The sequence below is a fragment of the Quercus robur genome, chromosome 7, assembly GCF_932294415.1.
Source record: "Quercus robur chromosome 7, dhQueRobu3.1, whole genome shotgun sequence".
In the NCBI taxonomy this organism is placed as follows: domain Eukaryota; kingdom Viridiplantae; phylum Streptophyta; class Magnoliopsida; order Fagales; family Fagaceae; genus Quercus; species Quercus robur.
Window position 1 is genome coordinate 4,870,933 of NC_065540.1, and position 71,537 is coordinate 4,942,469.

The 71,537-nt window shown below is 34.3% G+C and overlaps 6 protein-coding genes across 13 annotated transcripts; 3 read left to right on the forward strand and 3 right to left on the reverse strand.

The window, feature by feature from the left end:
* Positions 1-5,160: 5,160 nt before the first annotated feature.
* LOC126691860 (uncharacterized) lies at positions 5,161-14,063 on the reverse strand. Its single transcript, XM_050387114.1, has 10 exons — positions 13,756-14,063; positions 13,604-13,667; positions 11,902-12,017; positions 10,185-10,377; positions 8,472-8,521; positions 7,884-7,974; positions 7,170-7,786; positions 6,080-6,304; positions 5,947-6,003; positions 5,161-5,741 (listed from the first exon to the last, which is right to left on the reverse strand). The coding sequence occupies exons 3-10, from the start codon at positions 11,953-11,955 to the stop codon at positions 5,526-5,528; spliced, it is 1,503 nt and encodes a 500-aa protein (XP_050243071.1). The 5' UTR covers positions 11,956-12,017; positions 13,604-13,667; positions 13,756-14,063; the 3' UTR covers positions 5,161-5,525.
* A 3,645-nt stretch (positions 14,064-17,708) lies between these two features.
* Positions 17,709-22,243, reverse strand: LOC126691861 (uncharacterized). The gene is made up of 7 exons (XM_050387115.1): positions 21,808-22,243; positions 21,595-21,691; positions 21,132-21,247; positions 19,073-19,117; positions 18,688-18,713; positions 18,224-18,359; positions 17,709-18,097 (listed from the first exon to the last, which is right to left on the reverse strand). The coding sequence occupies exons 1-7, from the start codon at positions 22,196-22,198 to the stop codon at positions 17,985-17,987; spliced, it is 924 nt and encodes a 307-aa protein (XP_050243072.1). The 5' UTR covers positions 22,199-22,243; the 3' UTR covers positions 17,709-17,984.
* Positions 22,244-25,217: 2,974 nt separating this feature from the next.
* Positions 25,218-29,829, forward strand: LOC126691862 (pentatricopeptide repeat-containing protein At2g32630). 6 transcript variants are annotated; one of them, XM_050387117.1, is made up of 4 exons: positions 25,218-27,422; positions 27,770-28,012; positions 28,529-28,618; positions 29,268-29,829. In XM_050387117.1, exon 1 carries the CDS (start codon positions 25,325-25,327, stop codon positions 27,176-27,178), a length of 1,854 nt encoding a protein of 617 aa, XP_050243074.1. In that variant the 5' UTR covers positions 25,218-25,324; the 3' UTR covers positions 27,179-27,422; positions 27,770-28,012; positions 28,529-28,618; positions 29,268-29,829. The 6 variants fall into 6 exon arrangements, with proteins under 6 accessions (XP_050243074.1, XP_050243075.1, XP_050243073.1 ...); XM_050387118.1 differs by having other exon boundaries at positions 29,313-29,829; XM_050387116.1 differs by having other exon boundaries at positions 27,770-28,618.
* Positions 29,830-30,668: 839 nt separating this feature from the next.
* Positions 30,669-42,955, reverse strand: LOC126690814 (putative white-brown complex homolog protein 30). The gene is made up of 15 exons (XM_050385940.1): positions 42,717-42,955; positions 42,522-42,598; positions 40,482-40,757; positions 40,328-40,391; positions 40,077-40,223; positions 39,591-39,625; positions 38,839-38,912; positions 38,234-38,594; positions 37,666-38,191; positions 34,708-35,004; positions 33,664-34,131; positions 33,126-33,274; positions 32,401-32,690; positions 32,166-32,299; positions 30,669-31,092 (listed from the first exon to the last, which is right to left on the reverse strand). The coding sequence occupies exons 1-15, from the start codon at positions 42,953-42,955 to the stop codon at positions 30,936-30,938; spliced, it is 3,294 nt and encodes a 1,097-aa protein (XP_050241897.1). The 3' UTR covers positions 30,669-30,935.
* Positions 42,956-50,909: 7,954 nt separating this feature from the next.
* Positions 50,910-51,422, forward strand: LOC126690815 (uncharacterized). The gene has a single exon (XM_050385941.1). It carries the CDS (start codon positions 50,910-50,912, stop codon positions 51,420-51,422), a length of 513 nt encoding a protein of 170 aa, XP_050241898.1.
* An 11,027-nt stretch (positions 51,423-62,449) lies between these two features.
* LOC126691863 (serine/threonine-protein kinase PCRK1-like) lies at positions 62,450-67,627 on the forward strand. Of its 3 annotated transcripts, none has more exons than XM_050387124.1 (5): positions 62,450-62,845; positions 63,590-64,043; positions 64,694-64,954; positions 65,252-65,374; positions 66,609-67,627. In XM_050387124.1, the coding sequence occupies exons 2-5, from the start codon at positions 63,663-63,665 to the stop codon at positions 67,122-67,124; spliced, it is 1,281 nt and encodes a 426-aa protein (XP_050243081.1). In that variant the 5' UTR covers positions 62,450-62,845; positions 63,590-63,662; the 3' UTR covers positions 67,125-67,627. The 3 variants fall into 3 exon arrangements, with proteins under 3 accessions (XP_050243081.1, XP_050243082.1, XP_050243080.1); XM_050387125.1 differs by having other exon boundaries at positions 63,661-64,043; XM_050387123.1 differs by having other exon boundaries at positions 62,451-62,845; positions 63,630-64,043.
* Positions 67,628-71,537: the final 3,910 nt, after the last annotated feature.

Here is a 71,537-nt window from a genome sequence, read left to right on the forward strand (position 1 = left end):
TGATTCACCAAAATTAAAATATAGCCTCAATTAACCTAATAAGTAAAGTGGTCACTTAGCCTATATTTGTGGCGGGTGTCCCTTTCCAAAATAAAACAAAAACACAAATACCTTAATTTTACTAACAAAACGAAAACAAATCCATTTTATATACATGATCTATATATTATAACTACGTATTTTATATAACACTTTGTATTTGCGTATACTCTTTTAGTTTTTACTGCAACTATGGAACAAACATTTTCAAACATGAATATTATCAAAACTAGGTTCTGCAACAAAATGGACATGGATGTTCGAGTAAATTATTTTTTAATTTTGTATATTAAAAGAGATTTTTTTTAAAAAAAAATTGGTTATCGGGGTTTAGCTAAAAAAAGTCATATTTCATTTTGATACATCATAAATGATTGAGTTAAGATGTATTATGAACCAATAATTTAAAAAAAGTATTATGAAACAATTATTCTGTATACATTTTTTTAATATTGAATAGATACTAATTTTATCAATACTAAATTTTAATATATTTCTTATTTTTGAATGATTAAATTTTATTGTTCATGTTTAATTTGTCCAGGCTCAAGGATAAGTCTTGATTCTGTCCTTGCCTACCTTACTCCGTCTTGTTTTGCCCCTTCTTTCTCATCTCTCTTAATCTTATTAGCATCAATGCCACCTCATTAATAATGGTTAAATGACTCCATCTCATCCCATCTTGACCTATATTTCACTTCCACCTCACATGAGTTTTCTCTGTCTTGAAGAGGGGACAGAACACCCATATTCCGATCTCATCACATCCTCACATAAATTTTCTCTGTCTTGAAGATGAGACAAAACGCCCATATTCCGATCTCATCACATTCTCACATAAATTTTATCTGTCTTGAAGAGGAGACAAAATGCCCATATTCCAATCTCATCACATCCTCACTCATCACATCCTCACATAAATTTTCTCTATCTTGAAGAGGAGACAAAACGCCCATATTCCGATCTCATCATATCCTCACATAAATTTTATCTGTCTTGAAGAGGAGACAAAATGCCCATATTCCAATCCTCACATAAATTTTATCTGTCTTGAAGAGGAGACAAAATGCCCATATTCCAATCTCATCACATCCTCACATAAATTTTCTCTGTCTTGAAGAGGAGACAAAACGCCCATATTTCGATCTCATCATATCCTCACATAAATTTTCTCTATCTTGAAGAGGAGACAAAATGCCCATATTCCAATCTCATCACATCCTCACTCATCACATCCTCACATAAATTTTCTCTGTCTTGAAGAGGAGACAAAACGCCCATATTTCGATCTCATCATATCCTCACATAAATTTTCTCTATTTTGAAGAGGGGACAGAACGCCCATATTCCGTTCTCGCCATATCCTATCTCCATCCCTAAAAACAATAAAAGTAACACATCGTTAGGTAAAAGAACTCTTTCCCATGACATCATTTTTTTCAACAAGCAAGTGGAAAGAAAAAAGAGACAAGATCCACAACCCTCACCACAGTTCTTTGACTGAAATAGCAGGTTGTAGTTGAACTTCTTGGAAACAAAGCAAAGTGAATCAGACCAGATGCTACTATAAAATATTGTAAAAAACTCATTGTCAACAATACGAAGTATTACAGGTTAATTTGCACATTATAATTAATCTAACTAATAAATCTCTTAAGACTTATTAGACACATGAAGAATTGAAGAGAATTACATCTAGGGTCAAGAGTCTTATAGCTTAACTTGTTGATATTTTATGGTAATTCCAAGGCATTTAGATTCAAATTTCCCTCCGTGTTATAACTATTGAATTATTTAAAAAAAAAAAAAAAAAAAAAAAAAAAAAACAAACAAACAAACAAACAAACTGGGTGGTGCCATTTTAACATTAAAATTCATTATCTTCACATCAGTCTCTCTTACATAATAGAATCTATCATGGACCCATTATATTAGCAATAATTATCACTCATAGGACCCCTATCCCTATTCTATACTCTACAGTGAGTCTCCCATATAGAAGAGAAAGGGAAGAGAAAAAACAGAGGTGGATGGTTTTTTTTTTGGGGGGTGTTACTGTTGGGAAGCAAAATGTGGTTCTAGAGCAAATCAGAGTGCTCACCTTACCTCAGACTCAGTACCTCTTTTTTCTAAAGGGAAAAATATGCAATGTTGGTTCTCACGTATCTTTCCATTAATGGCCAAGGCAACTATTTGGGGGCACTTCTAACTAATACCACTCTATTATTACTTCTAAACTCCAATTACAAGCATTTTAGCAGGTTTATGGTTTTCAATTACCTTCATACAATTTAATTTCTATTCCCACTCTCCAATTTAAGCATGGACAGACAGTTTTGATAAGGTTGCAAATCCAAGAGCCCCTCTACCTAATATTAATATCTTCTACAGGTAATTAGCTAGCAAAATCTATTTTTATGCTTTGATGCATACCAAAAGCAACCAAATAGGAAACTCATTATGCTTGATTGACTTTGCATATACTGATATTTCCACTGAAAAGGTGGATTTTCCCTGTTGAGGCTGCTACTGCGAATCCGCTATTAAACAAATCATATTAGTCCCAATGTCTTGTCTCATTTTCGGTGGAGAGCCCATAATTTAATTTTAAATACTATGTGTCACTAAATGACATTGGCATTATTTCCTATATAAATAGTGTCAACTAGCTATAGCTAGATTGTGTATATACAAAACACCACAAAAAATGAAGCTTGTAGTGTTGTTCTTGGTTATAATGGTCGTGAGCTCTTCTTGCTTGGCAGTGCCGAGGAGAGGTATGTTGGGTGGTATATATGGACAAGAGCAGCTATACCATGCTCAGAAGAGAAAGGCAATGGAAGATAGTAAAGAAGAGAGCAAAGTTGAGTACCCTGATAGCAGCATCAACAACCACCATACCATACCTAGACAGAATTTCAATAGTGGGGATGGCTCTTCTCAAGGAGAAAATGGTGAGAGTAATGAAGGTGGAAGTGGGTAACAATACTTGGCCATGAACTTGGAGTATTTGATGTGAATAGAGTGTTGATATATCTATTTATGTAAATGGTTGTCAGTAGTTTTGTGTGTGTTTCTGATGGCTTGTTAGGTCTCGTACGTATTATTAGTTTCCTTATATAGCTTGCAAAGTTTGTGATAATAGTCTTGTTTTTTGTTGGGATTCATGGAAAGTTCTAAATCTTTATCTCTAGCAGTCCCTCAACACTTCAGGTGTCATAAGAATGTATATTGCAGTATAGGAACGTTTGGATCCAAATTGAAGAGTGTATGTTCTTGTTAGGTCTCGTACGTATTATTAGTTTCCTTATATAGCTTGCAAAGTTTGTGGTAATAGTCTTGTTTTTTGTTGGGATTCATGAACAGTTCTAAATCATTCTCTCCAAAACGTCCCTAACACTTAATAGTAGGCTTTAAATAAATCAAACTGTTTATAAATAACTCGAGCTCAATTTGGGGAAAAGACCTGTTTATGTTTGTTTATTTAGCAACTAAGTTCAACTCAAGTCCAAGTTTAAGCTCAACTATCAAATGGGCCAAGCTTAAACATAATAATATGTTTGTTAATAAGCTTGTAAACATGATGAGACTCCATTCAAGTATATTTAATATTATACTTTTATATGTATACTTGTCTAAAATTATCTTACACAAAGTTAAAATTAGATTATGTAAGTTTGTTAATAGATTCATATGATATCAAATTATTATTTGTAGTTTATTATAAACAACCAATTTGTAGTAAAAATTCATAGATTTGTGAAGAGATAAAAAATTTTAGTTATGGCTTTACTATAAATAGAAAAAGAATAAGTTAATCAACTCGCTCATGAAAAAGCTCGAGTTTATTTGACAAGAAAATCAACTAAGCTTGAACATGTTATCTTATTTGGTAATAAGTTCAAGCTCAACTCGTGTTCGAAATAAAATTAAATTAACAAATTTAAACATTTAAACTTGGTTTGACTCGGCTTGTTTATAGCTGACTTAGAAATCATAATAATGTATGTTTCATTGTAAGATTAGTAGGGATGAAATATACTAATGGATGGAAGCCGGTTTTGCATATCATGCTATATCACCTCTTTAGGTGGGGGTGGGTTTTGCATATCTAATCTTTTTTATACATATTATATTCCTAATTTATTTATTTAGATATTTTATTACTATTCGTCAAAGCTCTCTCTCTCTCTCTCATTAATGTCAAAACCATCTCATTAGGAATGACAAAATACCTCCAACTTGTCTCGCCACCAATTGCCTCTCTCTCTCTCTCTCTCTCTCTCTCTCACATTAATGTCAAAACCATTTCATTAGGAATGACAAAATATCTCCAACTCATCCCGCCTCTAATTGCCTTATTTTTGCCCCACGCAGTCTTTTTTGCGACAAGAAGGAGACGGGGAGAGGAGCACCTCTAATCCAACTCCATCCCACCCTATTGCAATCCCTAATCATTAGGGCCCAGCCCAAAGAGCATATGTTCAACACTTACATGTTCTCCAATGCTTTTACATATAAAGTTTGAATAACGGTCTCACTTGAAGAGCCTGAGCAAATTATTTGTTGTCAACATAAGAATTGAATTTGGACGAAGCAGAAGAATACTGCTTCTTATCTTTTCTGTCCTTGACAAAAACTGTGCAAAAGATACTCTCGTTAATGCAGTTATGGAAGAAACTTCCAGGTTTTAGATGTCACGTTCCCATCCATTTCCCCCGATGGTAATTCCCAAACAAATACGAATGGTATTGGGCCAAAAAAGGAGAAAGACAAACGAATAAGTATAAATGGTGACAATCCCAAAATCTCAATTTCCTCCAATAAATTCAACCCAAGGACCCTACCGCTTTTACATAATAAAAAGTATGAATCACCCAAAATCAAATTAATTAAAATTTAAATATAACAGAATAAAGAGAGAACCTCCAATGTTTTAATCTCTACTTAAAGTTCTTGCTATGTGCAACTGCAAAGATGGATATTACATAGCAAACCCAACAAAACACCTGAAAATCCTCCCACCACTTTCTCCACAGAAAGTCCCAACTCAACCACCACACCCATCAAGTAAAAGTCTAAAACTAACTAGCAGAAAACCTTAAACTCCAAAATGGCAGATTCATCATCAGCGATAATAATTCTAAATCAGAGAAAAAGACTTTTTACATAATCGACCCTTTAAACCAAGGACATTACACGGCTTAAGAACATCAGGCAGTGCATGGGGTTTCGAATTGTCAAAGACAAACGACTAATGTTTAAGCATATCAGTTAGTTGCTAGCATCTATTACAATGGAAATTTTAGACACTTTTGCAACATACATCACATTCTCTAACCAGAGTTTTGAGAAGATCCGAGAATTAGATGTTTATGTGCAGAGCATAGCTAACAAGATTTGTAATCCAAAATGCAGATTTTTACAACTAAAAATTAATTTAATATTCCTGACTATTGCTTTACTGCAGATGGCGAAATGGTCCTTCAAGTACAGTTCTTCCTACGTACAGTTCTTCCTCCGCCAAGATTAGACGGTGCACCTTTACTTGGCCCAGGAAGCATGAGAGGGGCAACTTGACCTAGACTTGATTTCTTTGACATGCGCACCCTTGGATATGGATGAATTTTGGCTAGTTCACGGACTCGTTTTAGCAAAGAAGTTGGTAAGGGACGCAAGGCATGCTCCTGCTTCTGCTCAACCTGCATTTGCCATAAAATTAACATTATTATTGATTGTACCAAAACAAGTCCAGATGACATTTGCAACTTAAAATGAAGAACAAATGTGCTTTTATTACAGTGATTCAGCATAAAATCCTTGAAGCACTAGAATAGTTGTAATATAGTATATATCATAACAAGTTTAACTAACTCTTTGCAAATAAAAGAAAGTAAGAGAGCTAACCCCTTTTTTGCTTGCTTTTTGTGCACCGCTAGCTCTCAAAAGATTTCGCCATTTGTCCTGCAGAGTCATGGATAGTAAGCGAAATTTCATGTTTAAATACAACTGCTTAATTAGAAAAGGCATTGTAAAATACCCTGAGATCAATAGGAGTGCGATAAGCAGATGCTGAAAACAGGTTCCTCTTTATATCAGTCCATCGGCCTATTCCATGATCAGAAATACCATCAACCAACTTCATCACCTCGGAAAGGGTCCACATCCTTTGATGCTTTCTCCGATCATGCTTTTTAGATTTTTTCTTTGTCACACGGTCATCTTCAGACTCAGATGAGAGAGGTTCCTCATCAGATTCAGGCGGCTGCACATGATCATATATAAACTTAATTATTTGATATTCTGAAACTACAGCAGCACATGATCATGTCTACCAAACCTCAGCATTTCAAGCAAAACAATACTTCCCATGCAAGGACGGAAAAGAACAGAAAACTTACCTATCATTGAATATGGAAAAAAATCAATTTTCCCCTGAAAATTTCAGTTATATCCTTTTTGATAGACAAAGGACAATTTCACCAATAAGGTACAACCAAAGACAAATCAGTCTACAAGAATCAAAATATTTATGGATATATGCCAGGCATAAAATATGCCTGATGGCAAATGTCCTTTTGTATTTTATTTTTTACTGATAAGTAATGCACATCTAGTGGGTTTTGAACCCACAACCTCACCCTCCACTCACTTTCGTGAGAGGACATACCATTTGAGCTAGAGCTCATTGGTGGCTAATGACAAATGTTAGGATGCAGATCCCTCTGAAATGCGACAACAAAATCCTGACTGAAAATGTTAAATATATCATAAGACCCTCAGGCTCTCATCTCAGAGGGCCACATTGCTCCTGGCCAGTACAAATGGCTAATTAAAACCATAGCCCCTTGGCCACTAACTGCTAACATCTTGATATTAAAAAAAAAAAAAGATAGTAATCTGAAACTGACAATATAGTTTTACCATTTCAAAAATATACTCCAAAGATAGTTATTGTAATTTTGTTTTACAAAAGATTGGACACGTTTCAACTCAACCAAGTCATGGAAACATGTGAGCATGTTTATAAGCCTGCACACACACATATTGGGAGAGAGGGGTTTGAGTTCAATGAAGACTCTAAATTACTGGAAGAAATGAGAGGATGTGATGGGTTAGGACTTCCTTACCAAAATTGGCGCCTGTTTTGTCACCTGTTTCTTTGGCCGTCCCCTCCGTGCCCGAACTTCAGACACTGACTGAATACTAGCAACACGCAAAGGTTTCTCCCCATGAACTACTGTTAATGCTCTACGTCTCACATTATGAAGTTCACTATGAGATCTAACCTTCAGACTTGTATCTTTTGTAGCAGCAGCCAAATATTTTTCTCTTCCCTTCAAACATTTCGGTTTTTTATTTGGAACTTCTTCAATGTACCTCCTAGTAGGCTTACGCAATCTCTTCTCTCTAAGAACTCCACCAATCTTGCTCGCTTCTAAAAAGCTCTTATCGTCATTATCAAAGTCATCAAATTTCCTTAATTCAAGTGAAGCAAGGTCTTCAGCTGGTGTTTGACATCCACATTTGCTCCTGAAGCCACCATGTAACTCACAGGTTAATGACTTGTTAATAGCACCATTCTTGCATTCGGATGTTGGAATAGTCACTGTTGATGACTCTGAAATCCCTACAGCACCATTACTACTTCCACTTAATCCAGGAGACTGACTCTCTGAGCTTGAGTTTCCCACATATGATCCCACACGAGGACCAGAAATCAATTCAACTTTCTCAAATTCAATGTCTGTTCTTGCAGAGAAAAGGCGAGAAAGTATCACATTGACTGTAATCTAATCAAGTTACAATAGCAGATTAGCAAACGAGACATCATAAAAATTTACCCAGAAGAAAATCTTCACATGCATTGGAGAGACCATGTGTCGCTTCCAGATCATCCACTTCCTCAACTTCATCCAGAAATCCATCAAGAACCTACTAAAACATTAATCAGAGATCAATCACAAACAATTTTTTTTTTTTTTTTGATGTTGCTCATAAATTAGCAGCATCAAAACAGTTCTAGAAGTGCATAGTTCTCAAAAGGGGATGAAAATTCAAATTCAAGCAAGCCAGAACTGATGGATGACTTTTGCAAAGAAAATTTGAGTGTATTCTTCTGATAAGTAATTAATTTAAAAAGTGTCAGAATGGGGAACAACCAATTACATAGAAGTATACAATTTTTTTTTTTTTGGTTGACAGAATAAAAGGGGCGCTTGTGCATGTGGTCATTGTCCTCACCCACTTAAACCCTATTCTTATATGGCGTGCAACCGCCCAAGCAATAATGGGGCTTGCCACTACTCAAACTTCCTACCACTAAGCCATGCCCTCGAGTGGTACATAGAAGTATTCACAAGGTAAAAGAAAATCATACAGAATAATAAAAGTGTCATGATGTATAAATATCCACAAAAACAGATACGTACTTCAAGTTGTAAATCTTCTCCTTCCTGAGTAGTATTAGAATCCAACCCACCTTGAGATGAATAAAATATTCACCAGTATTAGCATGATAAACAAAGTAAACAGGAAAAGCAGAAAACATGCAAATACCCAGAAAGCTAAAATTGTCAAGGAAAAAGGTGAACACCAGATGTACAGCTCTTGGGTTAACCTACGTAAATGTATCAAATTATCTCTAAGTACAGATATCCAGGATATCTGCGTCAAACATTAGAATCCCTTTTTTTTAAATAAGATGTCTGTCAAACATTAGAATCCCTTAATGCACTCTGATATGACTGTGCAAGTATGTATTCCAATTAGGGCTGTAAATGAATCAAGGTATTTATGAACAACTTGTGATCAGCTTGAAAAACTTGTTTTTGTTCATTTATTTAGCAATGAGCTAAGGTCAAGCCTAGGTTTAAGCTTGGTTATTAAATGAGCCAAGCTCAAACTTAATAACATGTATGTGAGTATGAGGCTCAATTTGAGTATATTATAATATTATATGTTTATCTTCATATATTTATCAAAAAATATATTGAGAGAGAGAGGAAGTTTGAGATTGGATTATGTAATTTTGTAAATAAGTTAAACAGTAGTTTGTAGTTTTACCAATACAAGGTTGGTGAATCTAATTCTTATAAGTTGATTGCCAATGAGATCTAACTCAACCAACACCTCCTCCCTTTATATATGCTTGGTGGAGGACGAGGCCGTGGGTTCAAGATTCACTAACTTATTAATAAATAAATAAAATAAAAAGTTCATAAATGAAAATCATTCTATCTAATTAACTCAAATAATAGAATTTCAACTATAATTTAGTTGGTAATTATTAGCATGGATTTGTAAAGGCGTAAACCTTTTTAGCCACAATGTTTACCATACATAGGAGACAGATAAGTTAATCAAATAACTCATGAACAAGCCTTGTTAGACAAGAAAATGAACCAAGCTTGAATATGTAATCTAACTTAATGAGGAGGAGCTCAAGTAAAAATTAATAAACCAATCCTGAATATGACTCAGCTTGGCTCATTTACAGATATTAATATCCCCACTCAATACTGTATCAAATTTCACTAGTAATTTCTCAGAGACAGAAAACACTCAACTATGAAACAACATAATCATAAAAAATAATGGAGGGAAATATAAGTCCAAATTTAAAGATTATATAATGATCAAAATTAATGTAAAAAAAACTTAAAAATTAAATTCCCTGCAATGCTGTTTGTGTGTGACAACGTAGGTGCATACTACAGACGCAGGGAATCATTCCCACAAAAATCTGTTTCAAAACTTTTTGAGGAAGTGCTGAAAACTCTATGAAACTCATCTCCAACGTCTTTTTGAGTAATGTATATATAGGTGTTCTCACATTCTTTTTTTTACTTCTGCAATATTTAGGTAATCTTCAGCCACAACAGGTTGGGATGATATCATTAGAGAGAAGAAAAGGGAGGGGGAGGGGGAGGGGGATTCAGTCTGTTCAACAAAGTTCATGAACCCAAGAAAATATTTCAAATTTACTCACGATAATCATGATGGATTAGACAGAGAGGGTGTTATCAAGTACTCCTGAAACTTCTATCTTCTCCCCTTTATCTAAACAAGCGGACCATGATATACATTCTTTCAAAGATAAAAGCAACAGCAAGGAGCAAGCTGACAAGTCATTAGAATATTACCACTATTTGTTCTTAGTCCATACTCAAATCCACAGGAGAAATCATCCATTTGCAAGCCTTTTCCCAGATTCTCCCCACCAAAGCTCAGGACACCATCTACTGAAACATGCTCATTTTTTGGTTCCGCAAGTAAGTTCTCAACTTCAATTGCTTCATCGTCTAAAGCAGAAACAAATGATTCTTCTTTTTTTACCTACAAAGCGAACAACAAAAGGATGTTTGTAAAGGACAATGTCACAAGAGACAGTTAAGGAAAGGTCAAGGTACAGACAGGCATATTCTATGGCAGGAATTACATAAACTGACTTTATGGAAACAATTTTTTCCATTAGCAACTTTAAGAAAACATTTTTAAAATATGTAATATGAACTGGGACATGCATCATACAAAACATGCAAACATCTTAAGGCCCAAATACTCTTATTTTATGCCACTATCATGCAAACAGATAAGTTCAAAAAAAAATATTCCATGCTCATGAAACCTCTCACACTCCTCACTTCAACTTTTTAAGAATTTTTTTTTTTTTTTTGATAAATAATAAACTTTGTTGAAATATGATAAAAGAAAATACAGAGAAAACAAGGCACACAAGCAGTGCACAAAGAGGTTTCTTTTGAATTGCGTGAAACGGTGTTTTGTATGTTTGGTCAGAAAGTCAGAAACACACTAACCACAATCCCTTGCCATTATCCTACCAGATCCTAATCCCTTTTTATTTTCCTTTTTTGATCAGTCAGCTCCTAATCATATTTATGCTACTAATGTAAATTTTTACTTGAATCCCTTATTAAAGTACCATCTTACAAATCATGCAGAACCAAAGTTTCCTACAACATTTCATTTAAAAAACAACATTCAAAGAGAATTAGACTCAATTGCATTAAATTTTTTCAATTTTAATCAGCTGGGATTAAAATTGAACAGATTTTCTAGTATTTTGCTTAACACTTACAATGAGTTAAAGAAAACCCCTTTTTATCCTTAAATATTAGACTCATCTCTTTCTTCTTCTTCTTTTTATTTTTTATTTTTAATAACTTTGATACTCCCAATTTTCTGCCTAGTTGCTTTACCTAATCTTAAGTTTCTTAATTTTAACATATTTGCCAGTGAGCTCTGGCTCAAATGGAACTTCGTTTTCTCCAAGTATGGGGGGACAATGATGCCATGGGTTCTAACCCAACTGGTTACATGTGTAACTAACAGAGAAGGAAATATATTCATTTCAAAAGCGCAAACATCATATTATGTTACCATGACTCCACACATGGAAAATGTTATAAAGACCAGAAAGATATAAGACTCCATCGTTTAAAAATTGTTAAAAGTTTGATCAGCTTGGGTGAAATTATTGACCAGATTTTCTAGTATTTTTCCTACCAATTGTAATGAGTTGAATGAAAACGCTTTTCACTCAACCCTTTTTTATAATTAAATATTAGACATCACATACTTTAGTTCGACAAACTCATTTCTTTGCCTAGTTGCTTTCCCTAATCTTAAGTTTCTTACTTTTAGAAGTTTTCCATGTTATAAAAATGACTCTGCACAATCTAATGAAATAGTAATGTATGTAAATCCTTTCCTTGCAAGTTGCAATGTTGAAAGAAGAAAAAAAAATCACAAGTCATTCCAAATTAAAAACATGATTTGTTGGGTTGTTGGCAACCTCTGGCATAATAATAAAAGCAACACCCAGTAAGATATTCTCACCCTCTGGCATTTCATGTTGGCAACCTTCTTATGAAAATGTGCTTGTTTATCCATATCATTTATCCTCTTAAGCTTGAAATGACAGTTTCAATGATGCATCAGTTGGCTCATTGTGCCTAGCACATACAGGAAAAGACATACTAGTAAAAATTATCGTCGTGGCCATCAGAAAATGCCCAAGTAGACAAACTATACAGATTCAGGTCAATCATAAAACTTTTTTTTTTTTTTTTAATAAGTAGATTCAGGTCAATCATAAACAATTAAAAGTGACCAAAAAAAAAAATTAAAATGAGAATAAAGCACCACAGAATTACTAGAAGAAAATAGCTTTATAAAAAGGTGACATTAGGGGTAAAAGAAAATACTTTAAGATTCTCATAAACGAAGTAAAAGCATATTTGCATTCATCTCTTCTAATATTACATATGACATAGAGTATACTTTCTGATATTCTAATCCTTTTTGCGCATTTTTCCTAATCTGCAGAGTTGTAAGGTACAATAACAAAGAGTATGAAGGAATAGTCATAACACACGGCCAAACATAACGCATAATTACTTATTCCCATTTATAAGTAGATAACCTCTTATGCATCATAATTCTCAAAGTTTAGATATTAGTTTCCTCAAGTAGGAACTAGGTCAAACATTTGGTTTTGGCCCTTTAAGAATTGAACTCCTAGCTCAACTTCTACTCCCCCCTTTTGCAATATTGTGCTTACAAAGTTGCGCTACAGCCTAAAAGCCTAAAGTATTTCTGACCAACATTTAACATCCCATGTTCAGATCTATCATCGGCATCTTCCTAAATCATCAAACCATCATTTTTTTTACAAGTAGGTTTTGACCCCATAGGGAGGGAAAGGAGAGATTCAGGATATTGACATCCACTTCTTGAAGCATGATCCCCAACTAACTGTGCTACCCCTTATAACCATTGCTGTTATTAGTGTAAATCTCAACATTTTTTTTATTAAAAAAAAAAACTCTCATATTACAAGTTCAATCCACCACAAAGTCTCCATGAATTTCCAAGGCGTCTCATGGGCAGGGAGTGGAATAGCGTAGCCAAAGGCCGAGACACCACTCCATATATATATACATAGACCAAGGATCAATTCTAGAATTTTGTGTCTATTTCATCATTTATTGTGATCACTCCTATGTCCTCTAATGTCACTGTTAATGAGTAATGACCATCTTTTTATGAATGGGGAATCCACCATGAAAGAATTTGCTCATGAATTTTTATAACTACAATATGGACCAAAAACAACCATCTGCATTAATATGCAATACCCATCTAATCACAAAAGTAATTAATCAATAAATTTAAAATAAAATCAAGGATTTTCATAAAGGGGAAAAAAAGAAAATCAATTTAAAAAATAAAAAAAAATGAAGAAATCTAAAGAAGATAAATCATCTAATATTATAATCTTCATGATCTAGGACCACACAGACAAGCAAATCATTTAGGGCCATACACACATTTAAAAAAAAATTAAAAAATAAAAATGAAAAAGACAACAACGTGAGCTGTACCCGAACTGTTTACCTTAGCTTAGTCAAAGGTGTTTATTTTAATAAAAATTAAAATTAAAAAAAAAAACACGGAAGTTAATATATTTCCCATCATTTTCCTTCGTTTTCTCCGCAACCAAACAAGTACCGATTTTTTTTTTTTTTAAAAAAAATACCTCATTCATCGGTAAAAGTAAATCCCAGCGACCTCAAACTCTCCGATCTGTAAGCTCAGACAATCTAAACCAAAAAAACACAAACAAAATCACGATCTACCATAAATCAAAAAAAAAAAAAAAGCAGAGTTAGAGAGAGAAAGAGATCTAACCTGTGAGTGAGCGATGGAGAGAGAGAGAGAGAGAGTGAGAGAGAAATTCGAGCGAATGTTCGAAACTGCAAAGCCTTAAAACCGCCAAAAAGCGACACGAAACGAGGGATGATAATATAGACGAATTAGAAAAACCAACAAACAAAAAGAAAGAAATGGATGGGTGCGTTTTCTTTCTCTCTTTCTCTTTCTTTATTCGATGGAATCGAAATGTTTTTTTCTCTCTGTGTTTTTTTTTATATTTTTTTTTTATAATTTTAGTATTTTTCGACCTATTCAATAAATTTATTTGACACACACACTGACACAGTTGAGTTCGTGACCTAATTTCTTGTTTGTGAAATGAATGTGATTTATAAGAGAGAGCGAGTGAGGTAAGCCACGTGGTAAACATTTAATGAAGAGCGTTACTCGTTGCTTTTTTTACTGTATACTCAGTCTTCAATTTGCTCGAAGTCCACGTTTGAAAACAAAATTAGGTGCATTTCAGTTAGTTAATTTGGTAAAAATTTTCATGATTGAATGAGATATTTAGAATTCAGTTCCTGTTTATAACAAAAATCGATCAGTATCTCAAATTAATCATAAAAAATTATCATCAGAAACAGACGTCAGAAATTAAGATCCGTTTGTTATAAATGTTTAAACAACATTACACATATTTTCACACACATTTTCACTCACACATATTTTTAAAAAATACAAACATCATTACTAGGACAATATTACCAAACCAGTCATAAAACTCTCTCAAAAATAAATATAGATTTTTGACGGCCGTTAAATTATTAGCGTTCACCGTCGAAAGGGCTGCGATGATGATGATGCGTGGCACCAGATCCGGGGGATAATTCCTTATCGCGTCATTTAGTCATTTATTATTATTATTATTTTTTTTTCAGTTTTTTTTTTTTTTTGGAGAAGAAAGATTTTTTCAGTTTTAACCATTTATTTTAAGCTAGGCTCTAGGCTACATATATAGCCCACAGGTTGGTTCAGGTTACATCCCTAGCTGAATTTGCCTGCTTTGTTGTTATCGATAAATTTATATCCTGATACTGTACTCTCAAAAATACAAAAAATGGTTGTGTTTTCTTTTTTGTTCTTATGCATTTATACCATTTTTAAATACAGCTATTTTTTTTTTCCCAACTTACTGTGTAAATGGCAAAGTATACCTTTAAAATTTGGAATTATTTAAATTTTATATCCTAAAATTTGCATGTGTTAACAAAAGTAGCCCACCATTTTGCTAATGTGGCAAAAAAAACTATAGATTAAACTCCAAATGTCACTTGATAGCCATGCTAGTAAGTCTACTAACAAAGTGGCTGCCTTTTCTAATGGAGATAAACTTAATAGTGTAAAATCTAAATAACCTCTGTTTAGGGGTGTAGGTGAATTCTAACTAGTACAATTGGTAAAATATATTGTCATCAAGTAAGGAATTTGAGGTTCAAACCTATCTACACTAAAAATCAATTAGTGAACATCATATATTAAATTTATATTTTATTTTTCAAAAAAGTCTTAATAATATTAAGAGATCTAAGGTTCAAATTCCATCTATACTAAAAATAATTTAGTATCATAATCTAATGATAAAAAACCATTATTATAGAATCTCCTATTAAAATTCTATCTTATCTATTTAAGGAAAAACACCAACACCAACAATACTTCATCTATAAATCCACATCTAGCTTGAATAGGAAAGTGCTTAAATTATATAACATTTTTTTTAATACAAGATATAAATTCTACTCTATCCTAATTTAAGTGTATATATGTGTAAAATTTTCATTTGAAGACTTGAACCGCGACTCTTACTCCTACATTCCACAAACACTTATACTTATGAAATGACCATCAAGCCAAGAGTGCACGGTGGTAAATTATATAACATCTAACCATAAATAATTATATTCTACTATATTTAGAGTTTTGATTTAATTGAGTGGGGTAAAATATAAAATTTTCATATCCAAGCGTCTTTGCCAAATTAGGAATGCAAATAAAAACATTGGTGTACAGTAGATTCCTGACGCGTGGCTAAACTAGGGACGAGCATGAGTTCACATGATTCACCGACTAAAAGCTTTCATAGTCCAGACTGGCTATACAACAAAAGTGTGGACTTGGGGTTGGGGGGGGCCATTTCCTAAGTTTTTAAATTACTTAAATGGTCCGATTAAATTACAAAATAATTAGTGATCAATAAATATCAGCTATTATTATTATTATTATTATATAAGTACATAGTAGAGAAGGAAAGGTAGAGTTAGAACTTTGAAGGTAAGATACCATAAAATGGAGAAAGTATACTATGTTTTGATAATACCAATTTAGTATCTGTTTTGGTATTTGTTATTCAATAAATGAGTGACACCTGTTTCAAAAAACCACATCAGACTATTCCAATAAATGATTAATTTATCTTCCCGATAATATAGAAGATTGTGATTAATTTATTGGAGTAGTCTGATGTGATTTTTTTGAAATAGATGTCACTCATTTATTGGAAAGGAAATATCAAAACAGATGCTGAGTTGGTATTATCAAAACATGATATACTTTCTCCATAAAATGGGTTAACCTTGTGTTTAATGTACTGATGCATTGAACGCAAGACGTGTCCCTATAAAATATGCTATTAACATTAGGCTTTTACTAAACTCCACCTCAACATGTGCCAGTATGATCCCAAGATGAAATTTCTAATTACACAACTAAAGAAAAACCTTAAATAAAATCTCTGTGTGAGATGGATTAATGAACAACTAATTTAGAATGTATACAACTTTAGAAGTCTCACTTTTTTCTAGATTGTACAAGTAAATTAGTATTGAATTCTGATTGTGCAAATAAACGTAGACTATGTAGTCATACATCTTAGTTTGAATTCCAAAGAAGTGCTATCGAGGAGGGACAAAGATTGGCACAAACTATGTTGTGGCCAATTACTACAATTGCACTTAATATCTTTTTATTGGATGTGAATTTTGACAAATCTATTATTGAATTACATTTTTTTCTTATATATTCTATGCTATGCTTACAAAGTTTCAAAAAGATCAAAGATCAATAGTTATGCTATCATTCAAAATTTTAAATTTCAAGTTTTTATAGTATAAAATTACGTATAAAAATTAAATTTACGAATTAAATAGTAAATAACATCCGATTGACATAGAATTTGACACTCTTGTTAAGAACACGAAGAACATATAATTCAACGGTTAGATTTTCAAATTATATAGTCATGTTAATTTTTTTTATTGAGAATTGTAGTAATTAACTACAACCAGATTTGTAGTCAAAATTTGTCCATAATAAGTTAATATTGGTTTTTCGCATAATCTCATCGCTAACCTAAAGAAACATTAGCTTCTTGTGCAAATTGTGTATATATATAATCATGAAGATTTATTGTTTTTAAATCTGATGGTCCCTACTAAAATCATATCATATGTTAATTTCATTGACATCCACCGCTAAAGGAGAATAACAGTTCGCATCGCAAATATCTTCATGACTTCAGAGGCGTCTTTTAACGCCCTTGTAATGAGTTTGGTAGGTACAGTTCTGATTTTCTAACATATTTTCCACTTTTAAGGATTGACATTGACACCAATAATGTCTCTGTTTACATGGTCAAAAATGTAAATGTCTGTATTGTCAAATCTTTTTCGAATGAACTGGAAAACTTTATTGAAAGCATAAAAAGAGGAAAAAATTAAAAAAATAGTGGTTGCAATCATTATTGCTAAACTATTACTGGGACAAAAGAGAGAAGAAATCCGCACAAGAAACTTCCATTTATGTCCTTGAAAAAGCTTTGAAACATTAGAATCTAAAACGCTATTTATGAATGCAAAGGTCAAAACCCTTCATCGCACTACTTGTATGATTGTATCTTACCCAATTATCTATAATGATTTTGACAGACAAGGTATCATCAAGGGAATTTAATTTAGACTTTGCGACACAAAAGCCTCTTTGAGCTATCTAAATCTTTCAAACAGCAAAATTACTGACTTATCACCTATATATCTCACCCAATTATCTGATGACTTTGATAGACCAGGCATTTTCAAAGGAATTGATTTTGATTTTGCACCACAAAAACCCTTTGAGCCATCTTAAATATTTCATATAAGCGAAGTTACTGACTTGTCATATCATCAAGACGTACAGAGATAACTAAGAATCAGAAAACTTCTTGTAATTTAAGATTGTCCTTCAATTCCTTGTTCTCCAATTGCATCACCGGTGGCGGCCAAACCTCGAATTTTAACGTCATAGTAAACTTCTTCAACTCTTCTTAGGTCATACTTCATACCTGCCACAGGTGAAAGATGAAAGAAGATTAATACAAGAGGACCCCATTCAAAATAATAGCAGACTTGGAAATTTTGCATTGATATAAGGATTATGAAGGGAAAAAGGTTTTGATAAGATGGCCTACCATCAAACTTCTTGCGCAAAAAATCATTTCGGAGATTAAGCATACGGAAGGCTGCATGCAGATCCGTTAAGAATTTCAACACCTTTCTTGGGCAATCATAGTCTCCAGCTGTCACTTGGTTCACCACATACCTTGGCTGCAAAGACACAATGTACTGCCTAAGAAACCCTTCCTTTTTACTAATTTATCATTTACTTTAACACTAACAAATAAAAAAATCAATGAGCAGCGTAACTCAATCAATTTGCTCATCTTTATCATATTATAATGTTCAAAAGACATGGTTTGAGTGTATACTCCAGAATGTACCTCTTCACATTTTGTTACTTTCAAATACAATTTTCACACTTTCCTGGTGTCCCTACCATTTTAATCAAGACTAATGACAAACACGCAGAGCAAATGTTTGCAGTTTGCATATGCAAGATGCCATGCTTTTGAAATTGTGCAGAAGAGTTACTTACCAATTCATTGGACATGAAACAAATACCTGCATAATTAAGAATATGCCAACATCAGTATATATCTATCATAAAAAGAATGACCACTACTACATGCTGACTTTGTATCTACAACAAATTAGATAGTATAAATTGGACTCTTGAGGATAGTCGTACAAGTGCAAATGAACTGTGAAATTGATTATCACACTTCTATAGTCTGTACCATACGCACCTGTATTGAATTCATAAGTCTGTGTCACTGTGTCACTGTGTGTATTGGTGGTGTTTTGGCCCACACACAAAAAGGAGAAGTTGTATGGAACTTATATGTGACCAACAAGTTGGTATCATCCACATCATTATGACAAATTACCAATAAGATATTTGATGCTGCAAGAAAACTTACCAACAAGATAATCTTCAATGTCCAGACCAAACTCTGAATTGTTCACTACATATTTGAAAAATAAATAATATTAGAATATAGTTCAGTGCAAAAGTGAAAAATGAACAAAACCTGGATACATGCATATTTGAGTGATGGGTGATGAGTGAGCATTTTCTTTCATCCAAACAGCCCCTAATTGTTTTTAATTCTCACTTCCCATACACTTATCTTCCCCCCAAATATCACCTTAAACCGGTTTGGCACCTAAACCTGGATATGTTTTCAAATCCAAAAACTCAAAAAAGTGGGACCCACACTATTACAATAAAAGAAGAATGTAAAATAAAGAATCACTCAACTCACCCAATGCTTCTTCTCTTTCCCCCGAAACCTCTGTTCTTCAAATTTTTGGATTTTATGATATTATTTTCTTCCTTCCTTTCCTTCCTCTGCTACCATGTAAACCCATCCATGAAAGAAAGTTGTGTTGATTTCGTGATAAATTTTCCAAACCCTCCCACTGAAGTTTCAAAAATCCCAAACAAGAAAAAAAAGAACACCTAACACACAACACCACGGTGTTCTAAATACAGAAGCAGGAAAAATAAAAGAAAAATAAAAATAGAATCTAAACAAGTAAACCCAACACCCATTCATGTTTGTTCAAGGAAGAGAGAGTGGTGGATCTAGCTTGGGGTTTCTGAAACTTTGAAGAAATGCTCTTGGGTTTTCGGGTTATCTTGCCGTCCTCCTTCGCTGATCTGAGCTATGGCCGCCACGGGTTGCATCAGGTCAGATGGCTCGCTAGATGTGGCTGGGCTGAACTTCCTTCATTTACTCTGAAGATGGGGTTGTGATGAGGAAGTGAAGAAAGATGGAGGTATGTGGCTTTAGGCAGATGAGGAGTAGGCGTGGGAGCAAATGCTCATTAGAGCCGTTGGTGGGGAGTACGAAGTTTGTCGCGGATTTGACTACACTCTGACCGTGGGGCCCACTTATGTAAGGGATATTATGAAAATGTCATCATCACTTTGTTTTGCTAACTCAAAAACACCCAAAAGTTGTTTTCAGTTTTGCTAACTCATTACTCAAAAATCAAAGAATTGAGTGATGAAAACAAAACTTGGAAACACAGCCAAACAAGCTTCTTCTCCGTGGGACCCACTTATTTTGGGTGATGAGTGATGGAAACCCACAAATCCAAACACCCCCTTAGCCACATTGTTGCCAATGCCTTCTCCTTTTTTTTAGTAATAATAATTTTATTGAGTGAGACTACTTCATGCACATGGGAATGTATACAAAGGAGTCTAAAGAATTACAAGATGTTATGCACAAGGGGAATATGGTTACACTCTTGCCATAGTGTCCACATCAAATATAACAGAACCAGATTCCAAATATGTGAAGACTACTTGCCTCACCAATTCCACAAACAAAACAAAAGATCAGTGACTGTTCCGGGTAGCACCCATGGAAGCCCAAAGGTACTAAAACAAAACTCCACAGCTTGAACGCAACATTACAGCATAACAAAATATGCTACATGGTCCGTCCATTAAAATGACACATACAAGCATACAACACCACCTACTAATGTGTCTCCTCTCTTAATGAGATTATCACAAGGATCTTCCCCCCATGCCCACCTCTTTCTCATAGATACCACCAACGTCAACTCACATGGAGGTGCCACATTTAAAAGAGAAATAAACATGTAATCATAAATTGCTCCAAATCATGAGCTTAAAAAATAGCACTTATTCATACACAAATTCAGGCGAAATGCAATGTGTATATGTTGGCCCTATAACTCCATTGCTAGTCTAGCATTGCACTACCATGAGTCATCCTAGGATCAAATCACGAGACACACGGGAAACGGGTTTGAGCATTTTTTGCCACTTCTATCACATGGAAAATTATGAAATATAATGCGCATAGCTCAAGTAACATAATCCAGATGTATGCACTTACAAACACACCCACTTGGGGGAGGGATAATAAAGAACATGATGAATAAAATAAAAACTCGTTATTGTAAAGAAACAAAAAGAGAGAGTAAAAGCAAACATACACCCAAGCATTTCCTCGGCTTCAGAGTGCATAAGAAGAGTTCCTGTTTCCAACCAGTGCATGAAAGCAAGCAAAGAAACCACTGTCTGTGTCTCACTCCTCCAATCACCATGATACCTTTTCACAAACACAACACAAACCAAGATAAACTGCCTAACCATACATAAATAAACCAAATTAGATACATACATTAGACCTATGAAGCACGGACACCAACAACACATCAATTCTTGAAAAATTAGGACACGACACCATGGAGATACCACAATTAATTAAATAATACATATTTTTAGGTAAATTTTGTTCATTTATGGATTTTTTTCAATTTAAGGAAAAAAAACACGCATGTAGAAGTGTCCCAGACGTGTCCGGACACGCTGGGCTTTTCGAAGTTTCAGTGCTTCATAGCATCAGACATAGAAATCAACTTGTTACACAAGAAAAGCCTCTCATTCACGACTCACCTGTAGTACTGCCCAGGGCATTCACTCAGAACCACAGCAAGCCGATTGTACAGCTCCTTCAGCACACCAACCTGAGCCTTCGCTTTCTCTAAAAGCTCTAACTCAAACAAAAACACAAACACACACACCATTTTCTTTCAAAATAGTACAAAAGAGTGCGAACCAAAACCCTAGAAATGTAGAGAGAAAGAGAGAGAGAGCGAGATTGAGTACCAGGAGTTGGGCGAGACTGGTGGAGAAGGAGGAGATTGGCGTGGATGAGCCTTGTAGTGGACTCGATCTCCATCACCACAGCTCGAATGCGCTCGCGCAAGCTTCCGGAGTCCTCTAGCTGGACGCGGAAGACCTCGAACTGCTTCTCCAGCGAAGGAAACGAGGTGCGCGGCGCGTGGGCTTCACCGTCCGCCATCGGAGAGTAGGAGCAGCAGGTGCGAGTTGGACGAAACGTTTCGGTTGTTAAGCGAAAGGTACGAAACGTCGGTGGTAGAGAAGTGGAGAAAGTTGGGAATGCGTTGAGTGAGAAGGGTGGTAAAGTGAGCTTGGTGGGGTTGGGGTTTAAGGAGCGACTCAGGTTGAAGTAAGCGTTTCGAAACGCTGGTCTCATATTTTTGGGCTTTTTTGGGAAAAGTGGGGTTGTTTCATGTTCGCATTGTACGTCTCCACTATTGCCTTTTAAAAAGTAAAAATTATTTCTTGTTTTATTATGATTACATAGGAATTAGGATTTAAAATTTATGGGATTGCTCAATAATGGGGATTATAACCTATGAGAATCATTTTGTATGATTCTAAAAATTTTTTTTTTATAAAAAATTTATGTATATTCTTCTCTTATCACAATCTTCTATAGGGTAATTCAAAATTTTAATTCCTAGGTTTTAACTAAACATCCATGGAAAGATTTTCCAAGTCTAACTTAGATTCTCTTTTACTTTGAATGAGAACTATTACATTTAGACAACTATAACAATATAATTATAATTATAATTTAATTACTAAAATTAATATATATTTTTAAAAAGGTAAAAATTATTAGTATTAATATTTATAAATAAGTTAATCAAATAATTTGTGAATAAGCTCAAACTTGTTTAACAAAAATAAATAAATCAAAGTTTGCTCAGCTCATTTACAACCTACATTGGTGAAAAATTCCAACTTCACAACAAAAATTAAATGAAAATATCCTAAACTTTTTATACTTATTTTTACTCAACTCATTTCCTCCCTCACTTCCTCTGTTTTCGATTATAAAAAAAGAGATTTGTATATATAATAACACTGTAATCAATGAGAATAAGGTTAATTCTTTCTCAACCAGTACTTCTTCATTTTGATAATGTCGCCAGTGATCAACTTGAGAGCTCTCTCTCCCTCACCCTGCTACTTCTGCTACTCAACGAAGGGTGTAATTTACCTCTCGTTTGATTTCATCAACATCTTAGTTCCTAACACAACTAGGCCTAGCCATTGCCTATACTTTTTAGAATAAAAAAAAAACCCAGTACTAACCAACTCTAGCTGGACTTGTATATATATTCTACTTTCTACACACGATGAATCAAAAACAGAGATTTTTTTTTACACTATAATTTTCTAGAGACAGAGAGAGAGGCATGTACATGGCCGACCCGGAGTTCGAGTTGATTCCTGACCTGGCTGAGTCTGAGTTCGCCATAGATCCTACACAATTAACTCTGGAGGTAACTTTTGGTTGTATGTGTTATATCAGCTAACCTTAATTTGGATGCGTAGCTCTGGAATACAAGTTTTTTTTTTTTTTTTACGTCGATATTGCAGAGCTGGTGTTTGATACCTTACAGTTTTTCATTTGTACTTTCATTCTTTTATTTTATTATTATGATAGGGCACCAACCAGTTTTTTAAAGATTTTACATGGTTGGACAACGAGTGCCTCCACCTCCACTACATAAAAATTTAGGGTTACACTAGTGTTTATATAACATAATGTAATAAAATAGACAAAGTAAAAGTTTTACTATTGTTTGGTTCTTGCCACATGAGAGTAAGATGTTCTTTGAACTTATATACATAGAGAGATACAATGTTTTTGTATTTATATCCCACATAGACAGGCCAAAATTTTTCTCAGGCTTAGAAATCTCCAATTAAACCATGACACTCTCATATTAGATTGGATCATAATTTGATCAAAAACAAACTAGGCTCCACATAACTCAACAAGCAGAATGATCCCTATTTTTCTTCTTTCTTAACTAGTAAAGTTCACTTCTGTTTGTTATCATGGCATGAATCTGCGACAATGTTGTAGCCTATGTGTTGCATTTCCCGTCCCCTTTTTGTAACTACATTTTTTTTTTTTGTTTTGTTAATGATGGCCTTTCAGATTCATTTTTTCACAGATTCCTAGTCTGGGGATTAGCTTTCCAAAACATCAATAGTAAGAAGACTGAAGGTGCCATTGGCATTTGCGGACCTGTTGTGATCTCACTGAAGAAGCTGTGAAAACCTGAAGTAGCATTAAAGTATTGGTACATATACATGCATTACAACTAATAATTTGACCTTAAATCCTTTGCATAGTAATAGTGAACCTTGATTGTTCACCTCAATAGCTTAGAAGGAGACCCTTTTATATTTGCTATCCATTCCAAACTGCCTCGAAATGCTCACAGTTTCTCAACAGCAAACAAGTAATTGGTCTTAGAAAGAAGGTAGTGCATGTGACAAATTGGATCTTATCTGAAAAATAAAATCATGTAACCCGTTTCAAATTAAGATGTTATAAACTTATAATACTTGCTAAGAAGCTGTAGAGAAATAGATACACGCTCACTTGAAGAACACAATTTTACCTTACAAAATAACATACATATTAACATTTTGAAGAACTTGAGTTATATTCTAGGCTAGCTTGAATTCTTGAACAGCCAGCTTAAGGACAAGTTGGGACACCCTCCAGATTTGAAGCTACAGCTAGCAAGAGGTAAATCCATCTTCAAGAGACAAAAGCTGTAACAGCAAATTTCCATCAGTCATTTAAAATACCAGAAACCTAACCGTATGGCAAGAATACCACATCCATAGTAGCTAGGGGCCCGTTTGGTAATGTTGTTCTAGTAACGTTGTTTAAGTGTTGTGAAAATATGTTTGGATGAAAATATGTGTTGTGTTGTTTAAACAATGAAAACTGTTGTTTAAACAACATTACTAGACAGGCCTAGCTCTATCATTCAAAAACTAAAAAAGCAAATCTACATATGCCCCAAGTCAAGTCCTTTCACTACCAAGACACTGCTTGAGCCTTTATAATGCTCGCTCACCTCTCCAGTTGAGCATCAATCCTAATATTTCATGGGTCCAGTTAATGTATGCTCTTGAGACACATATTAATCATTTATTTTTAAAAACATTTTATGAAGAACTGAAAAAATTGTCCGAAAAAATTGATAATTTTTTCATTTTTTTATAAAAAACTTCTTAAAATTATTTACTTGTGTATGCCCTTAAGGCTAAGGCATTGATTAATAAAACTTATATTTCATTTCCTATTACAATGTAATATAATACTGGAATTAAAACTTTAACTATGAAAAAAAAAATTCGTATAAAAGGGATGTATAATGGTAATCTAGAGTGAGTTTGATTCAATTTTTTGAAATTGGGCTGTTTGGTAAAGCCTGTCATCGACTTGAACTGGGTGTGCAACCAGTTCAGTGGTAGCTTTCTTCCATTTCTGTCATAGAAAATGTCGATCGCAAAGCTCTTGAAAACCTTCAACAAAGTCATCCCCTCAAACTCCACTTCGATATCGACCCAAGAAATAATTGCCGAAAAGCTAGCTAAAACCCTTGTGAGCTCGGGCCTTAAACCCCTTCAGGCCACACCATCCCTGCTCTCCAATCTCGATTCCCACATAATCCACCTTGTTCTCTCAAACCCACATGTCCCACCCCATTCTTGCTTGAGTTTCTTCAAATTTTTGCAAAAAAATCAATCTTTAACTCCACAAAAACCCGATCTTCGAGCTCATGTAACTATTGTTTGTAGGTTACATGGGGCTCGAAAGTTTGCTGAAATGAAGAATATATTGAATTGTATTGTGGCTGATGATAATCTCCGATGCCCGGTTTCGATTATCGTTTCGTTGGTTGAGGAGGATGGGTTTAATGAGCCTAAATTTGTTGGGAAATTGTGTGATATGCTAATGAGGGTTTACTCGGATAATAGAATGTTTGAAGAGGCTGTTGGGGTGTTTGATTATATGGAGAAGAATGGGTTTGAGATTGAGGAAAGGTCTTGCTTTGTGCTTTTGCTTGCTTTGAAGAGGTGTGATAGGGTGGAGTTGGGTTTGGAGTTCTTTCGTCGAATGGTTGAGTCGGGTGTTGAGATTACGGTTTATGCAATGACTAGTGTGATTGATGGGTTGTGCAAGAGAGGAGAGGTTGAAAGGGGTAGGGAGTTGATGGCTGAAGTTGTTGGTAGAGGGATTAAACCCAATGTGATCACTTACAACACATTTGTGAATGCATATGTTGAAAGAAAGGATTTTGGGGGTGTGAATGAGATGTTGAGCATGATGGAGAGGGATCAAGTGGCTTACAATGTAGCAACTTATACAATTTTGATTGAATTGTATGCGAGTTGTGGCAAGATTGAAGAGGCAGAGAGGTTGTTTGAGGAAATGTGTAAGAAAGGGATAAAAGCAGATGTTCATGTTTATACTTCAATTATCAGTTGGAATTGTAGATTAGGAAATATGAAAAGGGCATTTGTGTTGTTTGATGAATTAACTGAGAGAGACCTTGTTCCTAATGTGCATACTTATGGCGCTCTAATTAATGGTTCATGCAAGGCGGGGCAGATGGAAGCGGCGGAAATCTTGGTAAATGAGATGCAAAGCAAAGGACTTGACCTGAATCAAGTGGTATTTAATACATTGATGGATGGGTATTGCAAAAGGGGGATGATAAATGAAGCTCTAAGATTGAAGGGTGTCATGGAAAATAAAGGACTTGAGGCTGATACATTTACTTATAACATAATTGCTGGAGGGTTGTGTAAATTGAATCAGCATGAGGAAGCGAAAACGTTGTTATTCACAATGGTAGAAAGGGGTGTGGCTCCAAATACAGTGACTTTGACTACCTTGATTGACATATATTGCAAAGAAGGAAACTTTGTGGAGGCAAAGAGGGTGTTCAGTGAGATGGAAAAGAAGGGAGTGAAACCAAATACAGTTACATACAATGCTTTAATTGATGGGTATAGCAAGAAAGGAAAGATGAAAGAAGCTCATAGGCTAAAAGACGAGATGGAAGATAAGGGTATAAAGCTGGACACATATACATACACATCTCTTATACATGGGGAAAGTGTTCATGGGAAGGTAGATATGGCACTAAAACTGTTTGATGAAATGTCTTGGAAGGGTTTAGTTCGGACTGTAGTCACTTACACAGCAATGATCTCGGGCTTATCTAAGGAGGGGAGATCAGATGAAGCTTTTAGATTGTATGATGAGATGATGAAGTCGGGCCTTACACCTGATGATAGAGTATATTCTTCACTTGTGAGCAGCCTTCATACTGCCAGGCGTTAGATTTGGAGGATTCATCACCAATAACCGTTTAAAGGATTCTAGACCACAAAAAGAATTCAGTTTCACATTTCTGCTGGCAGTAAAAAGAGAAAGAAGAGAGCTAATATGAGTTAGCAACACATATTTAGTTTGTTTTGCGTCTCTAGTAGAAACTATTTATGGGCTTATATAGGAGTTCTCTTCGAAAGGAAGAAGTTTCAGTCCCACATTATTCTCACCAATGGGAGTGTACCAGAGCAAAAGGGTATGCAGTTCATCTTTTCTATCAATCAGTTATATTTTGTTATGATACTCATAAGTTGTTAAATTTGAGTTCAAGTGTGCAAAAGTTTCATCTCTTGCAACAGCATACAACAACAACAACAACAACAACAACAAAACCTAAGTCCCAATAGTTTTTGGGGTCAGCTATGGATCCTCAAGTGTGCAAAAGTTGCATCTCTTGCAGATATTAGAATTTCTAGTCCTCTCTGTTATATTTTACATTAATTAGCTTTGGGGACTTGTTTCTCCTAATAGAATTTCATCTTCAGGATTATGAACTATTCTCGCATCACTTCATATTCTGATTCTTGGGTATTGCTCTTGCAGTTGGTTGAATGTATTATCTGAACAGGAAGACCTTGAGGGGGAGTTGGAACTGGCCCAAGGATCGAAAGCTAGACCTTGAACTTAACAAACTGAACTTGTTCTGCAGTTGCGGGCACTATATGTTCTTTTAAATAATTAGTTACAACGAAGGGGAGGAGAATTTGAAATATCATGCAGTACCAGTTGAGCTACAAGGCTCTTGGCGATGTATTACTATTCTGCAACAAGCTAAAATTTGTAATGGTAAATGGGAAAACCTTAAGTTGCCATTGCTAAAACACTGTCAGTAACAAAGTGCCTTGACTCAAATAAGACTTCCTCCTCATACAAACCTGAGTGAGGGTAAGGTTGTGGGTTTAAAACCCACTGGTGGTGTCTGTAAGTGTAACTTACAATAGTTGGGGGTGTTTCATGTAGTCATGTGTTGATGTGTGTTTGTATTTGAATGTAATATATATATATATATATATATATATATATATATATATATATGGAGGGTTTTGGGAAATGATCTTCTAAGCAAGGTCCATAAATTGTATATTCTGAGTTTTGTCCTCCATAGGCAAATATCATTTTTCTCATTAAGTTTTCTGTTCTACACAAGAATGATCACATCTTGTGCATTTGAGCTTCCATAACCACAATATATATTCACTTGTATATTATATTTGTATTTGTGGCCATGTAGTTTTATGTGGAAGAATGACTTGTGGTGTTTATACTTCTCCATTCATGTTATCTTCATTTTTCTCTTGCCAGGTTCCTCTCTTGGTGATCAATTATGACCTTCCAAACAATCCTGAGCTTTACATTCGTCGGATTGGTCGTTCTGGTCCTCAAGGAAGAAAGGTAAATATTTATTCTATTATGTTATATATGTATCAATTATCATGGATGAATTCAGAAATTGGTGACGCTGCTTGGCCTTCTTCTGTGCAAGGAGTTGACTGTCAAATTTTTTTTTTCTCTGTATGAAAGATATTCAAAGCACATCATGTTGCTTCTAATGTGCAAAATTGAAAAGATAAACAACATTTTGTTTCTGACTACAAAATTAAACAAACAGTAAAAATATATATTGCTTGTGAATGAAAAATTGAAACTACTGGTAAACTTACAAGTTCAATTAACTGTAACTGGATGCCACTTAACCTTTTAGTGCAAATTACATTTTGCTTGATTTTGCAATTTAGTGTCCGTTTGGCATTGATTATTTTTGTCAGCTTATTTTTGCTACTATTCATGAATTCTACTGTACTATTTCAGCTAACTTTTATCTTTATCTATATTATTTTCAGCAAAAAGTTTTCAGTTTCAGCTAAATAAGCTGTTCCCAAATGGACACTTGTAATCAATATTTTGCGCTGTGGAAATATTTTTGCATTTTGATTGTCTCAAATTCTCTTTTTTCCATGTTTGTCACCCTTATTCATTTCTTGCTAACTAGTCTGCTAGCTAATGTTATTGTATTCCTCATCTGTCTCTCTCTATCTTGTAGTTGATCTGGGCATTGTCATCGAAACCGACTTTTCGATGTTTGCAGGTTTTTGCAATAAACTTGGCCAAAGCTGATGAAATCAGAATCCTACAAGGCTTAGAGCAGTACTACGATACTCATATTGATGAAGTGCCGAGCAATATTGATCTAATATAAGTCTTGCTAGCCATCTTGTGTGTTGATGCATGACATTTTTGCGGTTGACATAATTTTTGTTTTGATGGTTTATACTTCATACAGTGGAGGGTGAGATGACATTCTCTGGTGTACAACATTACATATATATGTTAGAGTTGGATTCCCTCCATTAACATCTATGTGATTGGGATTTCTCTGCAATGTTCTCACATTGTATGGGGGATGGGACATTGTATTTTGTAAGGGGTTTAGTTTCAGTGATTTGCTAGGTTTTTGTGATGATAAGGGATATCTCTGTTGGTTTGTTTCTCTCATTATTTTTTTGGTATGGTTTACATCGAGTTTGGACCATTTGAATGCCTTGAACATCTTATTACAACAGTCGAAAACCACCTAAACCAACTGATGTTTTTGAATAGTGACAGTATCTATGCACGTACCTTGTGTTGAGTACCTCTCCAACTTATTGAAGCCCATGGGCTGGTTCCTTTAATTGATTCAACCAAGAACTATTTTTATTTACGGAAAATTTTATTACTCACTTGTTATTGTACACTCTGTATACATTTCCTTTTAAGATTATGTTTTAAAAACAATTTCAATTAAAACACGATTTTAGTTCATGTGGCCGCATATATGCACAGTGAGTGTGTAATATAAAGTGACTATCATTACTCTTTTATTTCCCAACTGATTTCTGTTGATCTCTTCCTTGATAAACCAAAAGAAATCAATTATTATAAGTCCACCCCATCCAAATGGAGACATGCAATTAGAATGAGATTCATATATTTGGTTAAAATATTGTTTATGTCCATAAAATTTAGGAATTTCTCTTTTTTCATCCTTCAACTTTATACATTTCGCATTTTTTCTCTAAACCTTTTTAAGATATTTTTTCAAGAGTTTAAGGGTGAAAATAGGGACCAAAAAAAAAAAAAAAAAAAGAGTTTTTTAATAGTTCAAGGATAAATAAAATTTTTACTAAAAACTTTATAACTCAATTGATATTTCTTAGCATTTTCATTGAGAACGTCTAGGATTTAAATCTCCTTTCCACCCACTATGAAATTATCCAAATAAAAAAACAGAGAGAGAGAGAGAGAGAGAGAGAGAGAGAACCCAAACAAGATACAAAAAGTAGCGTTTAATTGCTTTATGGGCCATCCTGTCATGCCCTAATGATAGAGAGAGAGTGAGTCAGGGAGTAAAGATTAAATAGAGAATCTCAAATAAACATCATTTTTAATTACCTACAAATAAACGTGTCAGTTTTCTAATTATCTACAAATAAACATACTAAAGTACAAAAGGATATGACCATAAATCCTAAAAATCCTAAACTGGGTCATGAGACTTGATTTACATGATTCTGCTTAATTGTTAGCCATCAATTCCTATTCCTAAAGGGAATTTTCTTTCATCACTGACAGTTTTGGATCCCACTGTGAGCCTCTATGATATAAGGGTACCAAAATTGACTTCTAAAATTTGTACACTAGGACAGCAGTAAAAATAGCATGTCCAAAATCACTTCTTCTGAAAGGTTACCATACAAAAGAATGCCGCGACACGGCTAATGATTCCAGTAATAATGAGGTAAATTAAACAACGATTCCAATCATGGAGATCATAGCCACTTTGCATTAATGAACTGCATCGAGTAATCAGCCACACTCCAGAGTACCTGAGGAACACAGCAGATAAAACTGTTACATGGCAAAATTGGCTACGTAATGCAGTTGATTAGAGATGTACAATCTTAAAATAATTACTATGAAGCAATGTTTCCTCAAGTTACATCAAGATCTTATATGAGTCAAAAGAGTATGATGTAGAAGCAAATTATAGCTCACATGCATAGATATGATACTGTACAGAGGAGTTCAATGACAGAAAGATATAACCCAAACACAAATTCTGAGTGAGAGTGGTCTAATTTCTTTGAGAACACTGCTGAGCTTCAATGATACCTAAAACAACCTAATCAAATCCAAAAGACTTACATCATGTCTAAGTATGAATCATCACTTCTGTGTCAACACCACTGGAATACAATGATATTCAGATCATTCAGTTAAAATTTCTGATATTTTTCTTGTCTTGCCACTGAATCTCTATTGAATCTCCAGGCATAGTTCCATTAATTAATAGGCAGCAAGTTGTAGCATTCTCTTGGTAATTTAGAGTAAACAATTTTGTAAGCAAACCTATAGTCACTAATAAACTCTCTATATCTGAGTAGCTATTATTGAAGTAACTATTACATATTCAATAGATAGGTACTGCATATTCCACATTTTCAGGAAATTAGCATTTTACAGTATCTAGGAGAGGTTTTCTTGGATGATAAAACTAGTTTCTTCTATTAGGTATTTAAAAGGCAATGTGCATAAACCTGGAAAATGCAAGGAGCAACTTCTACGTTAACCAAAATGCAGCCTTAAGAAGTCAACAGAAGACAGCACAAAGGAACCACATAGAAAGAGCTTCTCATTACCACTCAGTTTCCTCACTTATATGTCTAAATTGCAATTCTGAGCATTTTATCCCAAATAAAATATTCACTGATGTCATTATTCCATATAAAATGACGCAATGAGGTTTTAAGCAAATTTGGGCTGAATTCCCGATAACAATATCCATTTTTGCATGATTGTCTATGCATGCACTAGGTTGCCAAGTTCATATTTGAGTGAGTGTGAATCCATTACATGGAGGAGGAGGGGGGAGGGGAGGAGGAACATAGTCACAACAAACCTTTCAGCATTTGCAATTACAAAAGCTTCTAAAGCCCACTTTGTGTAGCACAAATTGCCTAGATGCTTCACAAAAACACTGTCTGTATCCTGGGCTGCAATAAGAGTTAAAACAACAGGAAGAAGCACCGACCACTGCAAGGGGAAAATGAATTAGAACACTCATTAGAAAAGAGACAGATAGAGAGAGAAAAATTACATATTATACACAATCAATGTCATCTTCCAGTATATACCAGTTGGGCAGGACTAGGTTCAAGGTAGATGGCAAGTATATAAGCGATGCCTGTTACACAGTAAACTAGGCAGAGCAAAACAATGTAATTATCCGCAAAGGATGATCTTGGATTGTTGAAGAAATAGAACATGGACAGATAAACCAAAGGCTTGATGACTGTACTGAAATGATCAACTGTGTCTTTGGACAGAAAATAGGCCAGACTGCTAATCCCAGATGCACTCTCTCTCCAGTAGTGTAATTTGTCCAGAGAAAATGTTCTCAATGCGGAAATCTTGCTTAGTAGTGCTGAAAATGGACAATTAAAGATATACCATAAGAAAGGACGCAGTAAAAAAATCTACTTTATGAGTTATGACAACATAATTAATTTTTACATTCTAATTTTTTGCAAGATAATATGTACTTCATAAGGGAGATAACAGATTGCTACTTATATTTAAAAGGGAGGGGAGTGAGGATGATAAATTTTCATTTGAAATGGTTAAGATTTAGAAGAGGCAAAGTAAACCAGTGCCAGTAAGACAGTTGGCTAAGGCAGTGGATTAAAACCAGGTGTCTCAGCCTCTCAGGTTTGACTCTCCTGTAATGCAATACATGTGGTTTCAAGTGATACTAGCATGATGTAATTCAGCAAAGGTGTTGGAAGTAACACCAATTCAATCTCATTTTCTATGGAACATCAACATGAAATAGCTAGCAAGTTTGCATTTTCAGACTTACAAACAGCAATGACAGAGTAAGTATAGCCGAGGGACCCAAATGTTTCATCGCTCACTTTAGCAAGAGTTCCCAAACAGGCTCCAGCAAGTAATAAAATCAGGTAATCAACTACTTCTAATCTAGCTTCTCGTAGTCGCTGCTTACCAACCCTGAAACATTTGACCACATGTTAAGAAATTTGTGTAGCAAGCTTGATAGTTGATGGAAGTCAAGGAAGGATAACCAACTCCGTTGTATAAATAGAAATTGTGAGTTATATCTTTAAAACTGAGCAGCTTAACTAGCAGATCAATTTCAAATTCAATGCTAAAGTTTTGGAGGATGACCAATCAGAACTGTACCTTCCAGGAGAAAGCTGCACATAGATGTGTAGTTAACCTCTTGTCTATCTTTCCAAATTACTATAAGCAAAGCTGATTGGCTTGTGGGGAATAGGAATCTAAGAGTTATTGGTTCATTTGTATCTAACCAGTTTCAGAAAGTAGAAAAATTTTGGTTGCTTTAGTTATCCAAATCAGAAAAGAATGGTGGATTATACCTCCCAAGGAAGTATCTGTATTGCCGGGCTACACCAGGAGTTTGTCGGTTGGATAAGTCCTTGGACCTTAAGAAGTTATGCTGTATATGATATCGTTTCAGCTCAACAGTAGACTTCATATCCTCCCAGAAATCCCCGGCAAAAGATTGTTCAGTAGCTCCATCACCAGGATTTGAGCTAGTTGAGGGTGCTGCAAGTTCATCAACAAGTTGCAGCATATCTGGGGGTACTGGGTACCCATTGTGAAGCATCCATCTGACAGGAAGCTGTTCAGGAGTCACACTAGAGCTTGGTTTCACTATACCTTCCAAAATGTCAATGAAGTGATCTGGAGGATTAACACGCTCTGGTACATTGATCCCAAGGCCAGCAAAGTATTCTTCAACTTTCTTTACAGGTCCATGATATGCAGTAAGACCACCTTTGGCTAAAAGTATTATATCATCAAACATCTTGAATAAAGAATAACTGTATGGGAGAAGAGGGGGGGAAAAGAATCAACCTCAAATTTTTACTGAACTAGTCATGAAAAAGAAAAATAAATATGTGACTCTATTCCTTCATAAATCTATTAAGAGGAAGAGAGAACAACGCTGATAACATGGTTGAACGATCCAATTATAAATTACTTGACAGAAATCCTACATGAAGTCCAAAAATTCATTGAATTTATTTCCATAGTTAATTGATTGGAAATACTATACTAACATGGACAATAAAACTTCACTACCATGGACAGTAACCAAAATATAAAGACCTAATGAACCTCTCGTTGCGATCCTTTTCGCCAGTAGCTCACCATTAAAACCTATGCCTTTTTTTGTTGTTGTGCGAAATAGTAAAATATAGAACTCAGATGTATATATAAAGCTTTCAGTAAAATTCTTTGATTGCAATTTGTGACAAGTTATGCATAAACACTGAAAGATGAGCAAGACAAAAAGAAAAAGGACAAACATGTCATCATTTTAGTTTTAAAAGAGCAATTATTTGTTGGCCATTTATATAGACCACAAAAAATTTTTAGAGAAAAAAAGAGCATACCTCGGTTGGTGAAGAACCATGCAGATGTTTACCCCTTCAAGAGCTTCACGTCGAAGTGCTCTAAGAAGTAACTGAGAAGATGAACTGTCCAGACCAGTTGTTGGCTCATCCAAGATCAACAATGAAGGTTCCATGACCATCTCTAGCCCCACATTTACACGTTTCCTCTGGCCTCCAGAGATTCCTCGCTTCTCCACTGTTCCAACTAGAGAATCCCTCACTGCCTGAAGTCCCAAGCACTCAATGACTCTTTCAACAACTAGAACCTTATCGGGTTTGGGCAAGTCAGCAGATAGTCTACAGTATCAAGGAGTCCGGAAATAGAAATGAAAGAACAATGAGAGTGGAACTAAATAAACTCCAGATATCAATCAATTTAATTTGGAAGTCAAAATTGTAGAGTGAAGAATCAGTGGCAAGAAAAACGATATTTAATCATAAACAGGCATTAGAATAGAATATGTTTGGTTCAGCATGACAGATCAATTAATTGAGAACATGGATTTGTAAAGTGAAACATATGGTAATAAAAATATAATAACTAGGATCTCCACAAAAGTATAAGGCTCTCACTGTTGAAATTATGCAGGCATATTTGTTTGAGACACATCATGTGCTCTACATTGTGTCTTGTCGGAGATTTTAAATAAAGTATGAAACTCTAGATATTGAAAAGTTTGAAGGCTTACTTTTTTTTTTTTTTTTGGGGACAATTCAATAGTTACAACTGGGGAGAGGGGATTTGAACCCTGGATGTCTTGGAAACACCAAGTGGTTCCAAGCAACTGAGCTACAAGGCTCTTGGTGTTCTTTTTTTTTTGATAATTCGATAATTACAATGGGGTAAGAGAGATTTGTACCCTAGATGTCTTGGAAACACCAGGAGGTGCCAACCAATTGATCTACAAGGCTCTTGTAGGCTTTACTTCTTTCGGTTATGTCATATCTTCTACTAATATAGTTTTCGAGTTTAAGGCTCTAATTACTGAAACTGAATGGTGTAATACTTCTGATACATTTACCAGTTGGTCTAATGGCACCCCTGCTAGTAGGAGGGTAGGGGATGGCACTTCCCGAGTGAGATTGATCCTAAGTTCATGAGTTCAAGTTGCCCTAAATTATGTTAGGATAAAGAAGTTATTTATGGAGTTAGGAAAATTCAAAAACTTCAAGAAGAGGCTAGTTATCAATGGAATTAGAGGAAAATTCTAAAAATTCGGGAAGAGGCTAGAACCTTCATTAAATTTGAAGTAGGTTCAGGTAAAAATATATTTCTTTGGCATGATTGGTGGCATCCAGATGGTATTCTATATAAAAAAATATGGACATAGAGCTATATATGATGCAACTACTAACTTCAATGCCAAGGTCTCAAGTGTCTTATAGGGAAAGAACTGGATTTGGAAACCTGCAAGATCAGAAAATTTAGTGAACCAACAAAGTAAGCATGGTTTGGGGATATTGGGAGAGGAAGACAAGCCAGTTTCAATTCTGTCCAAATCTGGGCATAACTCTTGTGCAGAAACTTGGAATCACATCAGAAGCAAAAACCAAGAAGTGAGCTGTTGGAAACTAGTTTGGTTTCCTAGGCATATCCCTAAGCATACTTTTATAGGGTGGCTGGCTATTCAGAATAGACTAGCAACAAAGGACAAATTTCTTTGGGGACTCAATGTTGATCCACAATGTGCTTTATGTAGAAGTAGAAGAGAAGACGAAGATCACCTGTTTTTCCAGTGCCCTTTTTCAAACTGGTGCCTTGTAAGACACCCAAAATTCCACTGGAATGAAGTCATAAGTTGGGGAGAGGATGTGGTTTGTCAACTGGCTCTATGGTCAAGTATTTACTACATATGGCAGCAGTGTAATGCAATGATTCATCAAGGAAGTATTTACTCCGAGGAATTTATATTGACGATGATCAAATATGAAGTAAAGTGCAGATTAGAATCTCAAAAAGGGTTTTGTAACTCTGTTATTAACAGAGCCATTTGTTGCTTTTGGGGTGTTTCTCATTCTGTTCTTAGGGACACTCCTTTAGGTGGATCCCCTGTTTGTTTCAGTGTTTCTTATTGATCTGGGGTAGACTGTAATAGAGCTGATTATTTTCAGCTCTTTGGTTTAGGTGCTTTGTTGTATATGACTTTTAATTCTTTTGAAATAAATTGCTCATTCATCTAAAAAAAAAGGTTGTCCGTGGTGTGTAACTAGGTATCAGAGTTCATATCAGCATTACTAGAAGAAATTTTTTTTTTTTTTTTCCTCTTTGAAAGCCCACATGGTGCAGGGGGCATAAAACCAAGCTACAGCCCACAAACACGGAGAAAGATGCCCCTATAACATCAATTTCCAGAACATGATAAATCCATCAAGGGGGGATGCATATTTGCAGTCCGTTTGTGTCCAGCCTTTTTGTTTAGCTTTTAGTATTTTTTTGTTTATGAACAGTATTTTAAAACTTCAATTTTTCAAAGTACAAGTACATTTTTAGCTTGCGTTCAACAAATAGCCAAATAAGCTGATGCCAAACGCACACTTGATAGACTCATAATTGAGTTAAGTTGAGGGGTTGGACCAATCGGCAATAATCTGAGTTTGATTAAAATGGTCTCTATCTTGTGAAATGTAAGGTGATTGCAGTCGTTGATGAAGGAAATGAAATCAATATTTTGGCAAAACCATGTATGTCAAATTGAAAGGAGTACAATTAATACCATCAGGTTTTTAAGTTTCCGTTAAAAAGTGAAGAAAATTTTGGCAAGTGATAATCTCTGACATATAATGATATATCCTGATATGTAATAACCTCTGAGACCATTGATAGTGATAATGAGTTATAAATTTCCATGGCAAATAGTTGCTACCATTATTGATAATGAGCAATAAATGAATTCCACATATGAATTCAAGAATGGTAACAAATATTGCAGATAGATTGCATGGCAAATAATTGCATACCTGCACTTTGCACTAAAACGGAGATTCTCCTCCACTGTCAAGTTCCCATGCACAATATCATCTTGCGGTACAAAACCAATAATTTTCTTATACGATTGCATGGATTCAACTTTTCCATTTATGATAATTAAACCTGTCATGGTGCATCCAGTCACTTTTCCAGCCAAAGAAGAAAGAAATGTCGTTTTTCCAGCCCCTGAAGGACCCATGACAGCTGAAACTCGACCGGGCATGAATTTCCCGGAGACACACCTAAGCAAATGCTTTTTTTTCCCTTTTAAAGTAAGAGTTAGATCTTTAAAAGCCACCTCAATCGTAGGCCTAGTTCTGGTTTCACTACCGGTAGCCATTGAAATTACTCCTGAGAATGTTAAGTCCTTGTTTTGCTGTTGCATAGCTTTCTCCTTCTCCAGTTGACCATATGCATACTTAAATATTTGGCTATGAGTATGAATTTTTTTACCTTTTGGCATGTTCTTTTTAATATTTTTGTCCCCAATTTCCAGATTAAAGCCCTCATGACTATCTGGATTTTCCTCAAAGGAATGCAACATTTTTGTGAGATTACTTGGTTCCTTTTTCTTTGCTTTGGGAGCTGCAGATGATTGCCCAGATGTGCTTAAAGAGCTTGAAGGCAAAGGTGGTAAAGGAGCAGCATCTGTTGCAGGTTTGGCTTGACTTAAAACCTTCAGCTCCCCCGACTGTCTTGCAGACTTTTTACGAGAAAATGTGCGGGATAACTGATTTTGCAACCCCACTGCACGCTTCTTGGCAGTATCTTTTGCAGATTTCCACCTTTCTCGTGCCTGTGCAGTTTCTCGTGCATGCCTGGCTGCAGCTTCCCTAGATTTAGCCTCTCTTTTTTCCCGAAGAGTGAGAACATGATCAGAACAGTTGTATATGATGATCAGCAGAGTGCAAAGAGCAGCCTGCATAGGCAAGTCAACCACATCAAATTCAAAATGCTGGACCCACGGGAGAAATAATGCTTGACAAGCAGATCAGATAAATGTTTGCCTTTTAGAAATGCTGAATGAAAACTCAGGAGATTGTAAATATTGTTCTCCAAATAAGTATGCATGTATTCTTGTTTCAATAAACAACAAGTCACACTGAACCATCTAAAAATTAATGGTCAACCTTTTATCTAAGACAAGATGGGCAATTACTTACAAAAAGCATAACCCCATAAAAATGAATATTTTGGTTTGCCGTTTTTGGATTACAGGTAGTCAACTTGAAGCACCCTGCAAAAGGGTTAACAAGAACCAAAATCATTCAAACTGAAGATATGGAGTAAATTTTCTGAGTAAACTAATTGTCCATGTAAACAAGTAGTAAAATGGCTAATAGGAATCATCAATGAAAATGTCAATTACAGACAGATAATATGGTGCATCAAACTGATTTTATCACAGTACACCCTGGGTTATATCCAAACTTCCTCTAGCCAAACTACATATTATAACATAATCCGAGTAAAGAGATAAAATTACAACTTGATGTCTTTATCTGAAAGTATACAAATGCATATATTTGGTCATGAGATCTACTGTATTTAAGAGCCCAGTTCCTCCATATGAGATGTGACAATCTGACACTTTTTTGATTGTTTGACTCATTTCTCCCCCAGACAGGTATGAAATTCACCAGGTATACTAGGAAGGACATTCAAAAATGAATGAGTTCTCCGTTAACACCCATTGATATGGGTTAGGCTTAGAAATCTTCATTTCCCAAATTCCTCATCTAAAGCAATCATAACAGTAAATGAGACAGATGTGCTGGGAAAAAGGTAGCTCCAAGATAGCTCGTTTGCACATAGATTACATACAACAAGAAGACCATGGAATTTTGTGCACAAGTGAAGAATTGAGATTAGTGCCATGTTACATGGCACAAACCATAAAGATTCAAAAACTTACGTTTTTCAGCAGTGGCGCCCATCCTGCAGTAATGTCTGAAATTGCATGAGAAAATCATATTAGTACAAACAGATAAAGAGAACCGAAAAATTGCACTATATTATTAAGGGACAAAGCCAGTTTGGAGGAATCTCCTCCTATCCATTATCTAGCCATTTAGATGACTATCCATGTGTTCTTTAATCACATAATCTATTAAGTCATTTAAACCAGTCACATGGTTGTGTGATTATCATTTGATATCATATTTATGTGTCTAAAAGTACAAATGGATTATCATTCGAATTGGCACATGGTGGGTTGAAGGAAATTCTATATTATCAAGTCATGCCAAAAGACATTAAACTGGGGACAATAAATTTCTTGTACTGATTTATTATTATTTTTTTTATAAGTAAAGAAATGGTTAATATATTGTACTGATTTGTATCAAGCGCTATACTAAAAATGAGATGCGTTTTGCGAGTTCTGAGATAAAAGCACTACCCGCTCCTGCAAGGAATTTTTTGTGTGGTAGTTGGACAGTAAGATCCTGGTGAACAGAAAATTTCACTGCTGCCTTCAACATCAGCCCAAATGTCAGCACCCCCACAAGTATGATTGGGTTTTCCAGGAGGCATTTGGTAACTGTATCTGCAAATTTGTCTCAACCAATGAATATTAATGCATGGTACAAAACCATAAGAAACCTCTGGAATAAGAGATAAAGAATGTCAAGATTAGATTAAAAAACTTACGGGTCACAGATTCCAGTCGTTTTATTAAATTTTGCAAGCGGACAGTAAGAACCTAATGGGCAAGCTTATTTACAAGAAAAAAGAAAAAAAAAACTGTTAGATACAGTTCAACACCAACAATGAGTTATGTTCCATCAATTTATCACATACTTACGTATCATGCAAGTAATACCCTGAGGACAGAAGAAGCCCTCACAACAAGGTTGACACTCATGAGTTCTAGAAGGCATACTATTTGAAGTTTTGAGATCAACTCTCTGGTCTTGGCCAACACTACAACCCCAACCTGGCTCACATCCAGAAGCCCATGAAGTCAAATTGCAATTCTTGTTAGGTTTTAAGTAATTGTCATCTGCTGCCCCCCTCTCAAATAAACTACTGAAGTAGAATTTTATTTCTGCTGCTGTACATAGTCTCTGCGTGACATCTCCTGTTAAGTAGCTCACATTTGTCAGAATAATGGTCAAGTGATTAAAGTTATCATTTCCTTACACCTTAAACTTTTGGAACAATTAATAATTTATCATGGTATTAGAGCAGGTGGTCCTGAGTTTGAATCTCGTCTCCACTCTACCTCTCATTTAAAAAATTAAAAATCTCACGTGTTGGGATTCGCTTATTAAAAATTTCACATGTCCACACATGAGCAAAAGTGTTAGAGTAATGGTTAAGTGATTGAATTTACCATTTCTTAACAGTTTAAACTTTTGGGTCAATCTATAATTTATCAACATCCATTATTAGGACATAGGCAAGGGTATTCCTTTGAAGGGAAGGAATCCACAAGAAATGAAAGTTGAGATGTTAATATAATGGATCAGATTACTTAGCCTACAAACTTTATGTAGCCCTTTAGTTCCTGGTTCTATCTCGATACTAGCTAGATCTTAACATTCTGCACCCTAGATGAGGGTGGTCCAGCCATTCTAATGCATTTGGATCAGTGGTAGCTCTAGGATTTTTTTCTAGGGGGGTCAACATTAGTGGAGCTAAGAATTTATAGGGAATTGAAAAAATAAAATGACTAGATTTTTTTTCCCTTTATACCCCACTTCCATACAATTTAGTATACAATACAACTATATTTTACAATAGTCTAAAAAAATTATTAGTAGTTTAAAGATTGGTAAGACAACAACTATTGACTACATAAACGAATAGAATTAAATAATTAATCATACATTCTTGTCAAATAACTAATCATACATTTAATAAACCACAAATGTAGAAGGAAAAGTGTAAGGAAAAAAAAAACTTTATTCTGTTGTTAATGCCAAAGTAAGCCAAATTCTGAGAGAGGGCTTTAAAAAAAAAAAAAAATTTAATGAATGAGCGAAAATTTGAATTTTTTCTATTTCTTATAAATTTAAATATTTTAAGAGTAGTGCTATTAACAATTTGACATAACACTTTCAGAAAAATATTGCAACAAAATCTAGATGGTAGGTAAAAAAATTGTGTTAGTTACAGGTCTAGATAAAAGCCAATTACAACGTACTATTTAACTTTTATTGTGAAAATATTGTGAAAAACAGCAGTAAAATGATCATCTTTAAGTTGATTTCAATTGGATTTTTTTTTTTTAAAATTAGGATCAAGGTGTTCAAATTTTTATTTTATTTTAAAGGGGTCAAAACAAAAAATAAAAAATAAAAAATAAAAAAGTTTATATATAATTTTGTTTTGGGGGCATTCAGGGGGTTCATTTGAACCCCCTAGGCTATGTGTAACGCCGCCCCTGATTTGGATTAGTTATTATCTGTTAGTTTATTAGCTTATTTACTTATGTATGGTTCTTCAATGCCTCATTTTTTCTAGGTACAACTATACTTTCGCAGACTTTCAACAAATAATCAAATAAGTTTTGAGCAAAAAGTTAATCCAAACGCACAATATGCACCAAATGAAAAGTAATTTTCATAGCTTTGGGGATGTAATGAACAACCCTCCCTCTCACAAGTTATATTATTACTAAAAGATTCTTATGTCTCTTATAAACCGAAAATTTGTGCCTTTTGTTTCATTTTTAATGCCTCTTGTTTGTTTCTAGCAAAACAAGAATGCTCCTTGTTTGTTATATAGAGATGTTATGAATCTACAAGTCCTAACAAAAAGTTCTAAAGCATCATTGTACATGGGTACAACATTTCTGCAATTATAGCAAATCCATTTGCAATTGCCCAGAGAATCATACCTTTTGTCTTCTTAATACAATTAGACAAGAAATCCAACTTCCCAGCATAATTGAATGCACCATTCCAATCAGTATTCCTAAAAAGAAAAAACAAAAAAAAAAGCGTGGGTCAGAACAAAACAAGTGGAATAAAGCACCAAACTACTTTTTTTTTTTTTTTTTATAAAAATAAAAAAAATACATCAAATTACTCACACATCCTTAATGCAAAATCCCAAATTGTTAACAATGTCTTGGGTCAAAATTTTAGTGAGATTGGAAAGGCGACCATAGATAACCTGTGTAACAGCAGGAAGCAGAGCTGGGTCACCGGTCTTACTGTAATCATCCCCCTCCACACAATGAATACAAGGCACTAGACCCACAAATACAATGAGAAACAACAAAACATGGGCAACCCAATTGGCATTAGCCCTGAAAACACTCATTCCCATCACTTGAACCTCTCCAAATCACAAACTCCAGGCAAACCATCCAAGTGATCACAATGATAAACCAAATTCTTGAATGGTAGAGATTATATTTTGGGAAATTCATATATAGTGATTAACCATGGCATCATGGGTAGTATTAGTCCTTCATTGTGCTACTTTCAAAACAATGTTTTTTTTTTTTTTTTTCCAATTTAGTTTTTGTAGAACAAGAGTTGAGTGATAATGGGTGCTTTGGAAAAATGTTGTTTGAGCGTTAGAGAATCTTGTTGCAAAACAACAATGGAGGTTGAACGTAACTAGGAAATGTTAGTTAAAGATGTTGTGAGATTAAACCTTGTGAGCTTTGGAGGGCCCAGATTTGGAGATGAAGAAATGGCGGGGAGGAATGGGTGGCTAAATTGAAGGGATAAAAATGGAGCAGACTTGTTTTGTTTTGTTTTTTTTTTTTTTTTTGGAGAAACAAACACAAACACAAACAATTGGCTCTTATTAATGGAGGGAAAATATTAATATTACTATTCTTTTTAAAAATTGGCTCTTTACCTACTTAAATTTATATTCATTCTTAAAAAAAACAAAAACAAACAAACAAACTTATATTTATATCTCTTGGACTTGGTTTGTTCCAGTGCATTAGTGTACTGGACACATTGGGAAATAGACATATGTCCACATCCTAAAGTGTCCAGTGCTTTAATGTACTGGACACAATCCCAGCCTATATCTCTTTACCTCTCTTCAATTTATAAAATTATATGAAAATTGACTTTCTATAATAAAAATGTGGGTATTCTCTCTTTGTTTTGGTTAAGAAAGTCGAGAGATAGCTAGAGATGCTCTTAATTCTCTTGGACACTCTTTGATGATATCCTTTGGCTTTGTTAAATAATAAACAAGATTTTTATATAAATTCTTATCACCTCTAGTTAGGGGTGTGCAGAAAACCCACTGACTCGACCCAACCCGACCCGCCAGGTTGGGTCGGTTTTTAAGGCTTGGTGGATTGGGTTGGGTTACAAAAAAAAATTTTATAGCGGGTCGGGTTGGGTTTGGGTCATAAAATTACAAATCCGCCAAACTCGACCCAACACACCCATATTTAATATATATTTAAAATATATTATATATTTAATAATTTTTTTTAAATCAGCTGTAGGGCACTTATATATATATATATTATATATTTAATAATTTAAAAAAAAAACCAGTAGTAGAGCAGCATTTCCTTGGTTCCTCCTACTAATACTAATTTAATATATATATATATATATAATATATTATATAATTAATAAATTTTTTTAAAATAACCAATTCTTCCTATCCTATATAAAAACTAATTAGTTCACACAAATCCTAATAAATTACTATTGTTGTTTAGTCATTAGTGTTGTTTGCCTTTAAGGAGTTACATTAATACTAATCTTTAGGTTTTTTTAATATATTAATATATATATATTTTTTTTTACTCAATTTAATAATAAAAAAAAAATTGTCAAACCCATGGGTTCAACCGGACCTGTAGGGGCAGTTTTTGGGGCCCAGACCCAGCAAGTAAGTGGTTCTGGCCCAAAAGTCCCCAGACAATGAATTTGTAGAGAGCGAGTTACAGAACTAGGGCTAGACGAAATGAACGTCAGTTAGAAGTATGCCATGCAGCATATTGAACGTGAGAACATTCCATTTTTAGTTCACAGGGTATCGATCCGAGGAGACGTATAAGTGCACCTCTTGCTCTTGGTTACAAACTACAAAATTCTTTCACCTCTCTCTCTCTCTCTCTTTCTTTTTTCTCAATTCTCCGATCCCCTCTTCATGGGGATTTCCTTCTCTTATATAGCACCCTCAAATTGATAAGGGCCCTACACTTGTTAACCATCTGGACTTTCACTTGAGTGCTTGTCCCATCGGACATCCACCCTATCTTTCTGTGAGTTGCACTGGCCAAAATAACACTATTCACCTGTCTTCTCTACATTAATACGGCTGGAAAAGTAGCTCCCTTGCATTTAATGCGGCAGTTGCGGTTGCCTCCTGAACGTCTAACATTTTCCTCTTGCTTGGGATGGTTCCTCACTGTGTGCAGGGTGTACGTTGGACTCCCATTTGGTGTGTCCGAGGAGGCACTCCTCCTCGGACGCCCCTTAAATAAGTCCGGCCTAATAGGATTGGGCTGGAAACCTTCTGGCCCCGTTTTCCCTTCTTGTCATGGCTAGACTCCGCGCGGGGCCCAAAGCCCACTGTTGACTTGTAAATTTCACCCCTACACGACCCATGTGGGTTGGGTTGGATTTATGTGATGGGTTGGGTTGGGTTGATTTTTTTTGACCCACCATAGTGGGTTGAGTCAAAAAATCCCCTCAACCCGACCCATGCACACCCCTACCTCTAGTGTAAAACAAATGGCATTTTAAGAAGTTCCCTATTTTTGAACAATAGTATCATTTCAAATAGAACTAATAAAATTAAACTCATATCTGATAGCTTGAAGGAAAATATTTAACTCAAACCTAAGATTTTTTATCTAAATAAAAATGGGTTGACTCATGACTCAACTTGTTTTTTTCTAGGCCAAGTTGGGTCAACCCTTTTGACCTGTGACCATATAAATTAGCAAATCACTTCAAATGCTAAACCATGTAAAGGAAACATAACGTCAACCATCCAAAGGTAATGACTACGTTGAATCAAATAACAGCCACCAAAAAGTTTTCTTCCTAATTTGACCATGACGCAACAAGAATAAGAGAAATTGAGCTTAGATTGAAACATTGGTCTAAACATTTCTACATCTTTTGGTGTGATAAAAGACCCAAAGCATTGGTCTAAACCCTAAATTTTTGCCATAAAACTCATAAAATCCTTGTCATTTTCATACTCATCTGTTGTAAATGAATCATCTCTTTCACTGTCTCCAAGTGAAATGAAGTCTATATCTAAGAGGAAGAGAGTCGAATGAATATATCGCTATTGCACGAGAATGCCAGCAAAATTATGGACACCTGCTGTTATTTTTTAAAAAAATTATTTTTCTTAATTTTATGAATTTTTTTAATGTAAGAAAAAGAAACCAAAACTATGTCATTTTTTTAGATGACAAATCACCTAAATTTTATGGTAATTATATCATTAGTGAACTTTAAATTATGTAAAATTAAGAGTTTATCTATTATTTAACTTATTTTTTTTAAGTATTTTGTCATTTTTGTTATTTAGTATTTTTTTTTCCATTTAACATGTGAAAAAATATGGTTTGTAATCCGATTAACCCGACTCAAGCAAAAGATAGCCAAATTTTTACTTGAACCCATTTTCGACCCCAACTCGATTAACCAGACTCAACCCGTTTCAAATGTCTCTAGGCCCATTTGAACCTAGACCAAGATGGGGCCAAGAAATGCATTTGCATTTGTTTGGGCCATTAACTTATGGGTTTTCGCTTGTTAATGAGCTATGGCCACTTGGAAAGTTAGAGGTTAATGGGCTTAACCTAGCCTTGGTAATGTGCCAGTGTTTTGTTTTGTTATTGTTGATTTGGATCCTCTCCATTTCTCTTTGAAATGGAGAGTGTCTAGTTAAGGGCTGAGATTTAACTAAAATCAATCTATGTCTTGAAATATGCCTCATCATTTAAAAGACACTAACCTAACATTTCAAGGAGAAATGGAGGCCTTATTATTTGACAAGTGAATCAAGTGATACAAACTGTATTAGTAAACAGGAAAATTTATATACAAGCATCATACTTCTTTTTTTTTTGGATAAGTATATACAAGTAGCATACATAGACTCCCTCTAAATAATTATAAACTAAAATTTTTTTAGCTGAAACTGAAAATTTTTTATTGAAAGTGTAGAAAAAAAGAAGAAGTTAAAAGCTAGCTGAATAGTACAATGAAACTCATAAATAGTACCAAAAAGTGCAACGGGACCCATAAATAATACCAAAAAAAAAAAAAAAAAGCTAAAAAACTAAAATAAGCTGAAAGCTTATTTCAATACAAACGTGTGGTTACTTATTGTAGTGGGCTTTTTTTGCAATGTTGGGCTGAGCTGCCTCTTGCGGTATTTGGCCCAAATGTTCTAAGTAAGAAAGTCGGGACCGGTCCAATTGTAACTCACTTTGGTCTGGCTTGTGCACAAACTATGCCCTGTTTGCCAGAGTTTAATCACAGACCCATGACAGGCAGAACCACTGTGAGTAAGTAATGACAGGTAGATATAATAAAGATGATATAAGAAACACAATTACTACTTTTAGCCACAATAAATAAACGTGAGCAACAAAAGGCTCTTTGTACACAGAACAAGCTAAGTGAAGGATTAAAAAAAAAGAGTTAGCAAAATAAAAGTGTTAGTTTGCCACCCCAAGTAATACACGAGGTTGAAACCAAGAAGGGAAAAAATCGTTCCCTCAATGTGAGTAATTTTAGAGAAGAAATTAATTGCTTTGAGGGAACAAGCCTAAATGGTCCATGCCCAAATCCAAATCTTTTGCCTTTTATAGAGAGCAAGGCTATTGGGGGAGAGAGGAAGTCAACTTATCAGTGCATGCCTGCCGTTCTAAACTCTCTATTTTTTCTTTTCCTCTCTTTCCTACTTCTTAGTTTTCTTTTTCTTTTGTTTTCTTCCTTTCCTTCTCAACGCTTACTTCTGGGTTGTGTTTTTCTCTGGAAATTCCTATTATTGTGATTTTTTCGAATCCCCTCTTCTCAGTGCACAGCAAGGGGTCCTTTATAGAACCTGCCGTGACTGGTATTTACCGTTTTAGCCTGTAACTGACTTTGTCTGGTGTGGGTGTCCTTGCCGACCACTTACTAGTCTTCAGTGGTTCAGCCACCACCATTTACCTGTGCTGGCTGTGCCGCTTCCCTCTGCCAGACAAAAAAGACTATTTTGTTTGTTTGTTTGCTGTGGCTTTTTCTACACGTTACAGTGTGTGTGCTCTCTCTCTATCCCTCATGGCATGCACCTGGTGTTTCTAACTCATCCTTACTTCTTTTAGGTGGTCTGTCATCCCAACAGGACATTTCCCCCAAAAGAGCCTAAGCAAAAACCCCAGAATAGGTTTTTTTTCTCTCTCCCCATTGCTAGACCATGCCCTCTGACTCATGACCCACCACTTCCTATATTGGCTGGGTACAGGCTGGTGGTGCCTGAGTCTCGCGCGTGCTTCACCTTCTTCACCCATCATTCATGCATTTGCCGTGTTCTGGAGATTGGTCTGTACGTTCTGCCGTGCACTTTTGGCTTCTTATGGCGTGGGTTGTTTTCCAATCTGCCATTTTTTATGACTTGCTTCTTTTGGGGATTAGGCCTTGTTGGATCATGGGCCTTTCTTTCCCCGGCCTATTCTGTGTTCACTCCGTGGCCTTGTTAGCATTTTCTTGCTGTACTACTCTGCTATTCCTATTGTAATGTTGTTTGACTCAATCCTACTGGGCCTCTTTGGGCTTGCTGTTTATTTCCCTCCCAGTGACTCAGTATGTTCATTGGGCCTTTTCTTACACTGCTTGCGGGCTCCTGTGTCCCATTTCCCTCTTGGGCATCCTTGGCCTATTTGCTTTCCTTGGGCTTTCTCAGCCCTTTTCCAATCATGCTTTCCCATGGGCCTTTACTAACTCTCTTTGGGCTTCCCTGACCCAATTACTTTATACTTCATCCTTGGGGGTGATGGGTCTTCCATTAGCCCCTTACTTTCTTTGCTTACATTACTTTGGACCTGTTGTGTCCTATTCTCGCTTTTCTACATACTATCCATGGGTTTGCTTCCTCTCTCTTTTTGGGCCCATTCAGGCCCGTTTGCTTCTTCAGGACCCACTTTATGAGCCCGTGAGCCATTCATTCCTGCCACTTGGGCTCAATGGCTTTTTCTTGCTTGCTAACTTTGGTCTGCCCATGTTGCTGAGCCTTTTCTCTTATTGGGCTTGCCAAAAATGAGCCTCAACACTTATCTCTATAATTTATCCTTATTGTCCATATAAGCAAAAGGGTATCCTAATAAGAAGCAATTACATATGAAAGCTTAATTCAAGTTGCGACTATGATCTGATGACTACCAAACTTACATTAGCATTCAAATCAGTCCCGCCAATAACCCAATTTTAAAACCCAAGCAAAATCATCAAGCTTTATACTTAATAATAAAACTTAATCATTAAGCCAATCAAAAGTGAAACAAAAAGAGATCCAAGGGGTTCGGTAAACAAAAATAAAAATTAAAGAAAATAAAATTGAGAGAGACTCATACACCAACTACAGTTACTCCAAATCTATAGCAAAAAAGGAAAAAAAATTCAATTAAAGAAAAGCATAATATTTTGTGCTATAAATGAAAGAAAGGGATGATCTTGGCAAATACAACAAGAAAAGAAAAGGAAAAAAAATACATAAATTTGATATCAAAATTTCCTTTAGAAACATAGGTGGAGAACTGGAGAAGCTTGACCATCGCTGGGTTTGATGGGAGGGAGAGAGAAACAAAGAGGAGAGGGATAGAGACTTAGTGTCCGTTTGGCAAAGATTATTTTTGCCAATTTATTTTACTATTTAGCTTATTTTTAGTACTATTCATGAGTCCTACTGCACTTTTTGGTACTATTCATAAGTCCTACTGTATTATTTCAGTTAACTTTTATCTTTATCTACAGTATTTTCAGCCAAAAGTTTTCAGTTTCAGCAAAATAAGCGGATCACAAACGGACCCTTAGAGAAGAAAACCTAGACATTGAAACTAACATTAGTTTAGCTTTTTACTCAGTTAAGTCTCATGTTAGTGCTTTTAAATGACATGGCAGATTTTAGGCCATGGATTTATTTTAAATCAATCTTAGCCCTTAACTGGACACTCTCCATTTCTAATGGAATGGAGAGGATCCTATGCAACCCCGTATATGCCACACCACACATGACTAAGACCAAACAAGCCTTAAGTTAATAATAATAATAAAAAATAATGATAATAATAGTAATAATAATAAGAATAATAAGAATAAGAAACAAACCCCTCACACAACGTCATTTCCTAACATCTTCCAATTTCTTGTAACAAATATGTTAAATACTTTGAAAAATAGAAATTCATAGCATATTTAAGTTTTTTTTTTTATATATAAATTATTTTTCTTATGTATTTATATATATATTTTTTGAATTGTTCCATTTTGAGGATATTTAAGCTGGTATTTGTCATTTGATTTTCTGTTTTGAAAATTTTGTGTGTGTGTGTGTGTTTGTTTGGTTACCAAGAAATTGGCATGAAAGTTAAAAGAAAAAAGGAAAAATAAAATAAAACACAAATGCCATATAAGTTTTTGATGTGAATTTTTCTAAAACCAATTAAATATTTTCATTATTGTGATTAAGTGACATGTAAGCAATTTATTAGCAATATCAACATTTTTGGTGAGTTAGATGATGACAAGGAGCACACTAAAGTGGGTACATAAGGGGTATGGATTAAATTGACATAGAAGTTTTCTAGTGACCAAAAGCAAACTATCCCTAGAAGTAAAGAACTAAAAGGCAAAATACTAATGATTTATCCTATTTCTGTTGACATGAAACAAAATATTGTTTGTATGTTTGATAAAATAAGTTATGATTCTACTTTTACAAAATTAATGAATAATTTATAATTAGAAAGATTGTGTGTGCACAGCATTAATCTACCAGTACAAATCAATAATAATAAATCATTAATTTTATAGCATGAGAAATATTTTTACATCAAATGTTGAGACATGCGAGATCCTATCATTACTAATGAATAGTTAAGTGATACATTGTATATAAATAAAAAACCTCTTTCCTCTATATGTGATCAGAAAGGGGGGAAATTGGCTATAGTATGGAGATAAATCGCACTTGTCCCAAGAAGCATGAGCTTAAGCTATATAACAATCCAAAAAAAAAATGCTACATATGCAACGGATGCAAGGAAGATGGCAGCAATGGAATGAGATACAGATGTGAAGATTGCAACTATGATCTTCACAAAGATTGCATGTTTAGCAAGCCCACCACAACCCACGAAATCTTCAAAGACTTCGTTTTCAAATTCTATGAGCAACCACCCCCTTCGAAACTCTACGGCAAAAGAACCAAGAGATATTGTAATGCTTGTGGGAAACATGTCAAAGGTTTCATCTATCATTGCCCTGAAAAGGACTTGGATTTGCACCCCTGTTGTCTCAACCTCATGAAAGAATTCCAAATTGATCATGTGAAATTTCACCTTCGTGGGACTAAGGCAAAGTGCATATTTTGCAATCAAATTGATTTGTCAGGAATTGAGGTGTGGTCGTACGTGTCCGAGTGTGGTGAGTATAATGTTCATGTTTCTTGCATAAGGGAACTGATAGTTGAGGAATTGGAGAATGGAACAACTGATATTTTGGCTTTGAAGAATTTGGGGCTGCCTATGCAACGTCGATTGAAAAGAAGCGGTTGGATGGGTAAATGTGCTTGAAAATACTCAAAATATTTCTCACGACAATTATCAGTATTCTTCTTGGTGATCCAATTACTTTTGTCAGTCTTCTTGCTGATTTGGCTAATAATTAAATAGATAATGGTGGTATTGTATTTATATTTTATCAATTGTCATATGGGCATGTATTTCTAGATTAAGGTTATATTCAGTGCAATTCTAAGTAATATTATACAATCTAATAACTTTTTACTATATTCATATTTTGAGAATTTAACCGTTAGATTATAATGTCTTCTTTTATTCTCAATGTTTGCATAATTTTAATATGATCAAAAATTAATATTATAAAATGAATAGAATAAAGTCATACAAAATTTATGTGCATCAATTTTGTATAGTCAATGATGTACATCCCCACGTATTAGTCCAACGGATTGAAATTAGCTTGATATGAATCTTATCAAACAAAGCCACATGACCCTAAAAAGTCATACACAAACAGGCAATTAATGTGATGCATCATGCAAATAATGTGAATTTCATGAGATACATAAAATTCACATCACTAGTCTACTTTAAGAAAGAGTGTTTTTAGTACGGAAATTTCATAAAACCTCATACACACATCGACATGCATGGGAATAGTGTTCCATTGTAGAGTCTTAAGCCATTATTCAATATACAATTTCTAATCATAAACAGAATAAATTAAAAAGTATAATCAAGCTATGTGGTCATTTGAACAAGATTTTGCCTCCTACAAAATTAGGAATAAAAATAAAATAAGCAAAGGCCAATACATATGAATGCAGTATTTCCCTATATATTTTCTACTTAATAATCGCAAATAATACTGATGATTCAGATTTGGTCTAACTATTTACAATAGATATGTCAACAGGATAGCTCACGTTATTAATAAATGGACTTTAAATGTATGATGTATCATGGAATGGTTATCTTAGTTCAAATCATTTCCTCCTTTTTGTGTTTTGAACTTGATGTAATCAATCTAAATTTCGCTTTGGTATAACTATTTACAATAGATATGTCAACAAGATAGCTCATGTCAATAGTAAATGGACGGAGAAAATGGGCTTTTACCCTTTTTTTTAATAAAAAAAATCTAACATTTTGCCTCATTTTCCAAACTAATTAGGAAAATGCTCTTGTTTTGAAATTCAATTTTCTAAAAATCGAGTTATAACAAACTGAAAATAAAAAAATAAAAAAAAAATGTCTGGAGCCCTATAATGGCGTTTTAAAGACCCTATAGTGATGTTTTGGAACTCGAGTTCCATGCAAAGTTTTTTTTTTTTTTTTTAAAGTTTGATCGCCCCATACCTATAGTGGCGTTTTAAGAAGCCTATAGTGACGTTGAAACTCGATTTTGAGAGAATCGAGTTTCAAAACAGGGGCATTTCCCTAATTAGTTTGGGAAAGGGGGGCAAAATGCTAGATTTTTTGCAAGAAAGGGGTAAAGGCCAATTTTCTCCGTAAATGGACTTTAAATGTATGATGTAATGGTCATCTTAATTCAAATAATTTCCTCCTTATGTGTTTTGAGAAAGAAAAAAAAATAGTAAGTAAATTGTGAGTACTTAAGATAACCATTATTTGAATTAAAATAGAAGGAACAGAGCCAGCTTTTTCAATGGGGGTTGGAGCTATCTCCAAATCTCATCGGCCCAAAAAAATACTAATTTTATTTTTTCTCAATCACGAAAATTATGAATTTAACTATAAAAACAACTTTTTTAGTAATATAATGTAATTTGTATATCATACATCACTACACCTATGCTAGCTAAATAGATATACCTATTTTTTAAGATTTTGTCATGTGGATTTTTTCTCATGAGATGGAAGTGTATTTTTAGTTAAGTAATCACATGACTGAATCTTAAAATGGGAATATAAGGAATAACACTTAAGGTACTGTACCTAAGTTTTGTCCTATCTAGAAATATTAGTAAGTGCTTAGGTAGGAAAATTATTAATAAATGAAAAGTCACTAATAATGTGATGTATATTAAAGAATCATTCAAATTATTAAAAAATAAGTTTGACATAATATACATCCCTAATAACTACAAATTATTTTATATTTCTCATCATAAATTAATTAGAAAATTCCAAATTACCAATAGGAGAAAAGAGCAACAATTTATACTTTAAATTTATAATACCATAAATAAATAAATAAAAATCATATATACACATGCAGCATTTAATTATTAGATGAAAAGATTATTTTTTGTAAGAGAGATATAATTTTTACCGTGTGTTTTATTCTCTAGGAACCCCCTTTATTTGGACAAAAAGTGAAATAAAAACTTTCTAGAAATGCAAAACTCACTGTCATTTTCTTAGCTGCGAGAGTAAATCCACCACAAAGCTAATTCGTCGCTGTGAGAAAGAGATGCCGATGTCAAACCATTGTGAGTTGTATTTAAATTTTTTGTCATCCTCTGATGTGTCGGTGTGTTTTCCATTTTTTTTTTTGGGTGTGGCCGAATTTTGCATGATTGCATGAACAAAATTTCAATGGAATTGTGTGGGTTTGTTTGTGGGTTTTGTATTTTTTGTCTCTTATCTGTGGGTTCCTCTGTATTTCATTTATAAGAAGTGACCTTCCTTCAATGTGTAGAGGCCTTTTCCCCAGCGCAACCTGAGGAAGAACAAAACCATGAGGGGTATGAGCCCCAAAGTGGACAATATTTACACAGTTGGGGTAGGGTCGTTACACTCGATTTTCATGTAGCTGCCATGTGAAAAAAGTGCCACATCAGACGTGAACAACCCATAAAAATCGAGTCCTAAAAACTCGATTTATAACCCCTAAATCGAGTCTCTTAGACTCGAAATGCTAGTAAAAAATATAGTTTGGAAACTAGAACTTCTAACTATATAGTTAGGATTTTATGGCCATTTTGGCCCAAGAATACCGCTGTTGATTTGGGTCATGACATTTGGGCATGGTGCATGTAGCAGAAACAACTAATCTATATTTTTTTGTTTAGGTTAAAAAAAAAAATAAAATAAAAATTAAGAACACTTAGATTTTTTTTTTTCTTGTTTCTTAATGTAATGTAGTGGTGCTTTGACGACCCATTGAGACATAATTTCAATATACTTTTTTGCTCTCCAATGACAAGAATGTATGGCACTTAAACAATATAATAAATAAATGTTTGAATGAATTTTTTTATGATTGATAACACGTCAATTTGTAAAATTTGTAATATTCATAGCATTGTTCCACAAGAAAAGTGTTGTGAATAGTAAAATGAAAATAATGATTGAGAAAAAAAGGAACAATGAAAATGGGTGAAGACGGACATGGTGAGATAAAACTAATAAATGGTAAATTTGGTGAAAAAGTGATTGATTTGGTACGTGGGAGAAGATTTATTTTCCACATAAAGCAAAGTCATAACCCACAAACCCTTCTTGTAAACTTCAATGAGGAAGGTTTGTTAATTTGAATGCTTGAGCCTTGTTACAACGTATAATGTTCTTATATGTGGTGCGCGTGTTCTATATATTGGTATTTAGGACTTTTTTTCCTTTCCTTTTGGCAGATTTATGTGATAGTTATGATTTCATAATATTTAGCCTTTGTAAAGAAAGATGATTTTATTTCATTTTTCCAACTTTTGTAATCTAGTTGAAAAAATTTAGCTGAACAATGCATATTGTCACCCTAATCTTCCATTATCAACACCCCTCAACTAAGTCATGGCTTTCAACTTTGTCTACTACTACTATGATTCCCAGTTCTCATAAGGTAGACCAGATGGGAGAATGGGGGTTGCGGTTGGGAAGAGTTTTTAGTTGGATCAGATTGTTACAGACAGAGTAGATGGAGATCTCTCTATATGGTACACCATGTTCAATTGGAAAAAGGAAGCAAAAAGAGAGTCGGGTTAGGCAATGCTAAACACTTCTCTCAAGGCTAATTTAAGGATCTTGATAATTGACTGGCATGTTTTAGAAATCAGGTAGCAATCAACTATTAGTTCCCTATTTCTATGGTGTAATAGAAATCCGGCTTAGAAGCATGCCCTGTAAGGAGGGGGGAAAAGGGAAATTTCTATGAGCATGTGTCGGCATACAAAAATTGCACACATTTTATCATCTTAGGTGGGTTTTCCTCTACTGGTTCGGTGTATTACATGAGTTGTTACTGTACAATCATTAGATGGATGTCTATTTCTATTTTTTTAAATAAAGTTCTTGAATCTGATTTAGTAATGCTGTGGATCTAATATTTTCTTCTGATTAAGCAGGCCTTACTAGTAAGACATTGGAAGCAGGTGTGCTTGTCAAAAAGGCACAAATGCATGTTCATTTGCCTCCTAAACTTTTGATCAGGCTTGATGTTTCCAGAGGAGTTTTAAGATCATTTTATTTATTACCATCTGTGATGCACCGGCTGGAACTCCTTATGTTAGCCAGCCAGCTTAGAGAAGAGATTTGTTGTTCTAGCAACTTTCATATTTCAAGCGCTTTGGTCTGTCCTATTATTTGGTTATTCTCTTGATTTGTCTATATTCTTTTGAATCATACAGTTTTGATTAATCTAATCAAGATCTTTTGTGAATAGATTCTAGAAGCTCTTACATCACTAAGATGTTCTGAGAATTTTTCAATGGAGTGTTTGAAAATTGAAATTACTTGGTGAGTCAATTCTAAAGTTTACAAGAAGGTTGATGTTCTGAGAAAATCGTATTAGTACAAACAGATACAGAGAAAATCATATTATTAAGGGAAAAACAGATACAGAGAACCGAAAAATTGCACTATATTATTAAGGGACAAAGCCAGTTTGGAGGAATCTCCTCCTATCCATTATCTAGCCATTTAGATGACTATCCATGTGTTCTTTAATCACATAATCTATTAATCATGTAAACCAGTCACATGGTTGTGTGATTATCATTTCATATCATATTTATGTGTCTAAAAGTACAAATGGATTATCATTCGAATTGCCACATGGTGGGTTGAAGGAAATTCTATATTATCAAGTCATGCCAAAAGACATTAAACTGGGGACAATAAATTTCTTGTACTGATTTATTATTATTTTTTTTTATAAGTAAAGAAATGGTTAATATATTGTACTGATTTGTATCAAGCACTATGCTAAAAATGAGATGGGTTTTGTGAGTTCTGAGATAAAAGCACTACCCGCTCCTACAAGGAACTTTTTGTGTGGTAGTTGGACAGTAAGATCCTGGTGAACAGAAAAATTCACTGCTGCCTTCAACATCAGCCCAAATGTTAGCACCCCCATAAGTATGATTGGGTTTTCCAGGAGGCATTTGGTAACTGTATCTGCAAATTTGTCTCAATTAATAAATATTAATGCATGGTACAAAACCATAAGAAACCTCTGGAATAGGAGATAGAGAATGTCAAGATTAGATTAAAAAACTTACGGGTCACAGATTCCAGTCGTTTTATTAAATTTTGCAAGCGGACAGTAAGAACCTAATGGGCAAGCTTATTTACAAGAAAAAAAAAAAAAAACTGTTAGATACAGTTCAACACCAACAATGAGTTATGTTCCATCAATTTATCACATGCTTACATATCATGCAAGTAATACCCTGAGGACAGAAGAAGCCCTCACAACAAGGTTGACAGTCATGAGTTCTAGAAGGCATACTATTTGAATTTTTGAGATCAACTTTCTGGTCTTGGCCAACACTACAACCCCAACCTAGCTCACATCCAAAAGCCCATGAAGTCAAGTTGCAGTTCTTGTTAGGTTTTAAGTAATTGTCATCTGCTGTCCCCCTCTCAAATAAACTACTGAAGTAGAATTTTATTTCTGCTGCTGTACATAGTCTCTGCATGACATCTCCTGCTAAGTAGCTCACATTTGTTAGAATAATGGTCAAGTGATTAAAGTCATCATTTCCTAACACCTTAAACTTTTGAGACAATTAATAATTTATCATGATATTAGAGCACGTGCTCCTGAGTTTGAATCTCGTCTCCACTCTACCTCTCATTAAAAAGTTAAAAATTTCACATGTTGGGATTCACTTAATAAAAATTTCACGTGTTCACACATGAGCAAAAGTGTTAGTAATGGTTAAGTGATTAAATTTACCATTTCTTAATTGTTTAAACTTTTGGGTCAATCTATAATTTATCAACATCCATCATCAGGACATAGGCAAGGGTATTCCTTTGAAAGGAAGGAATCCACAAGAGATGAAAGTTGAGATGTTAATATATAGGATCAGATTACTTAGCCTACAAACTTTATGTAGCCCTTTAGTTCCTGGTTCTATCTTGATACTAGCTAGATCTTAACATTCTGCACCCTAGATGAGGGTGGTCCGGCCATTCTGATGCATTTGGATTAGCTATTATCTATTAGTTTATTAGCTTATTTACTTATGTATAGTTCTTCAATGCCTCATTTTTTCTAGGTACAACTATACTTTTGCAAACTTTCAACAAATAATCAAATAAGCTTTGAGCAAAAAGTTAATCCAACCGCACGATATGCACCAAATGAAAAGTAATTTTCATAGCTTCAGGGATGTAATGAACAACCCTCCCTCTCACAAGTTATATTATTTATATAAGATTCTTATCTCTTATAAATTGAAAATTTGTGCCTTTTGTTTCATTTTTAATGCCCCTTGTTTATTTCTAGCAAAACAAGAATGCTCCTTGTTTGTTATATAGAGAAGTTATGAATCTACAAGTCCTAACAAAAAGTTCTAAAGCATCATTGTACATGGGTACAACATTTCTGCAAATACAGCAAATCCATTTGCAATTGCCCAGATAATCATACCTTTTGTCTTCTTAATACAATTAGTGCCCGTTTGGTTCCACTTTTTGAGCCCAAAAAGGGCGTTTTCAAAAAAGCTCAACCAATTTTTGCGTTTAGTGAGCTCAAAAACGCAGCTTTTTTATAAAAGTTGCGTTTTGAACTTTTATAAAAAAACTGAAGGCAAAACGTGGAAGGAATATGGACCCTCAGGGGTCCATAAATCAAAACGCGCTATGCGCGTTTTGTATATTACCGTTGCAATAACCAAAAAGACCGAAATACCCAGCTATTTCTCTCACGCCCCTCATCTCTCATCTGTCTCTTTTTTCTTCGTCTTCCTTTTCTTCTTCCTCTTCGTCTTCCTCTACTTCTTCACCGGTCTACCCCCACAATCAACAAAACCCATTTCAAACTTTGATATTCCGAACACAGAATCAACAAAACCAAACCAAAAATAACTCAAAATCAACACAAAAACAACTTAAAATCAACTCAAATCCGGAAAACCCATCCCAAACCCAACTCAAAATCAACCCAAAATCCATAGAAAAAAAAAACCCAAAATCCCAAAATCCTTATGTTTCAATCATCTTCATCATCATCATCATCTTCTCCTCTGGAGTGTGAAAAAAAAAGAATAAAGAAGGAAAGACAAAATAAGGAAATAAAGAAAAAGGACGAAAAAAGAGATGCAGAGATGCAGAGACTTCTTCATCATCATCATCATCTTCATCTTCTTCATCATCATCATTAGCTTTTGAAGTGTCAAAAAAAAAAAAAAAAAAAAAAAGAGATGCAGAGACCTTGAGCCGGCTTGAGGGATGAGAGGGGTTTGAAGTGTGTGGAAGATTCTGGAGTGGAGTGGAGTGTGAAGTGGAAGGGAGAAATAAGGAAATAAAGAAAAAAAATGTAGGGGCACGTGTGTGGAGGAAGTGGCAGGGAAAGAGAGGAAATAAAGAAAAAAAATGGAGGGTACGTGTGTGGTGGAGAACAAAAAGAGGGAAAAAAAAGAAAGAAATATGGATAAAAAAATAAAATAAAATAAGGGAAACATAAAATAAAGAATAAGAAATTAAAATTGAGAAATACTGTTACAATATTTTCACAATAAATTTTAAGTGGTATGTTATTATTAGTTAATATTGGTCAGAAAAAAATAATTTGTTTAGAAATTGAAAAAAAATAATTATAATAGCACGTTCAAATTAAAATCAGTATAAATTATCACAATATTTTTACAATAAATCTTAAGTGGTAGGTTATTATTAGCTAATATTGGTGAGAAAAAAATAATTTCACAATATTGATTTAAGTATGAAATAAACTCTCTTATATACATTGTCATTTTTTGTAATTTATCTTTCAAACTGCCACTTTTATAAGTGTTAGCCAAACACTCATCTTTTTCAAAAAACACTTTTTAACAGCTTTTACCAAACACTCAGCTTTTTGAAAAAACACTTTTTCATTATGCACTTTTTGAAAACTCCACTTTTTCATTATGCACTTTTTCAAAAAGCTGAACCAAACTCACCCTTAGTCAAGAAATCCAACTTCCTAGCATAATTGAATGCACCATTCCAATCAATATTCCTAAAAAGAAAAAGAAAAAGAAAAAGAAACAAAAACAAAAACAAAATCGTGGGTCAGAACAAAACAAGTGGAATAAAGCATCAAACTATTTTTTTTTTTTTAAGTAAATAAATAAATCAAATTACTCACACATCCTTAATGCAAAATCCCAAATTGTTAACAATGTCCTGGGTCAAAATTTTAGTGAGATTGGAAAGGCGACCATAGATAACCTATGTAACAGCGGGAAGCAGAGCTGGGTCACCGGTCTTACTGTAATCATCTCCATCCACACAATGAATACAAGGCACTAGACCCACAAATACAATGAGAAACAATAAAACATGGGCAACCCAATTGACATTAGCCCTGAAAACACTCATTCCCATCACTTGAACCTCTCTAAATCACAAACTCTAGGAAAACCATCCAAGTGATCACAATCATAAACCAAATTCTTGAATGGTAAAGACTATATTTTGGGTAATTCATATATAGTGATTAACCATGGCATCATGGGTAGTATTAGTCCTTCATTGTGCTACTTTCAAAACAATGTTTTTTTTTTTTTTTTTCAATTTAGTTTTTGTAGAACAAGAGTTGAGTGACAATGGGTGCTTTGGAAAAATGTTGTTTGAACGTTAGAGAATCTTGTTGCAGAACAACAATGGAGGTTGAATGTAACTAGGAAATGTTGGTTAAAGGTGTTGTGAGATTAAACCTTGTGAGCTTTGTAGGGTCCAGATTTGGAGATGAAGAAATGGCGGGGAGGAATGGGTGGCTAAATTGTAGGGATAAAAATGGAGCTGAATTGTTTTGTTTTGTTTTTTTTTGGAGAAACAAACACACACACGCAAACAATTGGCTCTTATTAATGGAGGGAAAATATTAATATTACTATTATTTTTAAAAATTGGCTCCTTTAACTACTTAAATTTATATTCATTCTTAAAAAAAAAACAAAAACAGACAAACAAACTTATATTTATATTCTCTGAATCTGGTTTGTGTCCAGTGCATTAGTGTACTAAACACGTTGGGATATAAACATATGTCCACATCCTAAAGTGTCCAGTGCTTTAATGCACTGGACACAATCCCAACCTATATCTCTTTACCTCTCTCCAATTTATAAAATTATATGAAAATTGACTTTCTGTAATAAAAATGTGGATTTTCTCTCTCCATTTTGGTTAAGAAAGTCAAGAGATAGCTAGAGATGCTCTTAATTCTCTTGGACACTCTTTAATGATACCCTTTGGCTTTGTTAAGTAATAAACAAGATTTTTATATAAATTCTTATCACCTCTAGTGTAAAACAAATGGCATTTTAAGAAGTTCACTGTTTTTGAACAATAGTATAATTTCAAATAGATCTGATAAAATTAAACTCAGATCCGATAGCTTGAAGGAAAATATTTGACTCAAACCTAAGATTTTTTTTATCTAAATAAAAATGGGTTGACTCATGACTCAACTTGTTTTTTCCTAGGTCAAGTTGGGTCAACCCTTTTAACCTGTGACCATATAAATTAGCAAATTACTTCAAATGCTAAACCATGTAAAGGAAATATAACGTCAACCATCCAAAGGTAATGACTACGTTGAATCAAATAACAGCCACCAAAAAGTTTTCTTCCTAATTTGACCGTAAGGCAACAAGAATAAGAGAAATTGAGCTTATAATATATAGTTTTGAGAGTATCAAGTAGCTTAGATTGAAACATTTCTACATCTTTTGGTGTGATAAAAGATCCAAAGCATTGATCTAAACCCTAAATTTTTGCAATAAAACTCATAAGATCCTTGTCATTTTCATATTCATCTATTGCAAATGAATCATCTCTTTCACTGTCTCCAAGTGAAATGAAGTCTATATCTAAGAGGAAGAGAGTCGAAGGAATATATCACTATTGCACGAGAATGCCAGCAAAGTTATGGACACCTGCTGTTATTTTAAAAAAAAATTATTTTTCTTTATTTTATGAATTTTTTTAATGTAAGAAAAAAAAAAAAACTGTCATTTTTTTAGATGACAAATAACCTAAATTTTATGGTAATTATAGCATCAGTAAACTTTAAATTATGTAAAATTAAGAGTTTATCTATTATTTAACTTTTTTTTTGTTATTTTTGTTATTTAGTATTTTTTTTTTCATTTAACATGTGAAAAAATATGGTTGATTTGTAACCCAATTAACCCGACTCACGAGCAAAAGATAGCCAAATTTTTACTTGAACCCATTTTCGACCCCAACTAGATTAACCAGACTCAACCCGTTTCAAATGTCTCTAGGCCCATCTGAACCTGGACCAAGATGGGGCCAAGAAATACATTTACAATTGTTTGGGCCATTGACTTATGGGTTTTCGCTTGTTAATGAGCTATGGCCACTTGGAAAGTTTGAGGGTAATGGGCTTAACCTAGCCTTGGTAATGTGCCAGTGTTTTGTTTTGTTATCGTTGTTGTTGTTGTTACGGTGTGTGCGTCCTCTCGCTCGCGAGAGACAATACAGTTACTCGTTTTTAGCTTTTTACTGCAAAAACTGTATCATTCACACATTAACGGTTAAAACTTAAAACCCAATAAAACTGTAACTGTATAAGACCTGTAGATAATAGATATAGATAAGCTTGTTTAAAGGTTCCAAAAGTCCTTCAAAGACCACCTTGACCTAAAAATATTGCCCAGACAGAGACTTCTTAACTCGTTATTCCTTTGTCAGCTGGTCTTATTGGAGACTGGTCCCCATATTCAAAGACCTTATTCACACTCTAGATTTGATTCACTCCTGTCTAATTATTTGATGTTTTTACTTTTTAATGATACGTGTAACGTAAATATTGTTGGGTTTCATTTTGGTGGGTTAAGCTTGACTTCAAGTTCAGCTGCCGTGTGACGACTTGCATTGGATTCATTGAATACCCCTTCTCGAATTTTGCCTATTGAGGTCTTCTGGGGACAGTGGACTGCATGGGATTCTCTTAGATTTGCAAAAAGGAAGGAGAATCTGTTAAAAGTTTGGAGGAGATTGGTTTTTGAGGGATCTAACTGTGGATTATTATATTGCATAATAAAAAGGTTAGTTCTTTCATAATTTTTACTTTGTTTATATACCAACTTTTTACTTTTTAGTTATTGTTTTGTCTGATTTCCACTGCCAGAAAAGAAAAAAAAAATGAAATTGAAATGAACTTTAATTTGGATTTTTGTTGCTCTTCATGGGTTTGGGAGGACACAATTCTATAATAAAAAAAAGGGGTTGGAGTTTATTATGTCTTTGTAGTATGCCTCCTGCCAAAAACAAAGGGATAGGTGGGCTTTGTTGGTAGCTTTGGTTTTTGTAAAGAAAGTGAGATATTGAGTTACTATGGTTTCGTATTGCAATGGATATAGGAACAACCGTCGAATATGTTTTCTTAATTTTATTTTCATTGGCTTTTTGGAAATTTGTTGGTGAGGGTTTTAAAGATAAGTGAATTTAAGCAAAAGAACAATGAATTCAAAGTTGTTCTTTGTTAAGCTGGTTACTTAAGTATTTTCTTTAATATTTTGTTTTTGGGGGAAAAGAGATTCTAATTTTGGTCTAATTTAATGAGTAAAGTTTGGTGATTTGAATTATATTACAACTTGTGTTGTGGCCTTGGAGTTGAGGAGGGAAATGGGAAATCTTTATTAATTTAATCCTCTTTGAACTTTCTTTAATTTCAATTCATTCTGTGTGTGTGTGTGTGTGTGTGTCAACCCTGCATGATTAGAGAGTGAAATTTAAATTTATGGAGCATCTAATGCCCAATTCATGACTCACTTTCCATGATTTTCAAGTTGCTTTGGCCACTTACCTCTTCTGCTTCTGGTTCTGCAGTGAAGGATATAATTAGTGTTCTTGTTAGAAGCTATGAAGTGTTTCTCATTCTCCAATGGAGAGAAGAAGGATGAACCAAAGAGCACAAAGACAGTGTCGGTTCTGTCCACCAATTCCACTTTAAATGAGGGTGATGTGAGGAGATCTGGGTCTGAACTGAATTCTCAGAATGTCTTAGACAATCCCGTAGAGTCCTTACGGAGAACCTCATTTCCTAGTTTTTCTCAGAGATCCAGCAACCTTAGAGTGTTTACAATGTCCGAGCTTAGATCAGTCACCAGAAATTTCAGTCGCTCTGTTATGATTGGAGAAGGTGGTTTTGGGTGTGTTTATAAGGGGGTAATCAAGAGTGCAGAAGATCCATCAACAAAAATTGAAGTTGCAGTGAAACAACTTGGTAAAAGGGGGATGCAGGTAAGGCTTATTCCTCATGATTTCATTTTAGAAATTTCCTTTAATCCATTTGTCATTGATAACTTTTTTGCAATTTATTTGTGAATCATATCTAGAAGTATCATAGTGAAAACTTCTGTAGTGTGTTTTCTAGTGTTGAACATCAGTTAATTTTTTTAGTTGTATGTATTTGTTGCTGCATTCAGGAAGAAATTCAACAATTAGTCATAAGTCTAATCATTGAGGCAATGTACATTGTTTTCTGGAATTTTGAGATTTAGTCACATAAACAATGTATTCACCAGCAAGTAGTTTCAGCTAAAATAAATAATCTCTTTCTAGATATTGTGTGCATTCCTGGGGAATGGCATGGCAACCTCACTGGCCATACCCTGGAAACTCATAAAATTTGACCCAAAGATCCTAATCTTTCAAAAAGATGTCCATTTGGTGATGACACACTCATACCAGGCCACTACATCAATCTTCTGTTTTTCAGCAGTGACTGTTGGCACAATCTGTCTTTCTTGCCATCCTTCACAAACTTTTTCTTCTTCCATGATAGTGGCACTGCAAATTACTGAATCTAATTCTAATAAACCTTTTTTTTACATTTATTACCAAGATTTTCTGCCTAACTAATATTCTGGTGGACATCCTTTCTTTGGTAGGGGCACAAGGAATGGGTGACAGAAGTTAATGTTCTTGGGGTGGTTGAGCATCCTAACCTTGTCAAACTTGTGGGTTACTGTGCTGAGGATGATGAAAGAGGAATCCAGCGGCTTCTGATATATGAATATATGCCTAACAGAAGTGTTGAGCACCATCTATCCACTCGGGCAGAGATACCTCTTTCATGGGCCATGAGATTGAAGGTAGCCCAAGATGCTGCTCGAGGCTTAACATACCTACATGAAGAAATGGATTTTCAGGTATATGCCAAAATTTATTTTCCATTTCATGATATATATGGTTTGTTAGTGTGTTCATTCTAGTGCACGGATATTTCCTATGCATTTGTGGCTGCATTTAAGCTGAAATTTTCCTTTGTTTATTTGATTCCCATGTTGAAGAAAAAATGGTGGGGGAAGCTAGATTATGTTTCTTATGAACAATTTCTAGAGTTGCAAATTCTTTAATTTTTTTTTAATAAGTGAAACTAAAGAGAGCAAACTAATCTAGCATTCTATTTGACATGCTACTGACATTATCAAATAATTTTGTTATAGATCATCTTCAGGGATTTCAAATCTTCCAACATCCTTCTGGATGAGCAATGGAATGCAAAGCTATCAGATTTTGGATTGGCTAGGTTGGGCCCTTCAGAAGGATTAACCCATGTCTCAACAGCGGTATGATCATACAATCTGATTACTTACTTAATCTCTATTCCTTGACTGCATACCAACTTAAAGATACATTTACTAGTGTGTAATGAGAAACTCACCTGAGAGTGGGACCTGCAATGCTACAACTTCATGTTGTTTACCTCATAAATTTTCCAAAAGATTTTTCCAATTGCTGTTAACTTTGGGTTGTTTTACTTACTTGCCAATGATAATATACGGCAGAAGTATTGTTTCCCTCCCTAAAATTTGCATGAAGTTTGTTTTTCATCCCTAAACTATTGAAATGTTACATATGACACACATGAGCTGAACAAGTGGCATGAAATTATTGGTCACATGAATGGTATGAAAAATCTTTTTAAAGTTTAGGGAAGCAATAAGAAACTTTTTCAATAGTTCAAATACAAAACCAATCTTTTGAAAGTTTGAGGACAAAAATTATAACATTGTCAATAGTTTTGGGATGAAAATAGAGCTTCAAGTTTATGAACGAAAAACAAACTTCATGCAAACTCTAGGGACAAAAACAGTATTTTAACCTATAAATATTGCATTCTTGGATTTGCTTTTGCTTTTGCACTATGCCTTGAAATTGCACAACCATCTGATCATCCTAATCATTTGCATGTAAAGTTTTGAGAGATCCATGTTAGAGATAGGGGACCTCAACCCAGATCTGATTCCTCAAACAAACTTCCTTGCTGAACAGGTTTAGTTATATCTCCATAAGTGGTCATGAAAAATTACTTGTAATGAAAATCATGTAACAACTTGGGAGATCAAAATTTTACTAGCTATTTGGATATCCCATCAATATTGGATTAGTCTTTTGTTACACATGGAAAATGAATTCATTTATGCTCGTGGTATCACTAAAATTACTCGCAAGCATACATACACATGCATGCCTCATTTTATTTTGGTACTCGTTTTAACAAGCGGACATGAAATTTATTAGACGTTTCCAATTCTTGTACTGTTTCTTGTGCTTAGGGCTGTATTTGATGCAAATGGTCCAATGTGGAGGATGGATTTGCCTTCAATGGCTATGTTAAGAAAATGATCTGACCCAACTTCTTTTTTTAATAAAATCAACACACACTCTTTCTGTCTTCCAAGACAATATGAGAAACTGAACAAAATTAATTTAAACCATTTAATTTATGCTGTCCAAGCATTCAATCTTTTAGCACTTACCAATTATCTATTGGCATTCACAACTGTTTAATTCCATCAGGTTGTAGGAACAATGGGATATGCAGCTCCTGAATATGTTCAAACTGGACGTCTCACATCCAAAAGTGATGTATGGAGTTATGGGGTATTCCTTTATGAACTCATCACAGGTAGGCGCCCTTTAGACCGAAACCGTCCCAGGAGCGAGCAGAAGCTCCTGGAATGGGTAAAGCCATTTCTGTCAGATGTAAAAAAATTCCATCAAATATTGGACCCAAGGCTTGAAGGGAATTATCCCCTAAAGGCAGCACAAAAGCTGGCAATTGTAGCCAACCGGTGCTTGGTCAGAAATCCAAAAAGTCGCCCAAAGATGAGTGAGGTGTTAGAAATGGTGATTCAGATTACAGAGGCATCAACAGAGACTGGTAGTCCTCAATTACCCTTGAAGAGTTTGGCACTGGGGGAAACTTCTGTGGACACTGAAGCCAAGAATAAGAAAAGGGTTGTAGATTCTAGATCTGGAGAAAGTGGTTGGTTTGTTCGTATGTGGACTCCAAAGCTTTTGAGGTCATGCTAATCACAGTGATTTTGTGCAAACTGGCTGGCCAAGTTGTTTATAGGTTGTTAGATAACTTGAATGAACTTCGGGGCCTGAGGATTCATCATCAATACACACAAATGATAACTCGTTAGCATGCCCCTCTGTATCTGTGAGGATCTATAGCCAACCCTAATTTGGGATTAAGGCTTATTGTTGTTGTAATATGTACCTCCCATTTTTTAACATGGATGTATAGAGCTGTGTAGTAGCGAACTTCAGATTTGCCAAAAGTGGTTACTTAATCAGGATAGTATAAAACACCAATAAGCTTCAAAGGTAACTTGAATTGCATTTTGTTGGGCAAAAGAGGATTAGGCTAGTTCTTTTTGGTACTAGGAGATCCCTATAGGGGAGATTGAGATCTATTACTGAATCAGTATAAATAGTTTAATCAAGTTTGTATCATTTGAAACATGTAATGTATTGGAATCATGTATCATTTGGAACATGTAATTTATTGGAAACATTGTTTTCTTTAATTTTGAACCTTCCTGTATATTTGCCTAATGATATCTATTTACATAGCTTTCACCAGATACATCGACAAGAAAATAAATGGATGAAAAATATAAGTGTTGTGAATTGCATTTGTTGGTATTGAAATGTAGAGTGATATTCAATCTGTATCAATTATGAAGGCATAAAGAGTGAAGTTGATTAGGGAACTTTTGGAGTGGGTTGAGAAGTAAAATGGTTAGCCTTTTCAATAATTTAAATGTCAAAATTGTAGTATGTTCATGTAAGAGGCAAACACTGGTCATCTTTTGTCACCTCAGACAGATACATGGAACTTTTCATTGGTAATTCTTGTTAGTAACTTGAGGCAAGAAAACTGACTTGGACCTCACATTCAGAATGAACATGAATGAATCCTCAGGGTATACTAAATCAACAGTCAGAATGCAGCACTGAACTTTGATATATATATATATATATATATATATATATATATATATATATATATATATGTCACAATAAAAAAAGTGTATTCAGATATAAAGTCTAGATGTCCAGTGCCGAATTGGAATAGCCATCATCATCATCAAACATGAGACACACAGCACACTGACATGATAAACACAACTTAAGGCATCTCCTATGTGAAGAGAAAGGTTGCCAAGAGTGTAACAAAAACATCAAATATATAAAGTGATTATGACATTCCAATTAGAATTTAGGTAATTATATTTCTAGGAATATTCTCTACAGTTATGTTTCTGTCAAATGTTCTCCACTTCTCCCAAATTACCACAGACTGACAAAATAAATTCTTTATTAAAAAGGAAATATGTCACAAGGCCAAGTTACCTAAAAATAAAATACAGATTGCTATAGTACAAGGGACAGGAGTGCAGTACAGTTACATCAGAATTTGAAAGGTTTAAACAAGTCCTACATCCACATAAATATTACTAGGCTTGAAGTAGTATTAATTATGAAAATCTTACAATTCAGAATTGTAGGGTAAAAGTTGTTTCCAAGATGTAAGGCCAAAGTCCCTAATATCACTCCAAAATAAATAATGCTACAAGTTGGCAGGCTAATACTTGTCAGTAGAAAAGGATAGGAAACAAATAAAGCAATAACTATTGAGGCCCTTTATAATAGTATATAAGCTGCACTTCTACAAAAATAAGTTGGGCTTTAACAATTATTCCAATTGGCCCCCCAAAAAATTTCATGGAACCTAGTCCACCCTTTGAAATCTAGCAATGATACAACACTCCACCGTTAGTTTTTAAGTGCACCCCACCCAAATAAAACAAACTATTTTAACAAAACCTAATAAATGGCCATATCTCTATCCTTTTTATATTTTATAATAAGAATGCAAAAGTGCTATGTATTCTATGTGCTATGTATTCTATGTTCAATTTTGAAGCGCATTGTGCACAGTGCACTACTTGAACCCATGAGCTTTTATCCGCCCACAAATTTGATTTTTTTTTTTTTTGGTTATTATCTCTTTTTTTTTTCTTTAGTTGATATTATCTTTTACTTTTGAATTTAGGTGCTTGATAAGTTTTGCTAACATTGAATTTTTTATTTTATCTCTTTCTAGAAGAAAATTTAGGTTGCAATAAATATATATTTATTTGAATATTTGAATAGGAAATCCTATAGAATTAATATAAATTTTATAGCAAATTACTCATTTTTGCACACTGATTTGAGTTTAGAAATATTATTAAATTTCAATGATCAATTTTGTATATAATATATATATGAGTTATGATCAACATATGATTATGTAATTAGGCCTCCCAAATAAAAATTCCTACCTACGCCTCTTGCCTCTTGCGAAAGAGAGAGAAAAGGATTCAGAATAGTTTATGTTGTATCAAAATCATAAGAAGATTTCATAAAAATTGATTCGCAAACAAACTCAGGGAACTTCTCTTACAATCAGACACAGAGGGCAGAACTTATTGCAATCTGGACATGACGCACATCAGCACATGCTATGCTAGTTTGACCAGGGACAGAACACCTAAGACATCATGCAGTGTGTCAAAGATAAGCCTCACAGTCCCTTCACTCTAATCCTATGTACTCAAGATAACAAAAGGCATGGATATACACCATTGATTGTTTCTTTAAAATCTTCTTCCCTCTTCTCTTATGTGTTTGTTAGTTTCTTAAAAAACTTCTCCCCTATTCCCTTATGTGTATGTGTTAAAATACTTAGTGTTCTATAAAATAAAATAAATTAAAAATAATAGAAGACAAAGATCTTGAATATAGTAAAAAAATCAGAAAATAAGTCAAGGTTTCCTAGATTTAATTGCAAACCAAAATACTTTGACATAAATACAAACCACATGGCAGAAATTTATGTTCTTCCACACGAGGTCTATGAATGCTTTTATAGACTAGACCTTCTAAATTTATTTGTTCTAACCCTGGCCCCTCTGCTGCACCTATTCATCCACTAGACACCAAACGTGTTAAACTTACCCCACCTTCACACAATCTGATCCTTCCAAATGCAGCCTTCTCAGTCTATGTTGGAATCATGGGTGGCTCAACCATCAGGCCATTTAGACAATAGACTAAGGCCTTTTTAAAAAAAAAAAATACTACCCTTAAAATATAATATAATGAAAAATAAATAAAAGTAAGGCCTCTCACGATCTCACCTAGCAAAAAACTAAAAAAACTTCTTTTATTGGCCAATAGAATGTCTTGTCTATATGTCTTATAATATAAAATTTTAATTAAGGCCCAAATGTAATGAATAAAAATAATTTTTAAAAATATTATATTATATTTTGAATTTTGTGCGCTATATTAATACGCTTTAAAAAGTGTAAAAATTTTAGTCTCACACAAAATTTATTGTTCCTTTTTCTGTCTATCAAAATTAAAATTTGTATTAATAGTTTTTTGAAAAATTCATTACTAAAATCCATTATTCAATACCTAAAGTCCAATAGTTTCAAGAAAGACAATGATCATCTCAAACATAATGTTTATAAAGATATTGAATATTTAGATTTATTATCATATTTATAAAAAATTAAATACATTTTATAAATAGATGAAAATAGTCCAATTAACATAATAGGTTATGTAAAAATGCTAGATTATTTTTCTAATGCATGTATTGCTTATAAAATATTAACTAACAATAAATGTACATTTGCGTCTGCTAAAATAATTTATCCAAAATTAAAATTAATAAAATCATATTTAAGATAAAATATGTCACAAGGAAGATTAAGTGAATTGACGATATTACCAATTGAAAATGAAATCTTAGGTTGAACACAAAAACACATAATTAGTAGTAATCTTGCACCTCAAAAAGAAAGAAAAATAAATTTTTAACTAGGCCCTATGATTTTGAGCAATGTTTGAAATAAATCTATTTGAAGTTGAATTGAGGTATTTGATTGAAGCGACACTATTTAGAACTTACAAGTTTTTTTTTTTTTAATAAATATTTTATATTTAAAATATTATGCACATATAAAAATCTTCATAATAATGTGGCTTTATTTTGCATGAAAGGCATTTAACGTGTTTCATGATTTTGGCATGATTATTGTGGTATCAATATAAGGAAATCAATTCAATTAATGATAAAATTGTTCAAAACACAAAAATATCAAATTGATGGTTTTGCCAAGAAGTGTTCAACAAAAATCATTTTTGAGATATTGGAAGAAATTAATAATTTTTCGCATAAAATAAATATAGTCAGCGGGGATCTAGTATAGCAACTCAAGTTTGTTTGGGCTGCACATTCCCGTTAAATTGAGGACAAGTTTTATAAGAAAATACTTCACCTCAAGCCCCAAAATGTGTTAAGCAGGCTTTTGTTGGAATTGTCGAGAGTTTAGTAACTATCAAAAATCACTGTGATTAGTGTATTGAAAGAGTTTT

Excerpts from the sequence above, each read along its gene's own strand:
- LOC126691860 (XM_050387114.1), bottom strand. The coding sequence starts at position 11,955 with ATGGATAAACAAGCACATTTTCATAAGAAGGTTGCCAACATGAAATGC. Across the intron at positions 10,378-11,901 it reads CCAACATGAAATGCCAGAGG|GTAAAAAAAGAAGAATCATT; the intron begins GTGAGAATATCT and ends TTCGCTTTGTAG. Across the intron at positions 8,522-10,184 it reads TGGACTAAGAACAAATAGTG|GTGGGTTGGATTCTAATACT; the intron begins GTAATATTCTAA and ends ATTCATCTCAAG.
- LOC126691861 (XM_050387115.1), bottom strand. The coding sequence starts at position 22,198 with ATGAGACCAGCGTTTCGAAACGCTTACTTCAACCTGAGTCGCTCCTTA. Across the intron at positions 21,248-21,594 it reads TGCCCTGGGCAGTACTACAG|GTATCATGGTGATTGGAGGA; the intron begins GTGAGTCGTGAA and ends GTTTGTGAAAAG. Across the intron at positions 18,098-18,223 it reads TTTGCGCAAGAAGTTTGATG|GTATGAAGTATGACCTAAGA; the intron begins GTAGGCCATCTT and ends CACCTGTGGCAG.
- LOC126691862 (XM_050387116.1), top strand. The coding sequence starts at position 25,325 with ATGTCGATCGCAAAGCTCTTGAAAACCTTCAACAAAGTCATCCCCTCA.
- LOC126690814 (XM_050385940.1), bottom strand. The coding sequence starts at position 42,955 with ATGGGAATGAGTGTTTTCAGGGCTAATGCCAATTGGGTTGCCCATGTT. Across the intron at positions 38,595-38,838 it reads TTTATGGGGTTATGCTTTTT|GCTGCTCTTTGCACTCTGCT; the intron begins GTAAGTAATTGC and ends TTGCCTATGCAG. Across the intron at positions 33,275-33,663 it reads TACAGATACTTCCTTGGGAG|GGTTGGTAAGCAGCGACTAC; the intron begins GTATAATCCACC and ends CAAATGTTTCAG.
- LOC126690815 (XM_050385941.1), top strand. The coding sequence starts at position 50,910 with ATGAGATACAGATGTGAAGATTGCAACTATGATCTTCACAAAGATTGC.
- LOC126691863 (XM_050387124.1), top strand. The coding sequence starts at position 63,663 with ATGAAGTGTTTCTCATTCTCCAATGGAGAGAAGAAGGATGAACCAAAG. Across the intron at positions 64,955-65,251 it reads ATGAAGAAATGGATTTTCAG|ATCATCTTCAGGGATTTCAA; the intron begins GTATATGCCAAA and ends ATTTTGTTATAG. Across the intron at positions 65,375-66,608 it reads TAACCCATGTCTCAACAGCG|GTTGTAGGAACAATGGGATA; the intron begins GTATGATCATAC and ends TAATTCCATCAG.